The sequence below is a fragment of the Mastacembelus armatus genome, chromosome 14 (assembly GCF_900324485.2).
Source record: "Mastacembelus armatus chromosome 14, fMasArm1.2, whole genome shotgun sequence".
In the NCBI taxonomy this organism is placed as follows: Eukaryota; Metazoa; Chordata; class Actinopteri; order Synbranchiformes; family Mastacembelidae; genus Mastacembelus; species Mastacembelus armatus.
Genome location: NC_046646.1, coordinates 17897062 through 17969150, shown reverse-complemented (window position 1 = coordinate 17969150; position 72089 = coordinate 17897062). Strand labels below are relative to the sequence as shown.

At 41.2% G+C, this 72089-nt stretch overlaps 2 protein-coding genes and 1 pseudogene across 2 annotated transcripts; all 3 read right to left on the bottom strand.

The window, feature by feature from the left end:
* Window positions 1-34582: 34582 nt before the first annotated feature.
* LOC113143132 (olfactory receptor 1-like) lies at window positions 34583-35552 on the bottom strand (annotated as a pseudogene).
* Window positions 35553-45347: 9795 nt separating this feature from the next.
* LOC113143129 (ubiquitin-like protein 3) lies at window positions 45348-55889 on the bottom strand. Its single transcript, XM_026328599.1, has 6 exons — window positions 55859-55889; window positions 55681-55709; window positions 50076-50184; window positions 48183-48269; window positions 47203-47280; window positions 45348-45512 (listed from the first exon to the last, which is right to left on the bottom strand). The coding sequence occupies exons 1-6, from the start codon at window positions 55887-55889 to the stop codon at window positions 45460-45462; spliced, it is 387 nt and encodes a 128-aa protein (XP_026184384.1). The 3' UTR covers window positions 45348-45459.
* A 13747-nt stretch (window positions 55890-69636) lies between these two features.
* LOC113143383 (olfactory receptor 6C4-like) lies at window positions 69637-70584 on the bottom strand. Its single transcript, XM_026328972.1, has one exon. It carries the CDS (start codon window positions 70582-70584, stop codon window positions 69637-69639), a length of 948 nt encoding a protein of 315 aa, XP_026184757.1.
* Between the last annotated feature and the right edge of the window lie 1505 nt (window positions 70585-72089).

The window sequence follows — 72089 nt, the reverse complement described above, 5'->3', positions numbered from 1 at the left end:
GCAACTGGCTAGTAAGAAATCAATAGTAAAACATTCTAAACCTTTGTCCACTTTGTCAGCATAGCAGTGAATACCTTTTTGGACATACTTATGTTACTCAGCATATTGTTACAAAGTCTTTTGATACAGTTCAGCACTTCTTCTGTCTTTAAAGAGTATAAAATAGGATTGAGTAAAGGTGGTATGTCTGGTAAAATGTTGACTATGATATCGGCATCACGATCGTCCCAATAAGCTAAGTTGATGAACAAAAGGGGAATAAAGCAAATAGCCACTAGAATCAGATGAGAAGTGCAGGTTTTCGCAGCTTTTAGTCTTTCCTTTGGTGATGCAACCCTGCTCAGTGCTATGACAATGCAAATATATGTCAATGCTATCAATATAGGAGGCAAAATCGGATTTAAAACAATGCTAACACGAACAATATTTGAAATTAAAGATGTGTCACCACAGGCCAGGTCCAATATTGATACCATACCACAGATCCAGTTTTGTATAACCAAAGAGCCACAGAAAGAATGATGATCAAGTAGCCCAACGATGCATGCTGATATACTCATTAAAACAACCCACACTAACAGCAGCATTGCAGCAATAGCTGGTTTAGTCACAATACTATGGTACCTTAAAGGGAAGCAAATTGCTATAAATCTGTCATATGCCATAATGACAAGTGTCCATGACTGCACATCTGTAAAGAAATAGAAAAAAAACATAGAACTTAAACAATCCTCATAGACAATGTCGCTCCTGTCAAACAAAAATGCATCTAAGACTCTTGGGATGGAAGCAGTGCTCCCACACAAATCTGCTAAAGCCAGGTTGAACACAATCATGTATTTAGGAGTATGAAGAGTCTTGACCAGGTAAATCACTGACATTAGGAAGACATTCCCAACAACAGTCATGATATAGACAAAACACATGAAGATTAAAAAATATGTAATATGAGGGATGTTGGAATATCCACTGAAATAAAATTTTGCAGGACGAACAAATGTGACATTAGATATGGTAGCAGCTTTCACTGTTGGGACCATTATCACTTTGAGTCGATGTAAAAAGAGCAAATACAATTTATAATAAGACATAACACAGCTGACTGATGGAAACTGTTCTAACCAAACTCACCTCAGATACTATCAAGTGTGCAGTTCCCTAAAATGAGCTGTACTATAAGAGCCTCATCATTTATACTTTTCTTCTGTCATTGAGAGACAGCAGAAAGGCAGGAAGCTGCATCACATGATTAGGAATCATATACTAATATATTCTATATGAAACTTCCTCATAGTATCTTTCATCAATATGTGGTTCAATACAATCAGCTCTGACTCAGCTGTTACGATTGTCAGTGGAATACAGAATAATTCTTTATGGCACAGTGTAAAAACTATTCAATTTAAACCATTGTCCTCTTCTGAGAGACATGAATACTTAGTAGGATTTGAGATTTAGATTGAAGAAAATCTCCCCTCTATTACACATTTTCATGTCTTCTTGTTTTTGCTTTATTTTCAGACACAAAAGACTGACATTGAAGACACTGTGACAGTTAACAAGTACAAAATACATGCTGTCATTTTTCGTTCTGTAAGAAGGCAGCAACCAGCCTTTTCCTGACTTCTGAAGAAAATGAAGCAGTGTTGGAAAAAAAAAACATCACTAAGCATAGTTACAAGGTTTTCAACATGCTGCTTAAATGATGCAGAAATAGGATAGTTTATTGATCCATGTATTGCAATCTGAGTTGAGTTATTTTTTGTATATATTTATTACATAGCTAAGTTCTACACAAATCTTGTATTTTCTGAAGAATTACGCTGCTTGATCCAAGATTTCAGTCACGATGTGTGTTGGACCCCTCGCGCCCTTTGTTTACACCAGGGAACTGCTGATCGCGCTGCGGAGCGCTGTAGTGTTCCCCCGAGACAGGCATGTGATCCCGGCGGAGGTGCTTAAGAAGACTCGCAGAGGCCGCCGTGCTGGGAGGAAGATCCGGGAAAAGAAGAGGCGTTTTAGACCTGTCCTCCCCTCCGTGGTCATGGGGAATGTGAGGTCCATTCCCAACAAAACAGACGAGCTCGCCGCACTCATAAGACATCAGCGGGAATACAGAGAGAGCAGCGTCATTGTGTTCAATGCCATTGTGGTTGACCCCTCACATCCCTGACTCAGCCGTTTCTTTGGATAACTTCTATCTGCTGCGCGCGGACAGGACGGGGGACAGTGGGAAGAGGAAAGGAGGAGGTCTGGCTGTGTTTGTTAATGTCAGATGGTGCAAACCAGGACACTGTACAGTGAGGGAGCAACTGTGAAGCAGAGACATTGAACTGTTAGCAGTTAGCATGCGGCCATACTACCTGCCACGGGAGTTTACACACGTCATTGTGACAGCAGTGTACGTGCCTCCCTCTGCTAACGCAGACACAGCCTGTGACACGCTGCTCTCCATCACCAGCAGGCTCCAGACACAGCACCCACAGGCCCTCTTCCTCATCTCTGGAGACTTCAACCACGCGTCTCCCACATCTGCTCTGCCCACATACACCCAGTATGTCACCTGCCCCACCAGAGACAATAAAATACTGGACTTGTTCTATGCCAACACCAAGGAGGCATGTTCTTCATCCTCCCTCCCTCCCCTGGGGAGAGCTGACCACAACATTGTCTATCTGGAGCCTGTGTATAAACCTGTTGTGCACAGGCAGCCTGTGGTGCCACGTGTGGTGAAGAGGTGGACTACTGAGAGCGAGGAGGCTCTGAGGGACTGCTTTAACACCATTGTATGGACAGAGCTCTATGACCCACATGGGGAGGATGTCAACGCCATCACAGACTGCATAAACTTTTGCTTCGAAAACACTGTACCCTCCCGGACTGTACGATGTTTTCCAAACAGCAAGCCATGGATTACCCCTGACAATAAAAGCTCTACTGAAGGAGACGAAGAGAGCTTTCAGATCAGGGAACAAGGAGGAGCTGAGGACTGTACAGAAGGAGCTGAGGAGGCAGATCAGAGAGGGGAAAGCCAGCTATCAGTGGTTTGTGGCGAGGCCTGAAGACCATCTCAGGTTTCAAAGCACCCCATGCCCAGGCTGAGGGGGATCTGCAATGGGTTAACGACCTAAAGCTGCATTTCCTTAGGTTTCCAGCACACTACCCCCCTGCCCTTCTTTGTCCCTCACAGCAGCCCAGGTGAGAAGTGAACTGAAGAGGATCAAGGCTAGGAAGGCAGCTGGACCAGATGGCATCAGCTCCAGGCTCCTTAAGTCCTGCGCAGATGAACTGTGTGAAGTTATGGAGCATGTCTTCAACCTGAGCCTCAAACTGAGGGTGGTACCACAGTTCTGGAAGACTTCCTGTGTTGTACCAGTGCCCAAGACACCACACGCTAAAGACCTCAACAGCTTCAGGCCAGTGGCTCTCACGTCCCATCTGATGAAGACACTGGAGAGACTGGTCCTGGGCCACCTCCGCTCCGTGGTGAGCTCAGCGATGGATCTGCTATAGTTCGCCTACCGACCCAGCATTCGAGTGGAGGATGCCATCATCTTCCTGCTTCACCGTGCTCTGGCACACCTGGAGAAGCCTGGCGGTGCTGTGAGAATTCTGTTCTTTGACTTCTCCAGTGCATTCAACACCCTACAGCCGGTGCTTTTAAGGGACAAACTGGAGAAGGCTGGCGTGGACTTTGACCTGGCGGAGTGGATCCTGGACTACCTCACAAACCGACTTCAGTTTGTGAGAGCCCAGGACAGTGTGTCCAACATCCTGTGTGGGGGCCTCCCAGGGGACCGTCCTGGCCCCCTTCTTCTTCACCCTCTACACTGCAGACTTCAGACAAAACACGGACGGCTGTGTTCTGCAGAAGTTCTCTGACGACTCTGCGATTGTCGGGCTCATCACGGACGACGATGACGCGGAGTACAGAAGACTGACGCAGTACTTTGTGGACTGGTGTTAGCAGAACCACCTCCTCATCAATGCGGGGAAGACCAAGGAGATGGTGGTAGATTTCCATAGATTTGGGGTGAAGGGGGCACTCCTCAGGACCTTCTATGACTCTGTGGTGGCATCAGCCATCCTGTATGGTGTGGTCTGCTGGAGCAGCAGCATCACGGCGAGGGAAAGGAAGAAGCTGGACAAGGTCTTCAAGAAGACCAGCTCTGTCCTAGGCTGTCCTCTGGACTCAGTGAGGGAGGTGGGGGACAGACGGGTCCTGGCTAAACTGACATCTATGCTGCAACATGAGTCTCACCCCCTACAGGACGTCCTGTCTGCCCTGGAGAGCAGCTTCAGTGATAGACTGATTCACCCTCGCTGTGTGAAGGAGAGATTCCGTAGGTCCTTCCTTCCTGCTGCTGTCAGACTCTACAATGATCACTGCTAACTGTACATTTGTCATCCATCTGCTGTAATCATGTACAATAGTGTAGTATAATGTAAATCAGTGCAATATACTGTAGTCACTTTACCTGGTATTTATTTAAATATCCAGTGATGGCCATATACTGTACATACCCATAGGCGCATATTGTATATACTTATAGTCTTTGTAGCTTCATAGTTCTATTCCACTTGGTACTTTTTAAATATTTTTAATTTCCTATTTATCTCACATCTTGCTACTTCTGGCTCTCTGCTGTGTACTGTACTTACTGTTGCAACAATGCAACAATAGTCTATAGTCAATAATAATAATATAGTCAATAGTCCGTGGCTGATTGAACTCCCCATTCGCCACAGTTCCTCATGAAGTGGGTGGGCAGAATTGTCCAGTATGGAGTTGATTTTGTCCACCATCCTCCTTTCTGCCACAACCTCCAGACTGTCCAGTTCCAGCCCAACAACAGATTTTGCCTTCCTGATCAACTCGTTTAGTCTGTTGGCCTCACCAGCCTTCATGCCACCTCCCCAGCACACAACTGCAACAGTGCACTCGCTACTATAGACTGATAGAACATCTTTAGTGACTTGTTGCACACGCCAAATGAACAGAGTCTCCTGAGGAAGAACAGTCTGCTCTGTATCCAATGATTGAAGAGTCATCAGAGAACTTCTGGAGGTGACAGGTTCCTGAGTTGTAGCAGAAGTCTGAGGTGTAGAGTGTAAAAAGAAATGGTGCCAGTACAGTTCCTTGGGGTGCACTGGTGCTGCTCATCACCACATCAGATATGCAGCCATCTAAGCGAACAAACTGTGGCCACCCAGTGAGGTAGTCTTTAATCCACTCCACCATGTTTGCGGAAACTTCCATATGCTGCATCTGTGTACTTAGCAGGTGGGGCTGAATAGTGTTGAAAGCACTTGAAAAGTCAAAGAACATGACTCTCACAGTGTTGCCCTGCCTCTCCAGATGGGAGTATTCTAGTAGATGATGGCATCTTCCACTCCGATGTGTTCCTGATATGCAAACTGCAGGGGGTCCAGATATTCAGACACCCGAGACCTCAGGTGTTGCAAGACCAGTCTCTCAAACACTTTCATGACATGTGATGCTAGCGCTACTGGTCTGAAGTCACTAAGGGTACTGGGACAATACAGGAAGTTCTCCATAACTTAGGCACCTTTCTGTGCCTCAGAGAGAGGTTAAAGAGTTTCTGAAAAACCTCTGCAAGCTGTCCAGCACACACCTTAAGTACTCTGGGATTGATCTCATCTGGTCCTTTTGCTTTGTTGGTCTTTAGTTTAGCTAGTTCCTTCCTCACCTGTTCTATGGCAAAGGCTGGGCATGTGTATTGTGTTGATGAGGAGTCAGATGGTGAGGGCAGAGGAGGAGGTATGGAAGGTGAGGTATACTTCAATGTTGTATGGCTGCTGATAGGGGAGACGGCATCAGTGGGCAATGGGGAGGCAGCATTGGCATTGGTGGAGGGATGTGAAGAGACCCCAAGGAAGGAGGAATGGTGTGTGAGGACACTGGGTCAGAGTAAGAAGCACAGGTAGTGTCAAACCTATTAAAGAACCTCTTTGATATTATTCTGTCTCAACTTGTGCTCTACTCTGTCTCTATAGAGCTGCTTTGCCTCCCTCAGCTTCCTCTTGAGTTGTTTCTGCACTGCCTGGAGTTCCTCCCTGTCTTTTGCCATGGTAAATCACTGACATTAGGAAGACATTCCCAACTACAGTCATGATATAGGCAAAACACAGGAAGATATAAAAATATGTAATATGAGGGATGTTGGAATATCCACTGAAATAAAATTTTGCAGGACGAACATATGTGACATTAGATATGGTAGCAGCTTTCACTGTTGGGACCATTATCACTTTGAGTAGATGTAAAAAGAGAAAATACAATTTATAATAAGACATAACACAGCTGACTGATGGAAACTGTTCTAACCAAACTCACCTCAGATACTATCAAGTGTGCAGTTCCCTAAAATGAGCTGTACTATAAGAGCCTCATCATTTATACTTTTCTTCTGTCATTGAGAGACAGCAAAAAGGCAGGAAGCTGCATCACATGATTAGGAATCATATACTAATATATTCTATATGAAACTTCCTCATAGTACAGTGGATATAGAAAGTCTACACACCCCTGTTCAAATGCCAGGTTTTCGTGATGTAAAAAAATTACATCAAGATAAATAATTTCACAACTTTTTCCACCTTACATGTGACCTATAACCTGTACAATGTAATTGAAAAACAAACAGAAATCTTTTAGGATGGTGAAATAAAAATAAACAACTGAGATAATGTGGTTGCATAAGTGTGCACACCCTTTTATAACTGGGGATGTGGCTGTGTCCAGATTTAACCAATTACATTCAAACTCATGTTAAACTGGAGTCAGCACACACCTGTCACCAATTAAAGTGCCTCTGATCAACCCCAAATAAAGTTCAGCTGTTCTAGTAGGCTTTTTCTGACATTTTTGTAGCCACGTCTTCCAGCACAAGCCATCGTCCGCAGAGAGCTTCCAAAGCATCAGAGGGATCTCATTATTCAAAGATATCGGTCAGGTGAAGGCTACAAAAAAATTTCCAAGGAATTAAATATTCCATGGAACACAGTGAAGACCGTCATCATCAAGTGGAGAAAATATGGCACAACAGTGACATTACCAAGAACAGGATGTCCGTCCAAAGTTGATGATAAGACGAGAAGAAAACTAGTCAGGGAGGCTGCCAAGAGGCCGACAGCAACACTGAAGGAGCTGCAGGAATTTCTGGCAAGTACTGGCTGTGTAGTACATGTGACAACAATCTCCCGTCTTCTTCATATGTCTGGGCTATGGGGTAGTGTGGCAAGACGGAAGCCTTATCTTACAAAGAAAAACATCCAAGCCCGGCTTAATTTTGCAAAAAGACATCTGAACTCTCCCAAACGCATGTGGGAAAATGTGTTATGGTCTGATGAAACCAAGGTTGAACTTTTTGGACATAATTCCAAAAGGTATATTTGGCGCAAAAACAGTACTGCACATCACCAAAATATCACCATACCTACAGTGAAGCACGGTGGTGGCAGCATCATGCTTTGGGGCTGTTTTTCTTCAGCTGGAACTGGGGCCTTGGTCAGGGTGGAGGGAATTATGAACAGTTCCAAATACCAGTCAGTGTTGGCACAAAACCTTCGACCTTCTGTTAGAAAGCTTAAGATGAAGAGGAACTTCATCTTTCAGCATGACAATGATCCAAAGCACACGTCTAAATCAACAAAAGAATGGCTTCACCGGAATAAGATTGAGGCTTTGGAATGGCCCAGCCAGAGTCCAGACCTGAATCTCATCGAACATCTGTGGGGTGATCTGAAGAGGGCTGTGCACAGGAGATGCCCTCGCAATCTGTCAGATTTGGAGCGGTTTTGCAAAGAAGAGTGGGCAAATATTGCCACATCAAGATGTGCCACGCTGATAGGCTCCTACCCAAAAAGACTGAGTGCTGTAATAAAAGCCAAAGGTGCTGCAACAAAGTATTAGTTTAAGGGTGTGCATATTTATGCAACCAGGTTATTTTAGGTTTTTTATTTTATATTTTTCCCCTTTAAAGGTTTCAGTTTGTTTTTCAATTACATTGTACAGGTTATAGGTCACATTAAAGGTGGAAAAAGTTTTGAAATTATTTATCCTGCTGTCATTTTTTTACATCACGAAAATCTGGCATTTGAACAGGGGTGTGTAGACTTTTTATATCCACTGTATCTTTCATCAATATGTGGTTCAATACAATCAGCTCTGACTCAGCTGTTACGATTGTCAGTGGAATACAGAATAATTCTTTATGGCACAGTGTAAAAACTATTCAATTTAAACCATTGTCCTCTTCTTAGAGACATGAATACTTAGTAGGATTTGAGATTTAGATTGAAGAAAATCTCCCCTCTATTACACATTTTCATGTCTTCTTGTTTTTGCTTTATTTTCGGATACAAAAGATTGACATTGAAGACACTGTGACAGTTAACAAGTACAAAATACATGCTGTCATTTTTTTCTTCTGTAAGAAGGCAGCAACCAGCCTTTTCCTGACTTCTGAAGAAAATGAAGCTGTGTTGGGAAAAAAAACATCACTAAGCATAGTTACAAGGTTTTCAACATGCTGCTTAAATGATCCAGAAATAGGATAGTTTATTGATCTATGCATTGCAATCTGAGTTGATTTAACCTGTTTAATGTATATAGTAGGCATGAATAGTATTTAACCAGAAACCGCTGAAGACAAAATACCTGATAATAACCACCATTTTAAACTAAAACTCTGATACGTTCCATTAAAAAGTTACTTATTAATAAAAGAAATTACAAATCAGTATTATGCTATTTTAACACTCTGCTTTGCAGTGAATATAGAGGTCACCTTGGTGCAGAAAGTTATGTTGATCAGCCGATGGTTTTTACAAAGTCTCTTGATTGAGCTCAGAATTTCTTCTGTTTTTATTGAGTATATAATAGGACTGAGCAAAGATAGTATTGTGATTGACACAGCTGAGTTTATGGTCCGGGCATTAGGATGGATGTTGGAGATTCAATATACTTATGTTAGTGACTAAGAGTGGTAAAAATGCAATAGCCACAAGAATCAGGTATGAAGTCCAAGTTTTCAATGCTTTGAATCATTTCTTTCCTGATGTAAGTTTGCTAAGTGCAATGAAAATGCAAACATATGTTGCTGCTATCGAAACAGAAGGAGAAAATACAATTACAATTAAGATAACATATGCCATCTTCCTGTTTAAAGACGAATCATACAGACCAGAATACGTTCACATTAAAAGCTTTCTATTATTGAAGACCCACAGAAGGATAGGTAATTAAAAGTAACCCAATCAAGGATGCTTTTATGCCTAATATAAAAAACATGAAAAATTTTTCTAATTCTACTACTTGTTCATTTTCTTCCTTCTTCCTCTTTGCTGTTTGGTTATCATGTGACTCTTAATGCGAAAAAAGTGTTTCCATTGTAGTTTTGCAAAATATGCTCTCTTCTATACACCTGAAATACCACCTCATATAAGTGCAAAAACTTTTTTCCGATTTTTTTTTATTCACACTTTCAATTTGAAAGTTACAGGAAACACAACTAAAGTCTGAAAGCAATAAGTACATTAAAAATATTTAACCAAATATTAAGAGAAAAACATAAACCCTCTGGGATCTAAGGGTGTTTTAGGGCCCTGGACAAGTTTTGACATTTCCTGACATTTGTGCTTTTTTCAGTTGCTTTTAAATATAATAATGGCTAAAGTCTGATAACACTGTAATCAGCACAAACTGGGCTGCAATAATATGTGAGCAGCAAGTTTTATACATGATTATGTTCTTGAGAAAACACCGTTTATGCATTGTTAGTGAAAAACTGAAATAAGGCCATAAAACACATACAGAACATTGGTTCACAAGACCTTTGAGAACTTGATCTTGTAGATTAGAGTATTTGCTTTCTAAGACACTTTTTTGAGTTGAAATGACATATGCAGGAAGCTGTGCCTAATAATGAATAATCATGTGATTTACCTGAGAAGACAAAGACCCACATAATGAGCCTTTCAGTCAGGAATGTGGCTCATAGTACAGAAACAGCACTGTTAAAAGTCACCAACGATCTTCTCTTACCCTCAGATAATGGACTTGTTTCTATACTTGTCCTCCTAGACCTTAGTGCTGCATTCGACACTATTGACCACAACATCTTATTACAGAGATTGGAGCATGTGACTGGTATCAGAAAAACAGCATTGAAATGGTTCCAATCCTATTTATCAGACAGATTCCAGTTTGTTCATGTCCACGATGAACCTTCCACATGCACAAAAGTTAGTTATGGAGTTCCACAAAGTTCTGTGCTAGGACCGATTCTGTTCACCCTGTACATGCTACCTTTAGGCAATGTTATTAAGAAGCGCTATATTACCACTGCTATGCAGATGACACTCAGCTGTATCTATCTATGAAACCTGTTAACACAAACCAGTTAAGATAACATAAGATAAGATAAGAAAACCTTTATTTGTCCCACAATGGGAAAATTGCGTTGTTGCAACAGTAAGTACAGTACATGGCAGAGTGTAGAAGTAGCAAGATGTAAGATAAATAAGAAATTAAAAACATTTAAAAAATATACAGTATATATATATATATATATATATATATTAAAAAACAAAAACTAAGTGGCATAAAACTATAAAGCTACAAAAACTATAAGTATATACAATATGTGCCTATGGGTATGTACAGTATACGGACATCAATGGATAAATAAATAAATACCAGGTAAAGTGATTACAGTATATTGCACTGATGTGATTTATATTATATTACACTACTATACATGATTACAGCAGATGGATGACAAATGTACAGTGTTAGTAGTGTTCATTGTAGAGTCTGACAGCAGCAGGAAGGAAAGATCTGCGAAATCTCAATTCCAAAACCTTCACACAGCGAGGGTGAATCAGTCTATCACTGAAGCTGCTCTCCAGGACAGAAAGGGCACCATGCAGGGGGTGAGACTCATGGTCCAGCATAGTTGTTAGTTTAGCCAACACCCTTCTGTCGCCCACCTCCTTCACTGAGCCCAGAGGACAGCCGAGGACAGAGCTGGACTTCTTGATGACCTTGTCCAGCTTCTTCGTTTCCCCCACACTGCAGGTCAGGATGTCAAGATGTGATCACTGTCCCAGGCTCACAAACTGGTCCCAGTTTGTGAGGTAGTCCACGATCCACTCCGCCAGGTCAAAGTCCATGCCAGCCTTCTCCAGTTTGTCCCTCAAAAGCGCCGGCTGTATGGTGTCAAAGAACAAAATTCTCAAAGCACTGCCAGGCTTCTCCAGGTGAGCCAGAGCACGGTGAAGCAGGAAGATGATGGCGTCCTCCACTCCGATGCCGGATCGGTAGGCGAACTGCAGCAGATCCATCGCTGAGCTCACCACGGAGCGGAGGTGGCCCAGGACTAGTCTCTCCAGTGTCTTCATCAGATGAGAGCTACTGGGCTGAAGCTGTTGAGGTCTTTAGCGTGTGGTGTCTTGGGCACTGGTACCACACAGGAAGTCTTCCAGAGCTGTGGTACCACCCTCAGCTTGAGGTTCAGGTTGAAGACATGCTCCATAACTCCACACTGTTCATCTGTGCAGGACTTAAGGAGCCTGGAGCTAATGCCATCTGGTCCAGCTGCCTTCCTAACCTTGATCCTTCTCAGTTCACTTCTCACCTGGGCTGGTGTGAGGGACAAGGGTGGACAGGGGGCAGTGTGCTGGGGGGGTGGGTGAGTCCATGGAACTGTGAAGTCGTGGGGTGATGGGATGGGTCAGAGTTGTGAAAGGCTGAGGGAGGCTGGCATTGTCCAGGTGTCGGGGAGAAGGCCTGCAGCTGCGTGGGGGAAGAAGAGGGTGATTGATCAAACCTAAGGAAATGCAGATTTAGATCGTTAACCCACACTAGATCCCCCTCAGCCTGGGCGTGGGGTGCCTTGAAGCCTGAGATGGTCTTCAGGCTCGGCCACACCCCACTGATGTTCTGCTGCTGCAGCTGCTCCTCCATCTTCCTCCTGTAGCTGGCCTTCGCCTCTATGATCTTCCTCCTCAGTTCCTTTTGTACAGTCTTCAGCTCCTCCTTGTTCCCTGATCTGAAAGCTCTCTTCTTCTCTTTCATTTAACCAGACTTCAAGCGTGTCTAACTGACATAAAGGCCTGGATGGCCAGTAACTTTCTACTTTTAAATTCAGAGAAAACAGAAGTTATTGTATTTGGGCCTAAAAACCTCAGAAATAGCTTTTCTAAAATTATAGCTACTTTAGATGGCATAGCCCTGGCCTCCAGCACTACTGTGAAAAACCTCTACGGCCTTCGTTCTTCCTCACACGAGAAATCATCTACTCACCTCGAGACGTCTCCGTGCTGTTCCAGACCATTTTATTTGTTAGGTAAATTCTTTTAACAAATAGACTCAGAGTAAGATTATATAGAAGTTTTACTTGCAAGGAGTAACAGTCACACAGCACCTTGGTACAGCATGAGGATCACTGGCTTCTTGCAGCCTAACACATCACTTTTCATGGTAACACAAAAGGGAGGTGATTTCACACAGAAAGACATCTGGGCCCTTATCAAATAGTCAAGGTTAGAGCAAACTGTGCTCACTGAGAGCAACAATTATATTTCCACAATACACAATAGGCCCTATTCAGAAGTGTTTCAGTTATACTAAAGTAAGGTGGATCAGGTCACAGGAGGGTAAACATTTCAATTTCTCCAACACATCCCTCCTGTTTATGCTTAGCATAACTATTATATGAAAATGTTTAGCAAATCACGATGATTATTATTCTGGTAAAACACACAGTAAAATCATAAAGCATAACTACTATGATTAAACAAACAAGATCACAATCACAAATCTAAAATGATTAGCACACTGAAATATAACTTGTGGAAATGAGAATATCGAATATCGTCATAACTTTCTGTCTTCATGGGCAAACAATCATCATCACAACATCACTTTCTGAAGGAATTTTCAGTGTTGGAGTCATTTATGCCTTACAGTTCAGAAGTTAAGACAAATCTATCATAGTCGGTGAAGGTCACAGTCATGTCTTCCTTCACTGGCTCTAGAGGAGTTTCAGGGTCCTGGTCATCCTGTTAAATGGACTGATACATTTGTTTGCTAATTGCTGTATCAATAAAGCGTTGACAAAGGCCTCTAATACATGGAATGCAACAGCAACCACAAGTAACCAATATAGCAGTCATCACAGTCATTGAGATGAGTATGGACTGGATCAGACCGCTCCATTTACCAAATATCCCCTCCAGCCAAGAAATGAAGGGGTTGTCAATACCAGCATTCTCAGCGAGCTCCTCAGATAAGGCTTGGACTCCTTGTAAAAAGGTACAACAGGCAGATCCAAACATTTTACAAACACCCCCCTCCTTAGCCAGCAACATCCGATTCTGCCAGGTCATAAGACTAGTTTTACCTAACTGCTCTGTTAAGCCTCTAACAGCATTTCTAGTGTAGTTAATGAATCTCTGCTGGTTGTAATACAAATAATTTATCCAATCAACATTTTTGTTAATGGTCGACCACCAAAACAGAAAAGATTCAAACCCTGCTGCAACTTGGTTCCTAGCTTTGTACTCGTTGGGAACTCCTCTGGGCACTCCGATGGCGTCAATGTACACTCTGTTATCAAAACTGCCGGCTGCTGCAGTGTTTCTTTTCACACGGTGTGGGCTGTCTAGGGAAGAACCGGACAGAGGTAACACATAAAATGGCATCACCAATTGTATAAGAGCACAGGTTCCCTGCCAATCAGGTGGGAGCACTGGCCTCAATTGGTTTCCCCCACAATACCACCACAGGTCATCACATGCAGTAACATGGTTCATGAACCAGGAAGGGTCACAGCCTTCCCCAGGAGTGGTCACATTGGTGGTGGAGTTGCACCAGTGGAGATCACCGACTTTCCTCCCTGAAGTAGAATTTCTCAAAAAACAGGTATAATTAGCACTATAAGGTGTGAAGAAAGGTGGAGTAAATACAGGAGCAGGTGGCATCAAATAATGCAAAGACTGACATTGTTTACTGGCCAGAGGGGAGGTGGAAGTAAACAGCTGCAGTGTACAGTTCAGGCCCGTGGGATCATTGTATGGATTAAGTCTAAAGGGCATAGTCCCTAGTTGTGGTCGGGCTGCCGCACAGACAATAAGATGTTTGATTACCTGGTTTACAAAATGTGTACCATTATCACAATAGATTTTCTCTGGAATTCCAAATCTGGGAATAATAGTAGTTGTCAGTGCTTTGGCTACTGTTAGTGCATCAGGATGCTTTGCTGGAAACACTTCAGTCCATTTGGTTAATGCATCAATGATCACTAAACAGTATTTCTTTCCCTCACAGTTATTTAGTTCAATAAAATCCATGCAGGTATGTTGAAAAGGATCTTCAGGTAGTGGAAACTTTCCACTATTTCTTGTCACAATTTGTCCCTGTGGATTATTTTTTCCACAAATTTCACATTGTTGACAAAATATTTTAGAATAATTTGTAAAACCATATGTTGTAAACACTTTGTTTACTAGTCTGACCATCCCTCCTGCTGACGTCTGCACATTAGCATGTGTCAGTACAGCTGCATATCTGAATAAACTTTTAGGTAACACTTTGTTATCTTTACATCTCCAAACGTCGTTGTCATCTATTTTACACTCATTTTTTATCCATAAGTCTTTTTCATTTTGAGGTGCACTATTCTGCATGTCTTTAAGTATCTGCTCATCAAGATGTTCAACTGTAACAGTGGCTTGCAGAGGCAGTGATTTATGGGCTGCCTGTTTCGCTGCCTTATCAGCTCTGTGGTTTCCAATGGAAATAGTGTCTGTCCCTCCTGTGTGGGCAGCACACTTACAAATTGCTACCTTCTTAGGCAGCTGTACAGCATCAAGAAGTTCTAAAATAAAGTCTTTGTGTGTGATGGGCTTACCAGATGACATAATCATTCCTCTGTTCTTCCACTGCTGAGCAAACACGTGTACAGCTGAAAATCCATAATTGCTGTCAGTGTAGATATTGATTACTTTTCCTTCTCCTAATTTACATGCTTCAGTTAGAGCAATCAGTTCTGCAGCTTGAGCTGATAAGTGTGATGGCAGAGGTTCAGCTTTAAGTACTACTTTAAGTGTGACAACGGCATAACCTGTAGAATTGGATCCATCCGGATTTTTCTTACTAGATCCGTCTACAAACATTGTCATTTCAGCGTCTTTATAAGGTGTATCAGTTAAATCAGCCCTGGCAACACTCTATTCTCAGTTTCAGCAACACAGTCGTGTGGGTCCCCATCCTTGGCTGTAGGTATTAGTGTAGCAGGATTGAGAGTTGTACATCGCTCAATAGTGAGATGTGGTTGTGAAAGCAATGTAGTCATGCAGGATAGATGTCTAGCTGGTGACATGTATGCTATCTTGTTTTGCAACAACAGGACAGAGACTGCATGTGGAATCTTTAGTGTCAGAGGATGGAACAACACAATGCTTGCTGAAGCTTGGACTGCCATGGAGGCTGCCATAACAGCTAGAATACATACAGGCATTGCTCTTGCCATTGGGTCCAATTTGGTGGAATAATAAACAATAGGTCTGTTTTTGTCCCTATAAGGCTGAGTCAGCACTGAAGTCATGTGACCGTTTTTACAATCTACAGTTTGCATAAAACATTTTTCATAGTTAGGCAGTCCTAAAACAGAGGTGCTGGTCAGGGTCTTTTTAAGATCATTAAAGACCTTTTCTGTAATTTCAGTCCATTCTTGACGTCATTCAGCAGGGTGTGTGGGTCTGGTACCAGTGGAGCTCTAGGTATCACTGCTCTATTTACAGCTTGTACGTCCTGCACCATCCTCTAGCCGGTGGATGGGGCAGACTTTTTAACAGGAAACAATGGTGTGTTTCATGGTGAATCTGGACACTCTCTGATAATACCTGGTTTTAGTAAAGCAAATACTAGTTTAATTCATTCAACAGCCTCAGGTTTTAGTGGATATTGTCTTTGAAAAGGCCTGAAGGTACCTTTGGTGTTATTTTAACTGGTTCTACTCTTTTGATTTTCCCTACATCTGCTGCTCCTGTAGACCATAAATATGAGGGAATTTCCTTTAATTGATCTTCTTCCTCTGTTGTTAGAGTGAACACTTCTACTCATTCTTTTACACTTAGATGTTTAGCTTTTGTTGTGATTGTACACCTGTTCAATCTTTTGCTATATGTGTCTACAGTGCGGTTGTAGAAAACATGAGGGTCACCTGGGACTGGCTCCCAGGCGGTCCCCACCTCCTCAGCCCTGTTTACAAATGCTCCTAAATCTTTCCACTCAGATGTTGAAGGTTTAGCAAGTGAAATGTGTGGGCTCACCCACAATTTGAACAGTATCTCTTTATTCTGTTCAGTGTGTGTATTTTGCATCTGACCTTTTTTGCTGTCTAGTCATGCAAAGTAGCCTGCTCCTCCCTCCTGGTGCTCAGGGCGTGTCTTTCTCTGTGGGCAGCTCTTGGCCCAGTGTCCTACTTTTCCACAGACATAGCAGTAGTCGTGATTAACTATCTGCCGTCTGCCAGGTCTCCGGCCACGACTTCATCCCCGCCCCCTGCCCCGGCCATCAAGCCATAGCATGTCCCCCTGAAAATAACACTCAGAAACCATTTCATTATCACAGTCAGTGAAAAGCACTTCAGCTGTTTTTCTAACTTTCTTTTGTGCTTTTGCTCTTTGTTGGAGAACAGTGGTCACATGCACAGCATAATTCTTCGTCTCTGTTAGGACACAAGTTCACCAACCAATTTGATGCTTTCGAATAAATCCTGAAATTTCAGGTTTGAAGCCATTAAAGAAGGCATTCTTTAACTGCTGTGCATAAGGCCCATCCCCATTCTGTGCAGCACCTTCAGGTACTGATATTCCACTGTGAGTTTTAAACACCTCTTTCAGTCTGTTAAAATAAGCCAACACTCCCTCACTATCTTCAGCATAAGGAGGTTGAGGCTGAGGCACAGAATCAGAAGGAGGAAATATTGCTCCACCGACAGCACCCTCTTCTCCCTGGGCGTACGGAGGAAGCTGAGCCAGTGGTGGATTATTAGGATGAGGAGGTGGTCTACAGCATGATATTGTTTGTTCATCTGTAAATTCAACAGTTTGCCCTAAATACAATGTTGGTGAAGAGGCTTTTACCTGTTTTTCTATTTGCTTCTGTCTCTTTTCTCCTTCCTTTCTCTCTCTCTGCCTCCTTTAACCATTCTCTGATCCTTCTGATTTCCCTTAGTCTTACTCTTTATGTCCTTTACTAAGTTTCTACAGTCATCACAGTTTAACTTCCCCCAATTTATTTTTCCATATTTCTAATTTTTCTATATTTTTTAAAAATTTTTTTTAGGATCCTTTTGATGCATCATTCTTTTTGTCACCGGTAACTAGTTCTTCTAATTTAGTGTTCTTATTACCCATTTTATTATTATTTTATATTATTTTATTTATATTCAGTTACTATTTGTTTTTACTCACTGCTACTCATTTATTTATTTATTATTATTATAATTATTGTAGTCCTACACTTATTATTTTAACAGGCTCCTTATCCCCCCTTTTTTGTTTTTTAAATTATTTTAATTATCTGATTGGAGGAGATGGAGCTGCTGTTTAACTCACTTTATGTCACATTAATTATTTCTATGCTTTTATATTCCATGGTATTATATTCCATATTTCCATGGTACCAATATTCTGTTTTGGCCTTATGCTTAAAAGCACTATCGACGCTGCACCGGGGCTCCTTTTTGTTCCGGGTCCCCCACAGACCGCGGGGTTAGTTTACTTTGGGTCTCCCACAGACCACGGGTTCATCCCGAGTTTCTGATTTCCTGAAAGCCCTGCTCGGTTTTACCCGAATACGTTTGATCCAGTGTCCCGGAGGCCACACAAATTTCGGTTTTGTTTGAATTTCAGCACTCAAGTCAAGTCAGTGATATTTTTAGTCTCGTTTTGGACTAACCTCTCAGGTGGATATGAGACCGCAATTCACTGAGACTCTACTCAGCTTGCATGACCCGAAGGACCCAGGACCACCCGGGGCTCCCAGAGAGCCAGAAACTCCCAGGGACTCCCTACACACGGTTTTGTTTGGGCCTTAATTCCCTGAGACTCTACTCAGGTGACGGTTTTGTTTGAATCCCACAGACTCCCTGAGACTCTACTCAGGTGACGGTTTTGTTCGAATTAGACCCACTGAGACTCTACTCAGTTTTACCAAATTAAAATTCTCTTACCTTACAGGAGTCCGTCTCTGGTCTCTCTTTTCAAAGTTCAATCGCGTCACTCCTCTCCCTTCACAGCAGATCCTAGCCTCTCAATGCTCCAAGCCGTTCCCTTATGGGACCGGGGCGGAGGGCTTTCAGTCAGGAGTCCTAGACTCCCCTGGGCACGGTTTGTAGGTCCAAACCTGGAAGGAAGAGGAGATATTGCGATCCTGGACGAGCCCCCAAGTTGTTAGGTAAATTCTTTTAACAAACAGACTCAGAGGACGAACTTCGGTAAGATTATATAGAAGTTTTACTTGCAAGGAGTAACAGTCACACAGCACCTTGGTACAGCATGAGGATCACTGGCTCTTAGCTGGGCATCACATCATTTTAATACTATGATACAAACAGTCATGTGATATAGGAAGAAAGAGGAGGCAGTTTCCCATGAAACTGCAAAACATCTGGATTTCTATACTAAGTGTCTTATCAGAAAGTGAAGGTCAGAACAGACTGACCTTAGGAAGAGACAAGAGGTAACAGGCCCTACTCAACAGTGAGGTAACATTTTAATTTTGTAACCAACTGTTACCCAACTGTTTGCCTAACTCAACCCTATTCTGACTAAACAATTTCATTTGACCTTTTTATACACAATTATATAAAATATATAAATAAAAATAAAATATAAATCTTCTATAACATAGAAAATTTGAAGTGATTTAAATTTGAAATGCATTGCAAACACACACTAACTGCATTTCCATTACAGATTTCTGCAAAACACAATATTGACATGACAGTGTTTCTATTAAGTCATGTTACGCAACTAAAACGTCGCATTTTCTACTTCTACTCCTTCTTCCTTTTCTGCCTCATTCTTCTTTGCTGTTTTTGGTGATCATGTGACTCCTTTAATGCGAAAAAAGTGTTTCCATTGCAGTTTTGCAAAATATGCCCTCTTCAATACACCTCAAATACCAATAAGCGCAAAAAGTTTTTTCAAAAAAAACAAAAAACAATTTTTCACAATTTCAAAATGAAGATTAAAGGAAATGCAACTAAAGTATGAAAGCATCTGGGTTCCACAAAATTACAGCGACACCAATCAATCAAGAAAATCAAGGTCCTGAGGTTCCAGCTTGGAAAAGCTTTGTTGACAAACAAATTGATTTGACAGGTGTACAGGCAATCACTTTACAAGTTGGTGTTTACATTTGCACAACTGTGTGGATTCAGAAAGGGGGAGAAATAAAGGCCTGGGGTTAAGGCAAGAAAGACGGGCTCTGAATTAAACTGGATCCACTTCAGGAAATGAGGAATCAATGTAGTTCTAATATCAAAAATGCTGAATCTGAAATTTAATTCAGTACTTCCACTGTCAATCATTTCTGAAACCAAAAAGGACTAGAAATCAATTAAATATTTATAGGCTGGGAAAAACTTTTATTGATTTACCTTCCTGCACTTGGTAAATTCAGCTACAGCTACAGAGCCCTAATATACTGTGGTTTTTCATTGGATAGTTTGTTCCCACTTGCAGCTTTAAATTTAAGTCACTCTCCTTGTCTCAGCTACATGAAGTGTTGGTGAAATCAGATAAAAGAAATCCTGCTGCTCTAAACAATTTTGAGTCTCACTTTCTAAAAGCTGCAGTAGATTTTACTGCTTTTCTTCACAGTAAAATGGTGGTGCTATTCTTCAACTATGGCCTTATTTCCTGTGCTGACTGTTGTCATGGACTGTCATTTAGGTGTTAATGCACATGGAAGTTGCACATGGAGGCATTTCATAGCAGCCTGTCAATATCCAACTGAGATAAAGGCAAAATGCCTCAAAACCAATTTCTAAATGTTGACCACATATGTTTAAATATATTTCATATATTTTATATATGTACATCTCTGGTGTTGAAGTATTGTTAAACAACAGTGAATGATGAGAAGGTAAAAATGAATTTTTCTGAAATATGTGATATCTTAAGTAGTGCAGACTTAACAGATTCATGTTTGATTTCATTTTGCACAACAGATAAACACATGGCCACTGCAGCAGCAAAATACTAAAATGACAAAATACCACATCATGACTGCAACTGGCTAGTAAGAAATCAATAGTAAAACATTCTAAACCTTTGTATGCTATTTTAACACTTTCCACTTTGTCAGCATAGCAGTGAATACCTTTTTGGACATAGTTATGTTACTCAGCATATTGTTACAAAGTCTTTTGATACAGTTCAGCACTTCTTCTGTCTTTAAAGAGTATAAAATAGGATTGAGTAAAGGTGGCATGTCTGGTAAAATGCTGAGTATAATATCGGCATCACGATCAATGTCGAAAATCAAACTGGAGTACAAAAGGGGACTAAAGTAAACAGCCACTAGAATCAGATGAGAAGTGCAGGTTTTTGCAGCTTTTAGTCTTTCTTTTGGTGATGCAATCCTGCTCAGTGCTATGGCAATGCAAATATATGTCAATGCTATCAATACAGGAGGTAAAATGGGATTTAAAACAAAACTGACTTCAGCAATATTTGAAATTAAAGATGTGTCACCACAGGCCAGGTTCCTTATTGATCCCATACCACAGATAAAGTTTTGTATCACCAAAGAGCCACAGAAAGAATGACGATCAAGTAGCCCAACGATGCATGCTGATATACTCATTAAAACAACCCACACTGACAGCAGCATTGCAGCAATAGCCAGTTTAGTCACAATACTATGGTACCTTAAAGGGAAGCAAATGGCTATAAATCTGTCATATGCCATAATGACAAGTATCCATGACTGCACGTCTATAAAGAAATACAAAAAAAACATATAACTTAAACAATCCTCAAAGACAATTTCGCTCCTGTCAAACAAAAATGTGTCTACGACTTTTGGGATGGAAGCACAGCTCCCACACAAATCTGCTAAAGCCAGGTTGAACACAATCATGTATTTAGGAGTATGAAGAGTCTTGACCAGGTAAATCACTGACATTAGGAAGACATTCCCAACAACAGTCATGATATAGACAAAACACATGAAGATTAAATAATATGTAATATGAGGGATGTTGGAATATCCACTGAAATAAAATTTTGCAGGACGAACAAATGTGACATTAGATATGGTAGCAGCTTTCACTGTTGGGACCATTATCACTTTGAGTAGATGTAAAACAAGCAAATACAATCTATAATAAGACATAACACAGCTGACTGATGGAAACTGTTCTAACCAAACTCACCTCAGATACTATCAAGTGTGCAGTTCCCTAAAATGAGCTGTACTGTAAGAGCCTCATCATTTATGCTTTTCTTCTGTCATTGAGAGACAGCAGAAAGGCAGGAAGCTGCATCACATGATTAGGAATCATATACTAATATATTCTATATGAAACTTCCTCATAGTATCGTTCATCAATATGTGGTTCAATACAATCAGCTCTGACTCAGCTGTTACGATTGTCAGTGGAATACAGAATAATTCTTTATGGCACAGTGTAAAAACTATTCAATTTAAACCATTGTCCTCTTCTGAGAGACATGAATACTTAGTAGGATTTGAGATTTAGATTGAAGAAAATCTCCCCTCTATTACACATTTTCATGTCTTCTTGTTTTTGCTTTATTTTCTGACACAAAAGACTGACATTGAAGACACTGTGACAGTTAACAAGTACAAAATACATGCTGTCATTTTTCGTTCTGTAAGAAGGGAGCAACCAGCCTTTTCCTGACTTCTGAAGAAATTGAAGCTGTGTTGGGAAAAAAAACATCACTAAGCATAGTTACAAGGTTTTCAACATGCTGCTTAAATGATGCAGAAACAGGATAGTTTATTGATCCATGTATTGCAATCTGAGTTGATTTAACCTGTTTAATGTATGTAGTAGGTATGAATAGTCTTTAACCAGAAACCACTGAAGACAAAATACCTCATAATAACCACCATTGTAAAACTAAAACTGTGATACTTACTATTAAAAAGTTACTTATTAATAAAAGAAATTACAAATCAGTATTATGCTATTTTAACACTCTGCTTTGCAGTGAATATAGAGGTCACCTTGGTGGAGAAAGTTATGTTGATCAGCCGATAGTTTTTACAAAGGCTCTTGATTGAGCTCATTATTTCTTCTGTTTTTATTGAGTATATAATAGGACTGAGCAATGATAGTATTGTGATTGACACAGCTGAGTTTATGGTCCGGGCATTAGGATGGATGTTGGAGGTCAGCTCCTTCCGGCGCTGTTGCCAGCCAGCTGCTGGTTGCAACAGCTCCTACGTCTTTTCACTCTTTCTAACTTTTTTTCGGGTTATCTTGTCGTTTTTGTATATATTTATTACATAGCTAAGTTCTACACAAATCTTGTATTTTCTGAAGAATTACGCTGCTTGATCCAAGATTTCAGTCACGATGTGTGTTGGACCCCTCGCGCCCTTTGTTTACACCAGGGAACTGCTGATCCCACTGGGGAGCGCTGTAGTGTTCCCCCGAGACAGGCATGTGAGACGTGGTTGACCCCTCACATCCCTGACTCAGCCGTTTCTTTGGATAACTTCTATCTGCTGCGCGCGGACAGGACGGGGGACAGTGGGAAGAGGAAAGGAGGAGGTCTGGCTGTGTTTGTTAATGTCAGATGGTGCAAACCAGGACACTGTACAGTGAGGGATCAACTGTGCAGCAGACATTGAACTGTTAGCAGTTAGCATGCGGCCATACTACCTGCCACGGGAGTTTACGCACGTCATTGTGACAGCAGTGTACGTGCCTCCCTCTGCTAACGCAGACACAGCCTGTGACACGCTGCTCTCCATCACCAGCAGGCTCCAGACACAGCACCCACAGGCCCTCTTCCTCATCTCTGGAGACTTCAACCACACGTCTCCCACATCTGCTCTGCCCACAACACCCAGTATGTCACCTGTCCCACCAGAGACAATAAAATACTGGACTTGTTCTATGCCAACACCAAGGAGGCATATTCTTCATCCTCCCTCCCTCCCCTGGGGAGAGCTGACCACAACACTGTCTATTTGGAGCCTGTGTATAAACCTGTTGTGCACAGGCAGCCTGTGGTGCCACGTGTGGTGAAGAGGTGGACTACTGAGAGCGAGGAGGCTCTGAGGGACTGCTTTAACACCACTGTATGGACAGAGCTCTATGACCCACATGGGGAGGATGTCAACGCCATCACAGACTGCATAAACCTTTGCTTCGAAAACACTGTACCCTCCCGGACTGTACGATGTTTTCCAAACAGCAAGCCATGGATTACCCCTGACAATAAAAGCTCTACTGAAGGAGACGAAGAGAGCTTTCAGATCAGGGAACAAGGAGGAGCTGAGGACTGTACAGAAGGAGCTGAGGAGGCAGATCAGAGAGGGGAAGGCCAGCTATCAGTGGTTTGTGGCGGGGCCTGAAGACCATCTCAGGTTTCAAAGCACCCCATGCACAGGCTGAGGGGGGTCTGCAATGGCAGAACCACCTCCTCATCAATGCGGGGAAGACCAAGGAGATGGTGGTAGATTTCCGTAGATTTGGGGTGAAGGGGGCACTCCTGAGGACCTTCTATGACTCTGTGGTGGCATCAGCCATCCTGTATGGTGTGGTCTGCTGGAGCAGCAGCATCATGGAGAGGGAAAGGAAGAAGCTGGACAAGGTCTTCAAGAAGTCCAGCTCTGTCCTAGGCTGTCCTCTGGACTCAGTGAGGGAGGTTGGGGACAGACGGGTCCTGGCTAAACTGACATCTATGCTGGACCATGAGTCTCACCCCCTACAGGGCGTCCTGTCTGCCCTGGAGAGCAGCTTCAGTGATAGACTGATTCACCCTCGCTGTGTGAAGGAGAGATTCCGCGGGTCCTTCCATCCTGCTGCTGTCAGACTCTACAATGATCACTGCTAACTGTACATTTGTCATCCATCTGCTGTAATCATGTACAATAGTGTAGTATAATGTAAACCAGTGCAATATACTGTAGTCACTTTACCTGGTATTTATTTATATATCCAGTGATGTCCATATACTGTACATACCCATAGGCGCATATTGTATATACTTATAGTCTTTGTAGCTTCATAGTTCTATTCCACTTGGTACTTTTTAAATATTTTTAATTTCCTATTTATCTCACATCTTGCTACTTCTGGCTCTCTGCTGTGCACTGTACTTACTGTTGCAACAATGCAACAATAGTCTATAGTCAATAATAATAATATAGTCAATAGTCCGTGGCCGATTGAACTTCCCATTCGCCACAGTTCCTCATGAAGTGGGTGGGCAGCATTGTCCAGTATGGAGTTGATTTTGTCCACCATCCTCCTTTCTGCCAATACCTCCAGACTGTCCAGTTCCAGCCCAACAACAGATTTAGCCTTCCTGGTCAACTCGTTTAGTCTGTTGGCCTCACCAGCCTTCATGCCACCTCCCCAGCACACAACTGCAAAGAACAGTGCACTCGCTACTATAGACTGATAGAACATCTTTAGTAACTTGTTGCATATGCCAAATGAACAGAGTCTCCTGAGGAAGAACAGTCTGCTCTGTATCCAATGATTGAAGAGTCATCAGAGAACTTCTGGAGGTGACAGGTTCCTGAGTTGTAGCAGAAGTCTGAGGTGTAGAGTATAAAAAGAAATGGTGCCAGTACAGTTCTTTGGGGTGCACTGGTGCTGCTCATCACCACATCAGATATGCAGCCATCTAAGCGAACAAACTGTAACAAGTATCCATGACTGCAAGTCTGTAAAGAAATAGACAAAAAACATAACTTAAACAATCCTCATAGACAATGTCGCTCCTGTCAAACAAAAATGTTTCAAATAGTTTTGGGATGCAAGCACAGCTCCCACACAAATCCATGATTACAGAAAAAGCTTTGTATCTCCAAAGAGCCACAGAAAGAATGACGATCAAGTAGCCCAACCATACATGCTGATATACTCAATAAAACAACCCACACTAACAGCAGCATTGCAGCAATAGCTGGTTTAGTCACAATACTATGGTACCTTAAAGGGAAGCAAATTGCTATAAATCTGTCATATGCCATAATGACAAGTGTCCATGTCTGCACGTCTGTAAAGAAATAGACAAAAAACATATAACTTAAACAATCCTCATAGACAATGTCGCTCCTGTCAAATAAAAATGTTTCAAATACTTTTGGGATGAGAGCAGTGCTCCCACACAAATCTGCTAAAGCCAGGTTGAACACAATCATGTATTTAGGAGTATTAAGAGACTTGACCAGGTAAATCACTGACATTAAGAAGACATTCCCAACAACAATCATGATATAGGGAAAACACAGGAAGATTAAAAAATATGTAATATGAGGGATGTTGGAAAATCCACTGAAATAAAATTTTGCAGGATGAACAAATGTGACATTAGATATGGTAGCAGCTTTCACTTTTGGGACCATTATCACTTTGAGTAGATGTAAAAAGAGCAAATACAATTTATAATAAGACATAACACAGCTGACTGATGGAAACTGTTCTAACCAAACTCACCTCAGATACTATCAAGTGTGCAGTTCCCTAAAATGAGCTGTACTATAAGAGCCTCATCATTTATACTCTTCTTCTGTCATTGAGAGACAGCAGAAAGGCAGGAAGCTGCATCACATGATTAGGAATCATATACTAATATACTCTATATGAAACTTCCTCATAGTATCTTTCATCAACATGTGGTTCAATACAATCAGCTCTGACTCAGCTGTTACGATTGTCAGTGGAATACAGAATAATTCTTTATGGCATACTACTTCCTGCTTCTGTAGAGTGTAGACGCACTTCTGCTTGCTCCTGCTTCTGCCAGTTTTACTTTGCTTTTATTCCTTTTTACTTCATGCAATCTTACCCAATGATTTTATAATACTTTTTAACATTATCTTACCCCTTTTTTACCGCATTTGGAATTTTAGTGAGGATTTTATTTTTTATTTTATTTTTGATCAACCTCCGATGACCATGCCTCCCTTCCCTGAGGATGATCACAGCAAACTCCTACAGAAAATCACTATGCTGGAAACTAAAGTGCAAAGGTTAGAGATGTACGTGGAGATAAATGGACTATCTGGGAAAGAGGACACTACTCTACCACTCTACCATAGTAGCAGACAAGAGCATGCTAGTATACAGATAACTAGCACTAACAAGACCGAGCAACAGGAGGGTTGTGTCCGGGTAAATAAAACTACTGGTATCAGTCCTCCCTGGAACGCTCTCGGAGCAAAGCCAAAGACTAAATCAGGACAAGCAACAGGCAGAACTCAGCGCCCAGAAATCTGTGATGCGACAGGCTGGCCAGCGTTACCATCCTCCTCAACTCCTGTGCAGAGGAAAACACAGCCATGGATTACAGCTAAAGGGAAAAGGAGCAACAAAACTCCTAAGAAACTAACTGTACAGCTACAAAATAGATTCGCTCCACTACTGCAGGACCCTGGATCTTCATCTGATCACTTGGACAATCCTCCACATCCACAGAGAGGGGTAAGGTCTGAAAACTCAACAGAAGACAGAAAACTAAGAGGAAAGCTAACAGGGCCTCAGACTCTGATTGTGGGCGACTTGGCCATAAAAGATGTGAGACGGGTGTGCAGTAACAACACAAAAGTGCTGTATTTCCCAAAAGATATGGTCTCTGACACTACTGACAAAATCCTGAGCATTGTTGCAGAAAACCCAACTGTGAAAAACCTCGTACTACACACAGGGGCAAATGATATTGTGAAGCAGCAGTCCGAAATCCTCAAAAAGGACTTTAATAATCTGCTAAACACAGTAAGGTCGCTAAATGCAGAGGTTTTTATCAGTGGACCTCTACCACCAGTCAGAGGAGGAACTGAGAAATTCAGCAGGTTACTAGCACTGAACACATGGCTTTCAACTGCATGCGATGTCCACTCAATACATTTTATTGATAATTTTAACCATTTCTGGGATCGCAGGCATCTTTTTAAGGGAGACGGATTGTCTCTAAATAAATCAGGAGTAAAAGCTTTCACCTCCAACCTATTTTTCTTCCTGCGCCACAACCTTCCCTCTGCCAAGGACAAGATACGACGGGAATCTGCCAAGGACAAGATACGGGAATCTAAACAAAATGAAGAAACATCAAAACATCCAAAGCCAACACTCCCCCCCGAATGCTCTAACATGGAGAGAAGTCAGAGCAAAGATGAGGAGGCCACACCCCCTCCACTAGCAGACACTGCCTGTGAGGATTCACTTCCCACAACCCCGCAAACCCTACCTAGTTCACCATCTTTCCGGGGCATCCCATTCCCCATCACCAAGAACCTCGCCAACCTAATGAAGCACATCACTACTGGGCCCAAACTGACCTCCTCCCCCAGTGTCATTTTCACCCCCAGAAGTCCCTCAAAGCGGCATGCCCCACCAATTCCTCAGCAAGCTCTGCTGCAATCACAATTGCAGCATCCACCAACCCCTCCTCCACGCCGTCATCAAAATCATTCTTTGTCTCCACAGCCTGATAACAGCACTGTAAGCTCTAACTGATATGTGCTGGGTCCAGGCTGCAATACTGTTAGTCATGGCTCTCTCCAGGAAAAGCCGGGGCCCAGTATGCAAATAGCTGTTTCAATCCCAGTTTTGATAGGTAACAGAAAAAGTTTGGTAAATCTACAGAGAAATAAGATTTACCCAACGCATTCTGCAAATTTATGTATCCCTTGCCAACCACAGTATGTCCCAGAACATGGGGAAAACAATGTTTTTAACACACTAAATTTAGCTCTTTTAAATGTCAGGTCTTTGGTAGGCAAATCATTTTTAATCAATGATTTTATTATTAAGCACAAGCTTGATTTTATGTTTTTAACCGAAACATGGTTAGGACAAGATAATAATGCTGCAGTTCTTATTGAATCAACCCCTCCAAATTTCAGTTTTATGAGTGAAACAAGAATACATAAGAAAGGAGGTGGAGTTGCTATTTTATTTAGTGATAGCCTCAAATGCAAAAACATATCATATGGAAAGTTTGACTCCTTTGAATATGTTGCTATTCATACCAAATCCTCCTGTCGAGCAATATTTGTAACTATTTATAGACCCCCAAAGTACAATGCACATTTTTTTGACGAGTTTGCTAAATTACTATCTATTGTATGCATTGACTTTGATTGTATTGTCTTAGTGGGTGACTTTAACATTCATGTTGATAATCTCAATGATGCAAGTGCAAATGAACTCTTGAACATCCTGGACAACTTTGGGCTTTCTCAGCATGTAACAGATCCAACACACATCAAGGGACACACACTGGATCTAATAATCTCTAAAGGTCTTAATATTTCTGAGGTGGAGGTGACCGATGTTGCTCTTTCTGATCATTACTGTGTTTTTTTTAAAACAACCACCCCTGCTGTTTTGCATACAGGCGAAACAGAGGTAGTCAAAAAGCGGAACATCAACGAGAAGAGCTGTGCATTATTCATTCAGGCTTTTACATCATCACCAACCATGCCATCAGCCCCTGTTGATGATCTTGTAAGCAGTTTCAGTTCCAAAGTTATGACTGTTATTGATTCCATTGCCCCAATTAGGACCAAGGTATTGTCAGCAAGAAAAAAGTCAAAGTCACCTTGGAGAAAAGCCACAGTGGTTAAAATTCAGAAAAGAATATGCAGACAAGCAGAACGCAGGTGGCGAAAAACCAAACTCCAGGTTCATTTTGACTTGTACAAAGAGAGTCTTCACAACTATAACCAAAAACTAAAAAATGCAAGGCAATCATTTTTCTCAGAGGTTATCAATAGAAACAGCAATAATGCCCGCGCATTGTTTTCTGTTGTAGACAGACTCACAAACCCAGCACCCTCTCTTCCTTCTGAACTACTGTCCAAAAAGTCATGCAATGATTTTGCAGCCTTTTTCACAGACAAAATATTAAAGATAAGACAAACTATATCTAGCTGCAGTCCTAGGAACACGACAATATCACCTGTGCCTCCTTGTTCTCCAGTGAATCTAGAACATTTTGATCTCCTTGATCACAGAGCTCTGGCAGAAACGCTTCTACAATTAAAATCTACATCATGCTGCCTTGATATTTTACCAACAAATTTTTTTAAAAATGTTTTTAACAACTTAGCTCCAGATGTATTGCAGATTGTCAATAGTTCTCTTCAGTCAGGGCAGTTTCCCCAGGCCTTAAAAACTGCCGTTATAAAACCTCTTCTTAAAAAGCCTAATCTAGATGCTTCAGCAGTAAGTAACTACAGGCCAATATCAAATCTTCCATTTCTGGGAAAAATAATTGAAAAAGTAGTTTCTCAACAAATTCACAGATTTATGGTGCAAAACAATCTTTTTAATGCACTTCAGTCTGGATTCCGCGCACACCACAGCACAGAGACTGCACTTATTAAAATTTTAAATGATTTACATTTAAATAATGATGAGTCAAAAACCTCTGTTTTAGTATTACTGGATCTCAGTGCTGCATTTGACACAGTTGATCATGATGTGCTGCTTCATAGACTAGAAGCTTGGGTGGGAGTTACTGGCTCAGTGTTAAATTGGCTAAAATCTTACTTACAAGATAGAGACTATTTTGTCTCACTTGGTAACTATGAGTCTGAGCGAACAAAAATGAAATGTGGGGTTCCTCAGGGGTCTATTCTTGGTCCTCTCTTATTCAATATCTACATGCTGCCCCTTGCTCAGATTATGGAATACTACAACATTGACTACCATACCTATGCAGATGACACCCAACTTTATATATCAGTATCATCTCATGATTATAGTCCTCTAATTTCATTATGTGAGTGTATTAATCAAGTCAAAGAATGGATGTGCCAGAATTTTCTCCAGCTTAATACAGACAAGACTGAAGTGATTGTTTTTGGCCCCAAAAATGAAAGGTCAAAGGTCATTGCTCACCTTGACTCCATGTCATTGAAAGCTACAAATCAAGCCAGAAACCTTGGTGTAATCATTGACTCAGACCTGAATTTTAACAACCACATAAAATCCATCACTAAATCTTCCTATTACCACCTGAAAAACATTGCTAGAATAAAAGGTTTTCTGTCTACACAAGATGCAGAAAAACTTGTTCACGCATTTATCTTCAGTAGGTTAGATTATTGTAATGGCTTGTTCACAGGTCTTAGCAAAAAGTCAATCAGGCAGCTGCAGCTAATCCAGAATGCTGCTGCCAGAGTCCTTACAAACACCAAGAGACTGGACCATATCACACCAGTTCTCAGATCACTACACTGGCTTCCCGTTAGTCAAAGGATAGATTTTAAAATTGTATTGCTAGTTTATAAAGCACTAAATGGTTGTGGACCAAAATATATCCAAGATATATTGGTTCCCTATGAGGTTTCCAGACCCCTCAGGTCATCTGGGACAGGTCTATTGTGTGTTCCCAGAACCAGAACCAAACAAAGTGAAGCAGCATTTAGTCACTATGCTCCTCAATTGTGGAACAAACTTCCTGAACACCTGAGGTCTGCTCAAACTGTCAGCTCATTCAAATCTGGACTGAAAACTCTGTTGTTTACTGCTGCCTTCGAATAATTGTTATCTTTGTCTTCTTAATGTGCTTTTATGTTTTATATTAATTTACTTTACTTGATTTAAATTTATTTTATGTTAAATGTCTTTATTTTTAAATGCTCTTTTCAATGCTTTTAATGCTTTTAATGTAATTGTATGCCTTGTAAAGCACTTTGAATTGCGTAGTGTATGAAAGGTGCTATACAAATAAATTTGCCTTTGCCTTTGCCTTTTAAAAACTATTCAATTTAAACCATTGTCCTCTTCTGAGAGACATGAATACTTAGTAGGATTTGAGATTTAGATTGAAGAAAATCTCCCCCTCTATTACACATTTTCATGTCTTCTTGTTTTTGCTTTATTTTCGGATACAAAAGACTGACATTGAAGACACTGTGACAGTTAATAAGAACAAAATACATGCTGTCATTTTTCATTCTGTAAGAAGGCAGCAACCAACCTTTTCCTGACTTCGGAAGTAAATGAAGTTGTGATGGGAAAAAAAAAACATCACTAAGCATAGTTACAAGGTTTTCAACATGCTGCTTAAATGATGCAGAAATAGGATAGTTTATTGATCCATGTATTGCAATATGAGTTGATTTTAACCTGTTTAATGTATGTAGTAGTAGAAGAAGAAGAAGAAGTACTTTATTAATCCCCAAGGGGAAATTCAGTTGTTACAGCAGTTATTAAATTTGAGATTATTTAAATTATATTGATTAATAGTAATTCATAAAGTAATTAATAAAGTAATAAAATAATGAACTATTTATTTGGGAGGGGTTTGTGTGTGTGTGTGTGTGTGTGTGTGTGTGTGTATACATGCGTGGGTGTGTGTGTGTGTGTGTGTGTGTGCGCGTGTTATTGTTTATATTGAGGAATTATAGAGTCTTATGGTCGTAGACACAAAAGACTTCCTGAATCTTTCAGTCTTGGCTTTAGGGGGAATTAGTCTGTGGCTGAATGAACTTCCCATTCGCCACAGTTCCTCATGAAGTGGGTGGGCAGGATTGTCCAATATGGAGTTGATTTTGTCCATCATCCTCCTCTCTGCCACAGCCTCCAGACTGTCCAGTTCCAGTCCAACAACAGATTTTGCCTTCCTGATCAACTTATTTAGTCTGCTGGCCTCACCAGCCTTAATGCCACCTCCCCAGCACACAACTGCAAAGAACAGTGCACTCGCTACTACAGACTGAGAGAACATCTTCAGTAGCTTGTTGCGCACACCAAAAGAACAGAGTCTCCTGAGGAAGAACAGTCTGCTCTGTCCTTTCTTGAAGAGTGCATCCGTATTGTTTGACCAGTCTAGTTTGTTGTTAATGTGGACTCCAAGGTATTTGTAGGAGTCCACAATCTCTACATCGTCTCCAAGGATGGAGACAGGGACTGGGGTCTTCCTGTTCCTCCTAAAGTCCACCACCAGTTCTCTAGTTTTCTTGATATTGAGCTTTAGACAGTTGTTGTTACACCAATCAACAAAACTTTGTATCAAGTGTCTGTATTCCTCATCGTTATTACTGTTGATGCATTCAATGATTGAAGAGTCATCAGAGAACTTTTGGAGGTGACCGGTTCCTGAGTTGTAGCGGAAGTCTGAGGTGCAGAGTGTAAACAGGAATGGTGCCAGTACAGTTCCTTGAGGTGCACCGGTGCTGCTCATCACATCAGATATGCAGCCATCTAAGCGAACAAACTGTGGCCGCCCAGTGAGGTAGTCTTTGATCCACTCCACCATATCTGCGGGAACTTCCATATCCTGCATCTTTGCACTTAGCAGGTGGGGCTGAATAGTGTTGAAAGCACTTGAAAAGTCAAAGAACATGACTCTCACAGTGTTGCCCTGCCTCTCCAGATGGGAGTATTCTAGTAGATGATGGCATCTTCCACTCCGATGTGTTCCTGATATGCAAACTGCAAGGGGTCCAGAAATTCAGACAACCGAGACCTCAGGTGTTGCAGGACCAGTCTCTCAAACACTTTCATGACATGTGATGTAAGCGCTACTGGTCTGCAGTCACTAAGGGTACTGGGACGGGTTCTTTTTGGTAATGGGACAATACAGGAGGTTTTCCATAACTTAGGCACCTTTTTGAGCCTCAGAGAGAGGTTGAAGAGTTTCTGAAAACCTCTGCAAGCTGTCCAGCACATACCTTAAGTACTCTGGGACTGATCTCATCTGGTCCTTTTGCTTTGTTGGCCTTTAGTTTAGCTAGTTCCTTCCTCACCTGTTCTGTGGCAAAGGCTGGGCCTGTGTATTGTGTTGATGAGGAGTCAGATGATGTGGGGCAGGGGAGGAGTTATTGGAGGTGAGGTATACTTCAATGTTGTATGGCTGCTGATAGAGGAGATAGTATCAGTGGGCAATGGGGAGGCAGCATTGGCAGAGATGTTGGGTGGGGTGATGTGAAGAGACCCCAAGGCATCAGCTAAGGTGGTGTAGGGAGGAGGGATGGCGTGTGAGGACAATGGATCAGAGTAAGAAGCAGAGGTGGTGTCAAATCTATTAAAGAACAGGTTAAGTTCATTAGTAAACTTTGAGTCTCCTTCCACAGCAGTGTGTGACTTCTTATAGCCAGTCATTATTTTCATCACATTCCACACCTCTTTGATATTGTTCTGTCTCAACTTGTGCTCTACTCTGTCTCTACAGAGCATGCTTTGCCTCCCTCAGCTTCCTCTTGAGTTCCTTCTGTGCGGCTCGGAGTTCCTCCTTGTCTCTTGCCATGAACGCCCTCTTCTTCTTGTTGAGGAGGCCTTTAATGTCCTTATTTATCCATGGCTTATTATTGGGGAAACAACAAACTTTTTTGGATGGAACAATATTGTCCTCACAGAAGTGGATGTAATCTGTGATGCAGTGAGAGATGCCTTCAATGTCCTCACCATGAGCGTCCATGAAAAGGTCCCAGTTTGTAACCCTGAAGCACTCCTGCAGGGCCTCCTCAGCATCCTTTGACCAAACTTTCACATACCTCTTGGTAGCAGACTGCTGTCTTACTACAGGCTTGTATGTCGGTACTATATATATATTAAGTTGTGGTCTGATCCACCAAGTGGGGGTAGGGCTGAAGAGCTGTATGCCTCCTTCACATTGGCATAAAGGAGATCAAGAATCTTATTTTCTCGTGGTGCACAGTCCACATACTGTTTGAAGTTGGTCAGAGTTCCCGAAATACTGACATGGTTAAAATCCCCATTAATTAGTATAAGGGCACTGGGGTGTTTTGTTTGGAGACCAGCGACAACTGTGTGGATGATGTCACATGCACTCTGTGCTGCAGCTGATGGAGGAATGTAAACAGTCACAACAATGGCATGTGAAAACTCACGGGGCAGGTAGTATGGTGATATTTCAGTTTTTCTTTTTTAATAAATTTGCAAAAATTTCTACATTTCTGGTTTTTTCTGTCAAGATGGGGTGCTGAGTGTACGTTAATGAGAAATAAAATGAACTTTTTTGATTTTGGCAAATGGCTACAATGACACAAAGAGTGAAAAATTTAAAGGGGTCTGAATACTTTCTGTCCCCACTGTACATCATCACTAAAGCCTTGTCAGTAGCTTTTTGTGTTCATCTTTGTTACACAAGTAGCAATTAATATGTGGGTAGCAATCATTTATAATATAACAAATGTTTCAGTAGTGGTTCTATAACAAGTGTTATTTCATTGAGGAATACAAGTTTCATATTTATGCATATATGTTGTCATTATATTTAAAAAAACAATATTGATTTATATCAATGCAAATTATGCCAAATAAAAAGACTCAAAATATCACTCACATTATTTTTTTATTGCAATTTTGGAACCCACTCTGATTTTAAACAACCTTTTCACAGATTTTTTGATTTCCTCTGTCTGAAGAACATAAATGATTGGGTTCAATGTAGGAGGAAAGACAGAAGTCAGAGAGAGGTTTATAATCCTGGCATTCGGATGTATATTTCCCAAGTAGACAAAAGTGATTATTATTGGGAGGAAATATATTGCCACTAATGAAAGAAGAGCTGTGCAGGTTTTCAAAGCCTTCACTCTTTCTTGAACTGTGGACACTTTAGTCAAAGCATAGCCAATACAGAGGAAAGTAAACAACATAAATATAAGTGGAAGCCCAAGAATAAGAACTGGTAACAAAACACTAATGACATAGCTGGGTGTATTGTCATTGCAGGCCAGCCGGTAAATCTGGCCATGGTCACAGAAATAATTTAATAATCACAGAGTTGCAGAAGGAAAGTCTTGCGAGAAGACCTGCTGCAATAAGTAGAGAGATTATAATAAAGAGCCAGAAAGAGGAAATCAAAGAAAACATGAACCTGTGGGTGATCTTCACTTGATAATGCAGTGGGAAGATAATAGCTATCAGTCTGTCATAGGCAAGCGCAACAAGGTTAAGAGCCTGCATTGAAAGGCAGGTAAAGCAGAAAAACATAAATGTCAAGCAGTCATTATATGGGATGTAGGGATGGTCAAACAGAAAGATGTCAAGAACCTTCGGCACCAAAGCAGAGCTACTCAACAGGTCTGCAAATGCTAAATTAAAAACTGCTATATATTTAGGACTTCTAAGATTATAGTCCAGAATTATTACAGTAATCACAGCTGTGTTTCCAAGCACTGAAACAACATACATAAAAAAGAGAAAGACATAATAATACTTAATATTAGGTATGCCAATAAAACCACTTATTATGAAATATGCAGGATACACAAAGGTGATGTTGTTCCCAAGAGCTGAGTTGAAAAAAATCATTTTAAAAGTTATGCAACTTTTCCTGTCTACGGTACAATGATCAGTGTAGATGGATGTCCTCTTCAACGTGTCAGTGGTGTATCCTTTTATTCTCTTAATGACGAAGCAGTCAACCTTTAACTGTTCTGACAGGAGTGGCTAATGAGAGCAGCTTTTCACTGACATGACAAACAGGGCCAATGCCAGATACCCAGGTCTATAATATATAAGCCACTTCTCAAACCCTTTTTTATATATACTCACACATCCAAATGACTTATGACATATTCTCAGACTACTCAAATGGAAGCCAATGCAGAATTCATAGTATATAACACAATTTTGGAACTGACATCAATAGACAGTCCTGGTATTGCATTGTATGTTGCACATACAGTAGCAGAACAGTACCATGATTCAGTTTCAAACTGTATGATTTGCCTGAAGTAGTAAATGCTAACAATGTAATAAACAATCAACAGGGTGACAACTAATCCAGGTTACCCTCGATGGGAAACTCTCTCAAATCTCACAGAACCATGCAGTAGTACACAAAACAGGATCCTTTTCCTGTATTTACTTTTGTGTCCCTGCAGCAGACACATCTGACCAATAAGCAGAGAGGACATTTTGGTACACTTGGATTTTTCTCTGAGAGAAGTAAATATTCTGATATTCAGCAGACTCCATCAAGACAAATTAATCAAACACAAACTGGTAACAGTAATGTGTTTGCTGTATAAACTTGCAGTTACCACTCAGGCTTTTTAGGACAAATTTAAAACAATTAGCAGAATGCTAGTGTTGTCATATCTGTTATAGTATAGACTGAATATTGCACCATCTTATTTGATTTCATAATAAATTATTACAATCCTTGTTTGTTCAAAACATTCATGATAAAACATTTGTGGACTGTCACAAATGTATCTAATTTTACCACAGCTGTTGGTCTTTGCTCAAGCTTGAATTTAACATGGGAGCAAGAACAGAGGTCAAAGACAGGAAAGAGACATTGCCTGTGGGTGAGTAGTTGTACCCATAGAAAGTATGACAATTACTAGACAGACTGCCACTAATAAAAGATTAGCTGTTCAGGTTTTAAAGGTCTTCACTCTTTTCCTGGACCTTGGATATTTTAGACAGTACATAGCAATTACATGTTCTATAGTTTTTTGATTGTGAGCAAATAGCAAAAAGTCCAAAACCAACAAGGCAATGGTCTTTCGCATTACTTTGCCATTTCCTTATCCTGTCTTGAGCATTCACCTCCAAAGAGCATTTGTTCTTAATAAGGATGTCAAAAGTCAGTCAAAAACATGCTCAACCATACATTTGCTAAAGATTACTTTCTGTCATGGATTAATTTGTCACACATTTTGAGCAATGTACGTGGGATTTGGTCAAAATAACCTACAGTGACCATGTTCATAATTAAAGAACCAAAATGAGCTCATTGATGGATTCATTAAAGCAGGATTCCAGATGATCATCAACAACATGCCCCATTTGTGTTGCTGTACATAACAAAAATCCAAAACTCACTCTAAAGAAAAAAAGCTAGGCTCTAGTAATCTTCAATGGGTCTCCCATTAACTTTTTCCATCCAGCATAAACCCAGCTTACTTTACAAAAGACCTGAAGGCATTACATTACAGATGGTCTACGATGGTCGGCACGTATTGCAAATGCAGGTGCCATATCTGTTGCTTTCCACCTTTTGAACTATGTACTCAGCAAGAGTTACAGCATGTTGGACTCTAAAGCAGCGGTCAAGCAAGTTTTGAATGAATGCAGGATGTGTCTGACTCCACCAAGACTGTCTTTTGTTACTGATTTTGTTCATGACTTTCATGGACTGGATCTTATGGTACAGCCAAGAAACAGAAGAGGTCGAGAACAGTAGCCTCAAGTTAGCACTGTGACCACAATACCAACTTTCCTGAGCTCCTGCTGGCTTTGTCAGACAGTACAAAAAGTGGTCATGTCCCTGCTCAAAGTGCCAAAGCATATCAATTCCTTGTTCTTTAATATTAATGATTAACTGATTAATACAAAATGTGAGAATGACAGTCAAGCGATAAAGGTGTTGCACTTGACCATCATAATAATAAAATGGGAGCTAAACCTAAAGATGACACTTGATTGACCATCATTTCACATACCTCTATTTGTTGTCATGACCTGTGGGCACTAAACAAAAGGATAATATCCCACTAAGAACTTACTATTGACCTAAACCTAAAAATAACAGACAGCTGAAAACTACTCAGAAGTGCAAATATACATAAAGCTCAAATTAAAAAGTTTTAGTTTAAATGTACTAATATGCAGAAATAAGCCATTACTTCAATGGCAGTAAAAAAAAAAATGTTAGTACATTTAATCATGTAATACTGCATGTCCAAAAACTTTGTGGGACCAGGTGTTTCATAGTTTTTATTTCTTTTGACTTCTTCTCTGGGATTGTTTGCTTCTTGCACTTCTCATGAGGAAGAAGTTAACAACTGAACTATTCTTTACTCCTTTGTTGGCAGTTGGAACAAGTCTGCCTAATGAGGCTGTTAATGAATGGTTTGTCGATCGCACCCTTGCAGGATGATGACACATACTGAATAGAGTGGTAAACACTTCGTCCCAGACTGCAGGTTACATTCTAGAGGGGATTTTGAAGGGTGGGGGTGGGTAGATGGGGGAGTTAAGTTGTTAGACATTGTATTACATTACCTCATGTAGTTACAAAGTTCTTCATGACCTGGATAACTGTAATAGGAACAATTAGCATTAAATAAATATCTATTTGTCTTTGTTTAATGAGGGAATAAACTTTTTGAGCACTGTGATTACAATTCATGCAGAATCACTAGCAGAGCATCTGTAAACATCCAAGCTGGCTTCTCATACCAAATCGGAGTGTGTTTCAGTTTTTAAAACAAAACAAAACAAACAAAAAAACATAATTCAACATACTACATAAGATTAGAACGACATCCTGTAGAGCCCAAACGCTAAATCGGGCAATATGAGCAACATAAATTGGTATCGTGTTTATAACTGGTGAAAATTGCCCCTTGAAAAGATTTTGAGATGAAAGATGAATTCATAAATGTCATACTTCAATATCATTCAAGTACTGTTCAATTACTTTTCAATACTTCACATGTCATCACAAACAAGACTGGCTAACTAAACACACTGCACCATGGTTTAAAACAAAAAAAAAACAAAACAACTACTTACCTTATTCATGTTTATATTTCATATTGCATTTCAGTGAATTAAGGAAACAAGTGAATTCATAACACAGTGCAATGAAAACGCTGCCACCAACAACTCTGAATTAAATCAAGACTCCATGGAATAGATTCAAAATCTAAAAAAAAAGCTTGTAAAAGCTCTAAAAAAGCTTGTAAACCGTAACATTTACAGGCCGGGGTACTCCTACAGCATTCATTGTTGGTCGATGGTTTGATTGCTTGTTTAGGAGTACTTTCTGAAAGTGACTAAATGTAAGAAGAGAAATGTTACATACCCACATTCCCTAATGTGATTTTTCCAGCTGGTCAGGAGTTTCAAACAAGCAAGGCTGTAGGGATAGGTGACTGGTTTGGCACCTGAAAGGATCAGATTTATAGAAGTACATTGATTTAACTACCTGAACAAGAAACAGTTCCAGCATGTAATAATCTGTAAAACCAGAAATTGCTGATTTTGTACTCAATCACTAAGCATGATAAACATGAGCTTCACAGATGCTGGTAGACATTTTCTTTTTTTTTTTCCCGCTTGTTTTTTTTTTTTTTCTTTAGACAGAGCTAGGATAGCTGATTACCCTTGTTTCCCATATTTATGCTAAACTAAGGCAGCCAGCTAGTGGCTTTAGCTTCACATTTGGTGCAGAGACATGATGAGAGTTTTATTACTCATCTTAAGCTTATTTCTCATATTTCAATTTACTTAAATGTCATACAATGTCAGGACTGCAGCATTACTTGGACCTAGTTTTCCAAATTCACCTGAGGTCTGTTTACAAAACTAATTAACAAATGGATCACTTCAAGTGAGTTGGTAAACATATTTGGTTGGCACTTTATTTTTAGATTCTAGCTCTACTTTAATGCTGTGCAAAAACAATAATCTGAAGCTTTATATATATTTGGACAGATAATTAAATTAAGATCAATCAATGCAGTGGCAAGAATATAAAAAATCTCTCAAAGTTGTTTAATTTCAACACTTAAGTCATTTTTTAGCAGTTCTTGACAGAGACACAACATTTCTAATCAATTTCAATTGGCATAGTGTGTGCAGTGCATAAAACTATATCAGAACCTACTCAGGAGACTATTTAAACTCCAGGGCCACAAACCCAAACTATTATATGAAGTATTATCTGTTGGGATTTACTATTAAGGTATTGCGGCCAAATTAATGAAATTAACTCCCTGAGGATATTATAGGTGTTCAGATTCTCCCACAGAGACATGTCTTCAGAAAGTAAAGAGAGCAAAATGATGGCATAAAGCCACTGCCTCAGGCCTGCAGGGATGAGTTCATTATACCATACTACATTGTGTAAAAATAAAAAAATACAATTACCCTGTTGAGGGAATCAACCACCTGTTAATTCAAATAGTATCACAATATCATGGTATCTCTAACATACACAGCAGGGCTGCAGCTAAACTTTTTGTTTGTATCCTTTCATTTTTAAGTTGATTTGTTTAATAAAGGAAGCAATTGTTAAAGAATTGCTTTTATAAAACGTGTTTAACTTATTTGTTGTCATGACCTTTGGGCACTAAACCAAAAGGATAATATCCCACTAAGAACTTACTATTGACCTAAACCTAAAAAGCTGAAAACTACCCAGAAGTGCAAATATACTTAAAGCTCAAATTAAAAAGTTTTAATTTTAATTTACTATACTCAGAAATAAGCCATTACTGCAATGGCAGTAAAAAAAAAAAAAAAAAATTGTTAATACATTTAATCATGTTTTTTGTTTGTTTTTTTTTACACAACACTGCATGTCCAAAAACTTTGTGGGACCAGGTGTTTCATAGTTTTTATTTCTTTTCACTACTTCTCTGGGATTGTTTGCTTCTTGCACTTCTCATGAGGAAGAAGTTAACTGAACTATTCTTTACTCCCTTGTTGGCAGTTGGACCAAATCTGCCTAAATCCACTCCACTTTCTGCAAATCCACTCTACTCAAGCTGTAGATGCCTGGCATTTTCCTAATGCACATAGTAGGAAGATGTCAGAGCTCATAGTAACTGACGTTGTAGAGACATTATTGCTTGTTGTAGCTGCAGCAATAACTGCACTAGTCAAAACACACTAGCAATGTTAGTTTCTGTTACAGTAATTCACTGAATATGATAAAAACAATGAGAAGGCCTGAAAAACATCCCAGATTTTGGAGAAAACTGTAAGAAAATATTCATAGGTAAAAAAAAGTTTATATGTTATTTTTCTTTTTTTTGGATACATTTTTATTGTGTTATGCTTTGTTACATTTTGGCAATAATAAGTAACTTATGTACTACAAAAAGGTTGTAGTAGTGAGTAGTGAATGTGGTTGAACCCATTTCATGACTTTCACAACTAAAGAGAGCCCAAAGGTTATCATGGATTGCATCATGGGTTATAGAGTTCACTTAAATTTACTTTGGCTTAACGTACAAACAGGTTTGCCAACTCTCCTGCAGGCTGGCCCAGGGGAATCCCACTACAATGCCACTGTACTTTTTCAATTGCTCTCAGGAGAGACCTGATTTGTTTTTCTCCTCATGCCAGCCTGTTTCCCAGAAGGCAACAGTCTTCCTTAAAGCTGTTATGATCGAACTGACTAATTGATCCTAAGAAGTTACCCCCCCACCCACCCGCATCCTATGAGCAGACACACACAAAAATATTTATCACATAGATTTATAGATAGATAGTTTATTATTGTTCAAGTACTTTTGTTTTTGTAACTTGTATGCAAGATGTACAAGAGTTTAAACCACAGGGGTTTCTTTTACACTATTACACTGGGACTCTGATATTTCTTTAATTAAGCTGTATATTATTTATTAAGATACTAACTTTTCTGCTGAGATGAACTTGAAATACAGAAAGACTTTTAGAATTTGCCACTATATGCCACCTTATTTGCTATCATTTGCTTATTGGTTATTGCTTTAAGTAGTGTCATTTGGGTGACAGTCACAGTTATTGACATTAAATGAAAGTTGTCTTTTGACACAGGGCCCTTAGTGTTACAGCTCAAAGGACACCAGTTAACTTCAAAGGGAAAATGTAGCTGTAAAAACAAAATCATTTTTCAAATATTGGCAGGCTTTTGCCATCTGTACCTACATATCTAAGCACAGTATATCTTGTTCATAATAAGTCTTATAACTTAAATACCTCTAAATGAATAATAATTAGATTAAAAAAAAAACTTATCTTTGACTCTCAACATTTCAGTATTTTGTTCTGATACATTTCTGCCCTCTACTGGTCAAAATGTGAATCCCCAATTAAATAAAAAAGCCCAGTGTGAAGTCATCAGTTTGCTTGTTTTGCCCCATAAAGGTGCAATGCTACAAAAAGGCTCTAGCAGCAAAAAATGTCAACACAGTGGAAACCTGTAGCAGAGCTTAGCTGTGGCAGGGCTCAGAACAATTTGGTGGCTGTCCATCTGATCATGTCTCAAAACTTTTCATTTATTATGAGCAACTCCAAACTGTAGAAAAACCACAAATCACTCTCTCTGTCTTTTTGGTCATTTGGTGAAAACATGAAAACATGGCTCTTATTTCTGCATCAGCCTTCAGTGTTTTTCTTAAACTTGCATTACAGTAATGTAAGAGAGAAATTATTGAAAATACAAATATACAAATAAGAATATAACTGTAGGAAAACCATTCATTAGTGACTGACTGGCAGATTATTTTAGGTTCATTAACTAGTCTAGCTAATCTCTAGCTAATTTCTCTGCCAGGAAATGCAGGCTGAGGCCAAGAGACTTTGTTTTGACTGACTGGTTAACTACAGGGGTAACTTAAGGTCAACAAGTTCAACCATTAGAAACCTGAGGAGCGACCCTTGGGTGATTAATAAATTCCTCAGCAAAACAGCTGAGAGTCTTAACGTCGTTAGTGCTCACTTTTAGTTAACTTAGCATAGCAGCTAGCTGGTGAACTATTTACCTAAGGTTAGAAAGTTAGTCTTAAGCTAGTTAGCTTAAACTAAATGTGACAAGATGTTGAAGTTAGCTTCTCATTCGACCCTGTACGGACGACTTAGAGAAACTGATTGAAAACCTTTTAAAGGTTCAGAGTAGAGCAAGAAGGTCGTGGGTTCGCATCCCGGCCTTTCTGTGTGGAGTTTGCATGTTCTCCCTGTGCTTGCGTGGGTTTACTCCGGGTGCTCCGGTTTCCTCCCACAGTCCAAAAACATGCATGTTAGGTTGATTGGTGACTCTAAAAATTGCCCGTAGGAGTGAGTGTGAGTGTGTGAGGTTGTCTGTCTTTGTGTGTCTATATGTGGCCCTGCGACAGACTGGTGACCTGTCCAGGGTGTACCCCTGCCTTCCACCCGAGAGAGAGCTGGGATAGGCTCCAGCAGATCCCCGTGACCCTGAGCCAGGAAAAGCGGGTATAGAAGATGAATGGATGGATGGAAGTACAGATACCCAAAAGTACATAAAGCAGTAATTAGCAATTAAATGCTGCTTACATTTTAACATGTCAATAATAATTTGTTACATATAACACTCTAAAAATGTTTTTTCAGCATAGTGACTCTTTAAAACGTTGTACTTTGCACGACTTCTACTTGTGTACTTTTACGCCAGTATTTTTATATCATCATATGGGTGTACTATTGTAGCAGTACTGTACTTTTATGTGTGTAACGTGAAACATTGCACATAATTATATTATACATAGAATTTCTACAGAAATACTTCACAATAGTATTTCTACTTCCAGGCAGTTGTTGACTAAAGACAAAAAAAAAAGACCCATCTGATTCAGCAATTCCTGTTGAAAGTCAGGTGGCTCACTGTAACTATGATTGCACTGAGTGCCAGCAGCAGACTGTCAAAGAAAGTGATGGGAAGAGTTGTGATTTAAGTGCAGTGAAACATGACGAAAGGATGTGCACTTCAATAACCTTTATTTAGTTTACAGATGTATTCCATTTTTGAAGTTTGGAGGAGGGAGGAGCATTAGTGCTATTTACAATTGGTTTGAAAATGTTTATCTCTGTACATATTTTGAACCCTGATCAATATAAACAATATGTTTAAGACCTAGTGCTGTTACAAATCAATTCTTTTAAAGCAAAAAACCTCAGAAAGAAGAAATGATTACATTAAATTATAAACCAACGAAAAAAGTAAGAAAAGAGCACAGAAGAAAGAAAATAAAAATACAGTCTGTCGATGATAAGGGAGGTTCTGCTGCTGTTAAGCACAAGACATTGTCAGCGAGTGACCGTGAACTGGCTAGAAGCTAACCGTTTACACAATCAGACTAAACACCAATATACTGTATATCAACAAGGTCTAGAGTCATCATGATCTATATAAGATTCATATTAAATATATTCTACATGTTACTTTAGTTTGGAACATTACTTCCATTGGAAAAATATAAAATAAAACAAAACATTTTATACATTTTTTAATCTGATGAAGGAGTACATGTTTCTGTTGTGCAAAATGGACTTAATGCAGAGAGAGAATTAAGGAAAGAGTAAAAAGCGAATTAAGACAAATAACATTTTTATTCATTTCTCTGCTTGGACAGCCATTGTCAGAGAGATCATTCACACCACTGCTGAAAAAGGAGCACAACAAGCCTTTCCTTGGAGAGAAGGATGGAACGTCGGTGAGGGGAGAAAACTGACATGATGTTTTATTAATCACAACACTGGTCGGTCAGTAATATGCATGGACTGTCAAAACACAGTCACAAATGTCATGGACAAACAAATAACCAAAACAAGACCACCAACACTGGTTGTTTGTCTATTTGTTTGCTTGTTAGATTTTGTTTTGGCTAAAATATGACAACTGAAAGAGTCGGATGTGTTGGTCTACACAGCACTCTGCAGACAAGAAAAGGAAAAATTCTCTGCATGTGGCCCTAGAGGTCACAGGCAGAGGAGGGCAGTAGGAAGGACACAGGTGTGTGTATATGTGCGCGTCCTGGTCTGAGTTCTGTGTTCAGGCACATCTAAACTTTATCTGCTGCACTGATGGAGATCACACAAGCACATATGGTTGGATGTTTGGAAAGGGCGTCATTGTGAGTGTGTTTGTGTGTGTGTGTGTGTGTGTGTGTGCGTGCGTGCGTGTGTATTCGTATGTTGGTGAGTTAGTGGTTAAAATTCTCAGCCGTCTGCAAGAAAAAACAAGGCCACACGCACAAGCTTGGGCACTGCATTACTATGACAACCAGCTAGAATGAGAAGCCAGTTATAAAGTGACTTTTTACCAGACCAGCTGAAGATAATGCATGTATGTCTGTTGTATTTGTGTGCATGTGTGTGTGTGTGACTGAAGGCTTACAAAAGTGTGCAGGAAACAAAGGAAAAACACATGCAAATCCAGCTCCTTCCCCTAATTTTCAGTAATGACAAAAAATCAAGTACAACAAAGGAATCAACTATTGATAATCAATTTCCTGCTCTGCATTCTGTGTCCTGGATCAGCCTAAGCCTGCTGTCTTCCTATGTATGTGTGAGTGTGTACACCAGTGCGGAAAGAAAAAAAAACATAAGAGAGAGTGTGTGTTTGTGTGTGTGTATCTGTATACATATGTGCATTATGGGCAGGCTCCAGGACAGGGGACAAGCTCATTAGGTCCAGGACGTTGAGGGCGAGAACAGATGAGAAGGATGGAGGGCTGGTGGTGGAGGTGTGTATTTACAGAATGACACAGCAGTTACTCTCCCCAGTCTTCTCTCTGTTCCTCTGACCTGGGAACACACACATAAGCACACAAACATCATCATCATGACAACCAATGTTTCTACACCCAGCAAAATAGAATTTCAAAACTTTTATTTTAAAATTAAAGGCCAGTTTCACAAATTGTAGACTGGTCTACAGAATTAAGCCACTATATCCAGTTTAAGATGTTACTAAAACACAATTACATATTAAATCCCTTGTCTTACAAAACAAAAAAAAACAACTCTGCAGAGAAACCAGCTGCATGTGCAGCCTAAGCAGGTTGTACTGCAGTGAAGTTAAGAACTTTCTGTCATCGCTATTTTCTCTGAAATCACGTATTTTAAATGCTGATGTAGTTGATGATAGTGCACAGCTGTTTACCAGGTGTTGGCTGTGATGCAGTTTTGTAGTTTTTCAACTGCAAAGAGGTTTAAGATTTAATGTTCAGGCATTTCACTGTGCACAGCGCTCTCTACAGAAAGCAGCTTCAAACACGACATGTACACAAAACCATTTTAAAATTTAAATGGCTTACTGCATATGCATTTTTACATTATCTCAATAAAGGCCCACTTTATTTTCCATTCAGTCTAGTTTAACTTACAGAGTTTTATATAAGCAAAGACCGAATGCTAAAATATTTACCACCAGATGGTAATCTCAGAATTAAGACTTATGATTCAGTCCAACAAGTCACACCATGAAAATGTGGTTTCCTTACAACTGACAAAAAGGAAATATGTAGCTCTGTTTGACAATCATATGAAGTGAGAAATGTGAAGGGAAGTAAGGGAACTTTGCCTTGTAATTATTCTTCCATAAGGTACTGTTCTTTTTCTGGGCTAGTGATTACTGTAGTGATTAATCCTACCAAAGAAAATCAATAACTAACTATAACTTTGAGCAACCAGTGAACTGTTTATCTGAACCAAGGGCATAGGTTTAGTGATGTATGCCTGATGGCCAAAATAAACTGTTGCGTATATGCACTTCAGTTCCAGCTCTCTTTTCTCTTCCATATGCACACCTGTAAACACAGGTGGCAGACCCATAATCTTGTTTGAAATTATATTCCAGATCATGTAACAAACTTACTGCATTTTTTTTATTCATCTCATTAACATACAGACATTAGACCTCATCTATGAGACTTTGCTCCTGTGTGCAGGTAATCAATAATCCATAACACGGTTTGAAATTAAGGGTTGTCAAGTCCTGGTTGAGTATCCCCCAAATTCCAAATATTCTTCATGAAAACAAACATTTTGCACGAAATGCACAAACCCGGCAGTGTTGCACAGACCTGAAGGATAACACTGGAGTTAAAATGGCAAGATCATAATTGAGATCATAATTCAGCAATATCTTGACACTGCTAAAGACACGTCCCTACTGTCCAGACCGGAATAAGCCTATAATGTGAACTTTTTGTTAGGCATAATTCCACAGCTTAGCTTCTCCATACATCTCCTCCTTCTGCACAGTCACAACAAGGAGAACTGTCACATAATAAGATTTATATTAACTGTACAGTATAGTCTACATGATGTGCTGTATCTTGGGGATTCACTGAAGGATAGCAATTATTTACACCAGTTCCTAAAACAGAAGGCATGTTTAGAGATAAATAATGGCTGGAAGCAGAATGTTTAAAGTTCTTCAGTGTGTGAAAGGACTTCTGAAAGGAAGTAAGGGAGACGGGGAGTCGGTTACCTTGGGAATTTGGCTCAGGCAAAGTCTCTCTGGCAACTAAATGCATCACTGTGGTCTTCCCCAAGGGCAGTTTGAGAGCTAACGGGAGGGAGAGGGAGAGAGAGAGACAGAGACAGGAGAATTAGAGGTTATTCAGTTAGATACAGTACATCTCTCTTTAAGTCATTCAACATCAATATCAGCTGACTTTTCAACTGCTTGTTGAAACAGTAGAGTACAAATGCCGCTACACTGGAAATAGTAGGGAATAGCCAGGTAATGAATCAAATAAAAAGGTGATATGTATTTCTTTGAGCATCAGTGATTTTTCATGTTTCTAAATAGTTTTTTACCATATTGCCACGTCATGTCCAACTGTCAACATTAATTTATAGCAAAACTAATGGCTATCAGTATGTGCATGAAGATCTGCACGAAGTTTCATTCTGCTCCATCTATTGTACGCTTAGTAGTACAACAAGCAGCACTGGTCCTACTGTCCTATTCAACTTAAAAAACCTACACGTACACCTTAATATTCACTCTAAACTGCAGTTGATATATTACTTGCTATACTGTAACTGTTACTCCACTAAACTACTTCTACTCTACTTCTACTAAACTACAGCAGTCAAATCAGAATTGGGTTAAATGGGACAACAAGCCTAGAAGCCAGGGAGAAGTGAAGTGAGCGGCTTAAAAAGAAAATATGTCTTTTTCTTTACACTTATGATATTCATTTCCACACACACCCTCCCTTTCTGTTTCTTCTTTATGCTGCCTGAGGTCTACTCTAATGCCAGTCTTACCCCTTTTCTATCCAGCCTCTTTCCCCTCTTTTTCTGTATTTCCTCTCTCCTCCCTTTCTCCATCAAAGCAGGCTTGTCCAGAGCACTGAGGTACCTCTGTTCCACAGCTCAGGAAAAAGATGAGAACAGCAAAGAACTTTCCGGTGACACACTGCTGTGATTTTGTGTGCATGTCTATATGGGTTTTCTCACCTCCTAGTGTTACGTTGCGATGTAGAAAACGTCCCTGGTAAATCAGCCTCAGTATGTTAGGACTGCTGACCTGCTCTTCCTCCCAGTCTGAAACAAAAATGGTAATTTCCAATAAAAGATCATCATAAATAGAACATACAATGAATATATAAAGCTTAAATAACAACATATCACAACTTTTAGGTTTTAAGAACAATAAATAAAGCCAGTTTCTGTCTAAACACCAATAATGAAGGTTCCCAGACTCTAGATTACAATTTTAAAAAGGACACAAGGAATTTAATTGTTAATGGGTTCTGACTATGCTCAGCAGAGCAAAGATGATGACAAACCACTTCTGTTTTATGTCAATGTAAGACATACAGCATGGTGAAAAGAAATCTGTCATTGCATCATGGAAAAAGTGACCAACAACCACTCCAAAGATATTTTAAGACATTTAGGGCCATTATTTTAGATCATGATATGCAGAATGTATAATATGCGGGTTTTGTGGGATGCTCTACAGAATGTGACAAAGAACCTAAGGTGTGGCTTGGGAAGAGCTGAAGACAAAAGTGACGGCATTAAATGAAAGAGAAAACAGTGAGGGAGTTGCGCAGCAGCAGAGTCTGGTCACCAGATGTTTGTCTCCAACTAAGCGTAGGGTGTTGGTGCTGAATGAGTGCCTGCTCCGGGTCTCACAGGGTTCAGATCTGTTTTCTGGGAGGAAAGCAGGGTGCTTCCAAAACTGACAGGACTGAAAGGAAAACCCGTCTTGCTGAGAAGAATCTGAGTCAATCAACATCATTTCTAATTTTCTATACAGCGTGGGCTTCTCCTAAACTGGACAATATGCACTGCACAGTGGAAAGGGTACAGTTGGTTCACATCTGAAGATGGTTTAAGGTTAGCAGTATTGAATGAATTCAATCACTAGTGTAGCAGCAGTCTGTAAACACAGGATAGCTCCACAGCTGCCTCTATCATTGTTATAAAAACATAGCCAAGACAAAGTGAGATCATCTGGTTTTCATGTGTGTTAGTAGCAAAACTATTACCAATTATGGTTTATGCACACATGCTCCAAGAGTGCTAATGCAATAATGTGATTTATTACTATATAACACATATGGGTCTAAATTTTTTATGTGCAGAATATGAGAATATGGGTCCATTCCCCCTGCAATGCTCTGCAGAATAAATGGTATAGCTAATGGCTGGATGATTTATAGGATTTACATGACATTCTGTTTCCGACCCTCTGAACAATGGAATGACCAGACATTTTGCTGTTACGTATTTCTGAATGTTTCAGTGAATAGTGCAACATAATGACATCAAGGAAATATTATGATAGTTATTAAGTAAAAACTGCCCTTGACACACAGTTCCATAGACTCTACATTGAATGCAGCACTGTGAACTGTAACTAAGTACATTGCACTTTTTCTCCACTTTATTTGTTTCACAGCTTTTTTAGTTAAAATGTGGCATTATAGATGGAACAATCCAACTATGTACAAAGGTGCTAAAATTAGCCAATGTCAGATGTAGAATCAGTCTGCATCATTAGTTTGACTTCTGATTATTCAAGTACATTCTTCTGCTTATACTAAGACACTTTTATATTCTATAGCTGAATGAAGGATTTTTAATGTAATGGTGTATTTTTAGTTTTACATTCTCTACTTATGTGAAAGATCTCAATCTTTCTTCCATCACTTGTCACAAGGGTGAGATAGCTCCTAACACCAAATCAAGGAGCTGAATGCGCCTCAAAAGCGATTTTATTTATCACAGGGACAGAGGGACTTTTACAAACCTTCACCATGTGAGTAGAAACGCTTCTGTAACTGCAGCTACTATTCAAGGAAGGGACAATCGCTGAGTTATCTGAGTGGGAATACTCACCCATCGGCCAGTTGGCGTACACGTGCTTGGCAATGTCTGCTGCCGAGTCGTTGGGGGAGAAGAGGAATTCTTTTGTCTTCCCACTGAATAAAAAAAGCCGCAGGTTAATCTGCCACAAACAAAAACAAGCTAAGTTAGAACTGTGTATGACAGATATTACTGGATGCATTAAATGTATTTCCAGCATAGTCAGTCATATGGTGATTGTAAATGTTTAATATGCACACATGAAATAATGAAAAGTACCATCTCAATCTGCAGCTCAGCTTTACAGAGCTTTATATTTAGTTTCAGCTCATTGTTTAGCTGTCGAACCTGCAACTTTGCTGTCTCAGCTCACTCGCACTGCTCTCATAGCATCAGTTTCAGAGAAAAAGCTCTGAAAACCTACAGGACACTACATGTCAGAACTAAACAGACAGACACAGTCAAATACTACCACAGTAGTACTACATTTAGCAGCTAAAGAGACAGATATATCTCTCAAGATTCAGTACAGACCAAAAACAGAACTATAACGAGAGGTTTTATTTCAGTATAATAATGAATCCTTAAATATTTCAGGGGTGAAGTGACCCTGTTGCCTGGGAACACATTCCAGTACAGTTTTCTTTTCTGTCTGTCTCTGTCTTAGTCTACAGTGGACATAAAAACACAGGCTTTCTTCCTGTTGGACTCTATAATGGCCATCAATCATTAAAGAGAGTATCTACTATAAGAGCCAACCCCACAGACCTTTATCAAATGCACTTTCTGGTGCAGCTTGCTAACTTCCTATGGCACAGGCAGCTAATGGGTACATTACAGGTCTAATAGCAGGGTTAAATTTCTTTTCTTCACAATAGCATCAAACATTCTGTCGCAGATTAATTGCACAAAGTAAAGAGAGCTGCTTAAACAGCAACACGCATAGACAAATTAATTTTATTTATTTATTGTAACTTATGTAATCCTAAAATATAATTATAAAATCCAACTATTTGCCTAACTCAACCCTATTCTGACTAAACAATTTAATTTGACCTTTTTATACACAATTATACAATTTTTCAAATGTCTTTCATTCATTGTACATTCTTTTGAAAAATAGAAAATTTGAAGTGATTTAAATTTTTTAAAGTAGAAATGTATTGCAAACACTCACTAACTGCATTTCCATTACAAATTTCTACAAAACTTTGCTATTTTCCAAATGTTGATAAAACACAATATTGACATGACAGTGTTTCCATTAAGTCATGTTATGCAACTAAAACGTTGCATTTCCTCCATTTTTCTACTTCTACTACTTCTTCCTTTTCTGCCTCCTTCTTCCTCTTTGCTGTTTTTGGTGATCACGTGACTCTTTTAATGCGAAAACAGTGTTTTTATTGCAGTTTTGCAAAATATACCCTCTTCATTACACCTCAAATACCACCTCATATAAGCGCAAAAACTTTTTTCTGAAAAAATGTTTTTTTTCCTGATTTGCAGTTTCAATTTGAAGGTTAAAAGAAACATGACTACAGTCTGAAAGCAATAAGTACATTAAAAAGATTTAACCAAATATGTTCAGTATATTTAGCATATGAAGAGAAAAACATTAATGAGTCTACTTAACATTAAGGTTTTCCAGAAAGAGAATGGCTCACAATGACTTCTAAAACATCTGGAGTCCACAGAATTACAGCGACACCAATCAATCAAGAAAATCAAGGAAAAGCTTTGTTGACAAACAAATTGATTTGACAGGGTGTACAGGCAATCACTTTACAAGTTGGTGTTTACATTTGCACAACTGTGTGGATTCAGAAAGGGGGAGAAATAAAGGCCTGGGGTTAAGGCAAGAAAGACGGGCAATTCCTCAGGAAATGAGGAATCAATGTAGTTCTAATATCAAAAATGCTGAATCTGAAATTTAATTCAGTTCTTCCACTGTCAATCATTTCTGAAACCAGAAAGGACTAGAAATCAATTAAATCTTTATAGGCTGAGAAAAACTTTTATTGATTTACCTTCCTGCACTTGGTAAATTCAGCTACAGCTACAGAGCCCTAATATACTGTGGTTTTTCATTGGATATTTTGTTCCCACTTGCAGCTTTCTTCACAGTAAAACGGTGGAGCTATTATTCAACTATGGCCTTATTTCCTGTGCTGACTGTTGTCATGGAGTGTCATTTAGGTGTTAATGCACATGGAAGATGCACATGGAGGCATTTCATAGCATCCTGTCAATATCCAACTGAAATAAAGGCAAAATGCCTCAAAACCAATTTCTAAATGTTGACCACATATGTTTAAATATATTTCATATATTTTATATATGTATATCTCTGGTGTTGAAGTATTGTTAAACAACAGTGAATGATGAGAAGGTAAAAATGAATTTTTCTGAAATATGTGATATCTTAAGCAGTGCAGACTTAACAGATTCATGTTTGATTTCATTTTGCACAACAGATAAATACATGGCTACTGCAGCAGAAAAATACAATTAATGACAAAACACCACATCATGACTGCAACTGGCTAGTAAGAAATCAATAGTAAAACATTCTAAACCTTTGTATGCTATTTTAACACTTTCCACTTTGTCAGCATAGCAGTGAATACCTTTTTGGACATACTTATGTTACTCAGCATATTGTTACAAAGTCTTTTGATACAGTTCAGCACTTCTTCTGTCTTTAAAGAGTATAAAATAGGATTGAGTAAAGGTGGTACGATGCTTGGTAAAGTCATGCTTATGATCTTGGCATCACGATCAGTGTCGTCCAAATTTGCGAAGTTAATGTACAAAATGGGAGAAAAGTAAATAGCCACTAGAATCAGATGAGAAGTGCAGGTTTTCGCAGCTTTTAGTCTTTCCTTTCGTGATGCAATCCTGCTCAGTGCTATGACAATGCAAACATATGTCAATATTATCAATATAGGAGGTAAACAGGGATTTAAAACAAAGCTAACATAAGCAATATTTGAAATTAAAGATGTGTCACCACAGGCCAGGTCCAATATTAATCTCATATCACAGTCAAAGCCTTGTATCACCAAAGAGCCACAGAAAGAATGACGATCAAATAGCCCAACGATGCATGCTGATATACTCAATAAAACAATCCACACTAACAGCAGCATTGCAGCAATAGCCAGTTTAGTCACAATACTATGGTACCTTAAAGGGAAGCAAATTGCTATAAATCTGTCATATGCCATAATGACAAGTGTCCATGACTGCACGTCTATAAAGAAATAGGCAAAAAACATGTAACTTAAACAATCCTCAAAGACAATGTCGGTCCTGTCAAACAAAAATGTGTCTAAGATTTTTGGGATGGCAGCAGTGCTCCCACACAAATCTGCTAAAGCCAGGTTGAACACAATCATGTATTTAGGACTATGAAGAGTCTTGACCAGGTAAATCACTGACATTAGGAAGACATTCCCAGCAACAGTCATGATATAGGCAAAACACAAGAAGATTAAAAAATATGTAATATGAGGGATGTTGGAAAATCCACTGAAATAAAATTTTGCAGGACGAACAAATGTGACATTAGATATGGTAGCAGCTCTCACTTTTGGGACCATTATCACTTTGAGTAGATGTAAAAAGAGAAAATACAATTTATAATAAGACATAACACAGCTGACTGATGGAAACTGTTCTAACCAAACTCACCTCAGATACTATCAAGTGTGCAGTTCCCTAAAATGAGCTGTACTGTAAGAGCCTCATCATTTATGCTTTTCTTCTGTCATTGAGAGACAGCAGAAAGGCAGGAAGCTGCATCACATGATTAGGAATCATATACTAATATATTCTATATGAAACTTCCTCATAGTATCTTTCATCAATATGTGGTTCAATACAATCAGCTCTGATTCAGCTGTTACAATTGTCAGTGGAATACAGAATAATTATTTATGGCACAGTGTAAAAACTATTCAATTTAAACCATTGTCCTCTTCTGAGAGACATGAATATTTGATAGGATTTGAGATTTAGATTGAAGAAAATCTCCCCTCTATTACACATTTTCATGTCTTCTTGCTTTTGCTTTATTTTCAGACACAAAAGACTGACATTGAAGACACTGTGACAGATAACAAGAACAAAAAATATACTGTCATTTTTCGTTCTGTAAGAAGGTATGAATAGTCTTCAACCAGAAACCACTGAAGACAAAATACGTCATAACCACCATTGTACAACTAAAACTCTGATACTTACTATTAAAAAGTTACTTATTAATAAAAGACATTACAAATCAGAATTATGTTATTCTGTGTGTGAAGTGGTTTACAACATGTTTTTCACAAGACAGCGACACAAGACGGCGACACAAGATGGCGACACAAGATGGCGATCGACACAACCAGCGAGGCACCTACAACGCCCTCAACACCAACATTACCTGACAATACCAACTCGGACAATTCTAATGTACTACTATGACTAGTAAACAATGAAATCACTAAATTAAAGCAAGAAATACGCCACCTCTCCCACGATCTACAACAGAAAGACTCTATACTAATCAGCTTCATGGACGTTGCCCTCGAACAATCGAGGAAGATCTCCTCACTTACCTTCACTCCCCAGGACACTGCCCCATGGGCCCCATCAATCTGTCCACGACCCTCCTTCGCTTCAACACCATGTCATCGGTCCTCCTGGACCGAGGTTGTGGTCCGTGGGCGGAAAAGTCATCACCACGGGTCTCCGCGTCCTTCCCTAGACCTCTACAATTGATTCGCATCTCTGTCCTGTGCCACTCCGGACCTACATACTGTTTCATCCGCTAATCAGGTACCGGATCGATCCCCGGTATCTCAACAACCCCCGTCACCCACCGAAGACGTTCAACGCTGTCACCCGCTCTTGATCCCCTCTGACGACACCCGCCGTCCCCGCCTTAGTCCGAGTGCTCCTCGCGGAGCCCGGTGCCCTGGCGGAAAATATCTCCAACCCACTCAGCTACTACATCTGTGCGCCGTAGGATTCTTCCCGAGGCAGTGCTCAGGCACACTCATGGGCATGGAACATGTAACACGTCATTCCACCGATCCTAACTGACTAAAAAGGATTTTATCTCGCTCCTCAACCTCCTAAGCACCTTTGGTAAGCCTATTTTCATTTCCGGTCCCATCCCCACGCTTGTAAGAAGCTCCAGCTGCTTCAGTAGAATCCTCAGCCTCAACACCTGGCTCAAGTCTGTCTCCCTCTCCAACAATCTCCAATTTATCGACAACTTCAACCTCTTCTGGAACTGGCCCAAATTCTTTGCAGGAGATGGCCTGCATCCTAACCACCTGGGCTGCCATATGCTTTCTACCAACATTCAACATGCAGTTCACTGTACCCCGCACGCTAACACTGGACAAACTTACATTCTGTCCCACACGACTGACTACCAGACTCCATTCAACCAATCCCCTCCATCTGGTCATCCTCCCGACCTCGGTCGAGGAAATCAGGTATACGCCTGATCAACCACTCTGTGCTAGATAACCTCCCCACAAACATGGACTCTACACCTCTCCATAACACTCGTTTTGGGCTACTTAACGTTCGCTCCCTCTCTCAAAAAGCATCCTTCATCTTTGACATTATCCTTAAACACAACCTCGACATCTTGTGCATAACTGAAACCTGCCAGCAGCCCAACAATTTCGCTGAATATAATCAGTCTATCCTCCTTGTTTTACATATCTCACCCATCCACACCTCTTGGGACGTGGTGACGGCCTCGCATTATTGTTCAACCTTAAATACAAAATATCCATCCACCCCACTGTCACCTTCCAGTCTTTCGAAGCTCTCACAGCACATATTCACGGCCACACACCAACCTTCTTGGTCACTATCTATCGCCCTTCCTGGACGAGCTGTCAGACCTCTTAGCTAACCTCAATCACCCAACATAATTCTTCTTGGTGATTTTAACATCCACTTCGACAATCCCAACACCACCACAACAAAGGACTTCATTTCCTGTCTGGAAGGCTTTGGGCTCCAACAATACATCACCTCCCTCGCACATTCCCTAGGCCACACCCTCGATTTAGCCTGCTGCTCCTCACTCTCCACCACCTCTCATCAAAAATCGAAAATACACACCAGCAATTTCCCCCCATCTGTGACACTGCAAACTGTTTCCACTGTACCCTACCCTGTCTACGAATATCTTCCCTGCTCTCAAATTTTATCATTCCACCCACCACTGTTATCTCTTCCCTGATCCTCAAATCCAAACCCTCAACCTGCAAACTTGACCCTCTACCAACCAACCTCGTCAAGCTCTGTCTCTCCTTCCTCATCTTACCCACATTATTCTTACTTCCCTCAATTCTGGCATCATACGCCCCATCCCTCAAGACAGCCATCATCACACCATTCTAAAAAAACTTGGACTCGACCCTGCCGACCCCAACAACTTCCGCCCTATCTCCAATCTCCCGTTCCTCTCCAAAATTCTCGAAAAAGTTGTACACCACCAGGTCCATGCCCACCTTTCCGCCAATAGCCTATTCAAACACTTTCAATGTGGTTTCCGCCAACTTCACAGTATTGAAACTGCCCTGGTCAAAATCACGAACGACCACCCATTAGCAGCAGACTCCGGCCTCGTCTCTATTCTCATTCTCCTTGACCTAACTGCAGCTTTCGACACCGTCTTTCACAATATTCTCCTCCATCGCCATGCCTCCGTCGGCATAGCCTGTTTGGTCCTCGAATGGTTCACCTCCTACCTTTCTGACCGCACCTAGTCCGTCCACCTCCAGAACTTCCACTCCCAGCCCTCTACTGTCAGTTGTGGCATGCCTCAGGGCTCTGTCCTGGGGACCCTCCTCTTCATTATCTATCTCCTTCCTTTTGGTAACATCTTTAGGCAACATAACATCAATTTCCATTGTTACACAGACAACACCCAGCTCTACCTCTCTGCTGCTCCACCCTCCCCCGTCTCGCCTCCCTCCCTCCTTCCTTACCTGCTTACATAATATCAGATCCTGGTTCACCCATAACGTTTTGAAACTCAACCCCAAAAAAACTGAAATTCTCCTCGTGGGCACCAGATCCACACTTTCTAAAACCGGCACCTTCTCCATTCAAATCGACAACAATACTGTCCTTCTCTCCCCCCAAGTTAACAGTCTGTGTGTCATCCTAGACCGTACTCTCTCCTTCACTCAGCATATCAATACCACTACCCGGTCGGCCTACTCCCATCTTCGTAACATTGATCGCATCCGTTCTTCACTCACCACCGATAGCACAGCCATATTCGTTAATGCCTTTGTCACCTCTCACTTGGATTACTGTAACTCACTCCTCACTGGTCTACCTCTCAAATCACTTCACAAACTCCAACTTGTTCAGAATTCTGCTGCCCGAATCATCACCAGAACTCCAACCTCACATCATATCGCCCCTGTCCTTAAACAACTTCACTGGCTCCCCGCATCCTTCCGTATAAACTATAAAATCCTCCTTCTCACCTACAAAGCCCTCCACTCTCTAGCCTCACCATACATCACTGATCTACTACATATGTGTCTTTGGATCATTCTCCCTTATGGCATCCGGACATCTCCGAACTTATCAACTTTTAAATCTTCACTTAAAACTTATCTGTTCAGTCTAGCGTTTTCCACCTAACTCTCGCAACTTGTGATCTGTTGTCCTCTAGCCTGTGATGTTCTACTACCCTCTGCTTGTAACATATTGTTTCATATTGTTGCTCTGTACCTCTGGGTTTCTGTGTTCCAGTCCACTTTAAACTATACATCGTCCACTTCTTAGATACTCTACATCTTTGCCTTCACATTTTGGCCCTCTGTTAATGTATTGCTGTTATTGTTGTTTTAATGCAGTCTGTTTTTTTTTAATAATTAATTAATTATCATTATTATTATTATTATTTAACACTCTGCTTTGCAGTGAATATAGAGGTCACCTTGGTGGAGAAAGTTATGTTGATCAGCCGATGGTTTTTACAAAGTCTCTTGATTGAGCTCAGAATTTCTTTTGTTTTTATTGAGTATATAATAGGACTGAGCAAAGATAGTATTGTGATTGACACAGCTGAGTTTATGGTCCGGTCATTAGGATGGATGTTGGCGGTCAATATACTTATGTTGGTGACTAAGAGTGGTAAAAATGCAATAGCCACAAGATTCAGGTAGTCCAAGTTTTCAATGCATTGAATCATTTCTTTCCTGATGTAAGTTTGCTAAGTGCAATGAAAACACAAACATATGATGCTGCTATCAAAACAGAAGGAGAAAATACAATTACAATTAAGACAACATATGCCATCTTCCTGTTTAAAGATGAATCATTACAGACTAGAAGATGTTTACATTAAAAGCTTTCTATTACTGAAGACCCACAGAAGGAGAAACATGAAAACATTTTTCTACTTCTACTACTTGATCATTTTCTTCCTTCTTCCTCTTTGCTGTTTGGTTATCATGTCTCTTTTAATGCAAAAAAGTGTTTCCATTGTAGTTTTGCAAAATATGCTCTCTTCAATACACCAGGAATACCACCTCACATAAGTGCAAAAACTTTTTTCCGATTTTTTTTTTTTCACACTTTCAATTCGAAAGTTACAGGAAACACAACTAAAGTCTGAAAGCAATAAGTACATTAAAAAGATTTAACCAAATATTAAGAGAAAAACATAAACCCTCTGGGATCTAAGGGTGTTTTAGGGCCCTGGACAAGTTTTGACATTTCCTGACATTTGTGCTTTTTTCAGTTGCTTTTAAATATAATAATGGCTAAAGTCTGATAACACTGTAATCAGCACAAACTGGGCTGCAATAATATGTGAGCAGCAAGTTTACAGTGGGTACGGAAAGTATTCAGACCCCTTTAAATTTTTCACTCTTTGTGTCATTGCAGCCATTTGCCAAAATCAAAAAAGTTCATTTTATTTCTCACTAATGTACACTCAGCACCCCATCTTGACAGAAAAAAACCAGAAATGTAGAAATTTTTGCAAATTTATTAAAAAAGAAAAACTGAAATATCACATGGTCATAAGTATTCAGACCCATTGCAGTGACACTCATATTTGACTCACATGCTGTCCATTTCTTCTGATCCTCCTTGAGATGGTTCTGCTCCTTCATTGGAGTCCAGCTGTGTTTAATTAAACTGATTGGACTTGATTAGGAAAGGCACACACCTGTCTATATAAGACCTTACAGCTCACAGTGCATGTCAGAGCAAATGAGAATCATGAGGTTGAATGAATTGCCCAAGGAGCTCAGAGACAGAATTGTGGCAAGTCACAGATCTGGCCAAGGTTACAAAAGAATTTCTGCAGCACTCAAGGTTCCTAAGAGCACAGTGGCCTCCATAATCCTCAAATGGAAAAAGTTTGGGACGACCAGAACTCTTCCTAGACCTGGCCGTCCAGCCAAACTGAGCAATCGTGGGAGAAGAGCCTTGGTGAGAGAGGTAAAGAAGAACCCAAAGATCACTGTGGCTGAGCTCCAGAGATGCAGTAGGGAGATGGGAGAAAGTTCCACAAAGTCAACTATCACTGCAGCCCTCCACCAGTCGGGGCTTTATGGCAGAGAGGCCCGACGGAAGCCTCTCCTCAGTGCAAGACACATGAAAGCCCACATAGAGTTTGCCAAAAAACACATGAAGGACTCTCAGACTATGAGAAATAAGATTCTCTGGTCTGATGAGACCAAGATTGAACTTTTTGGCGTTAATTCTAAGCGGTATGTGTGGAGAAAACCAGGCACTGCTCATCACCTGCTCAATACAATCCCTACAGTGAAACATGGTGGTGGGAGCATCATGTTGTGGGGGTGTTTTTCAGCTGCAGGGACAGGACGACTGGTTGCAATTGAAGTAAAGATGAATGCGGCCAAGTACAGAGATATCCTGGAAGAAAACCTCTTCCAGAGTGCTCAGGACTGCTCAGGACTCAGACTGGGCTGAAGGTTCACCTTTCAACAGGACAATGACCCTAAGCACACAGCTAAAATAACAAACGAGTGGCTTCGGAACAACTCTGTGACCGTTCTTGACTGGCCCAGCCAGAGCCCTGACCTAAACCCAACTGAGCATCTCTGGAGAGACCTGAAAATGGCTGTCCACCAACGTTCACCATCCAACCTGACAGAACTGGAGAGGATCTGCAAGGAAGAATGGCAGAGGATCCCCAAATCCAGGTGTGAAAAACTTGTTGCATCATTCCCAAGAAGACTCATGGCTGTACTAGCTCAAAAGGGTGCTTCTACTCAATACTGAGCACAGGGTCTGAATACTTATGACCATGTGATATTTCAGTTTTTCTTTTTTAATAAATTTGCTAAAATTTCTACATTTCTGTTTTTTTCTGTCAAGATGGGGTGCTGAGTGTACATTAATGAGAAATAAAATGAACTTTGGCAAATGGCTGCAATGACACAAAGAGTGAAAAATTTAAAGGGGTCTGAATACTTTCTGTCATGAGGCGGCGGGACTCCCTTCCTGTTTTTATTTTTTCACTACTACTCCTACCCTCTCCTTTCCTCCAGCCCTTTTCCCTCTCAGGGCTTATTGTTCACAGGTGCGCGAGGCAAGATGACTCTCCAATCAGCAATCACCTTCCGACAATAAGAAGCCTGGTTCCCTCCGGTCAGATCGCCAGTTCGTTGTCAGACTTTCCCGGTAGCTAAACAACCGATTATTGTTTTGACGGCTTGGCAATTCCCAGTCTAACGACTTACCTCCTCTCCAGGTTTTCCAGCCTCGTCTCGCCACCTGTGGAGATCCCCGCCTCGACCGACTGCCATCGGGCGACTCATCAGGGGCCACCGCCCCGTTTCAGTTCCTCAGCACAATAAACTCTGTTCTGTTTGGCATCTGCTCGTGGGTTCCTGCTTCTTCGCTGATACGCACGCACACCGCCCTGACAGAACGAACTGGCCATGATGGACCCAGCGGATACCAAGCCAGAACCATTTTCTCTGGCTTCGGACCTGCAGCAGGCACTCCGGCGCCAGGGGGCACTTCTGGGCGAACACGACCGGGCCCTACGAGCGGTAATGGAGACGAATCATCAGCTCCTTCAACACATGGCGCAAGTGACGGAACAGATGTGCGCTCTGACCGCTCGCCTGAACCCTCCGGCCCTTCAGCCGGAGGCCGACACCTCAAGTTCAAGCCGGTCCAGTGCTGCAGTCCTCCCGGGCCCCCCGCGGGACACGCCTGTACCAGATCCCTCTCCTTTCTCAGGCGACCCAGATAAGTGCCGCAATTTTATTTTTCAATGCACGAATGTGTTCAAGGCTCGTCCCACTAGCTTCACCACTGACCAGTCCAAGTTACTTTATTTTTCTGGATTATTAAGGGAGGAGGCTCTTACGTGGGCCCAGGCGGAACTCACCGCTCGCCCCTCAGAGACTCAGACTTTTGAACAGTTTTTAACCTCCTTCTGCCAGATTTTTGACTACGCAGACCATGCAGGGACAGCGGTTAAGAGACTGCTGGCTCTCCGCCAGGGAGCACGGCGGGTGGTAGAATATGCTATAGAGTTTAATACTTTGGCTTCGGCCGTGAACTGGGGAAATAGAGAGCTAATGGGGGTTTATGTTCAGGGACTAAACGGAGACATCAAGGACCTGTTGGTGGGGCGAAGTGAGGAGCCCTCCCTCAGTGCTCTGGTATCCCTTACCGTTACCCTGGACAACCAGCTGCGGGAACGACGGAGAGAGAGAGAGGGGGAGCCGGGATGGAGACGGAGGCGCACCGGCACCCACGGCTCCGAGACCCCAGCAGCGGTCACGCCTTCCCTGATAACCTGCCCTGCGGAACCAGAGGAACCGATGCAGCTGGGTCGCGGCAGACTTAGCCGTGCTGAGCGGCAGCGGCGTCTCCGCCAGGGATGTTGCCTGTACTGTGGCTTGAAAGATCATCTCGTCGCCAACTGCCCTAGTTGCCCGGGCGCCCCAAAAGCACCGGCTCGCCAGTAGGCGTGGGGATAATGGCGAGCCCACTTAAGAGCCCCACTTGTAATTCCCGTTTGCTATTACCAGCAGTAGTCACGATTGGAACCCGGACTCATTCCATCTCGGCTCTGATTGACTCTGGAGCTGAGGATAATTTTTTAGACACGGGATTGGCTGACCAATTGGGCATACCGCAGCAACCCCTCTCGATGCCGGTCCAGGTAGAGGCGCTGGATGGGCGGCCATTGGCACGGGTCACTCACTCAACTGCGCGCCTTCCCCTGCTCCTGTCGGGCAACCACAGAGAGGAGATTAGTTTCAAGCTCATCCCGTCTCCCGTGTCACCACTAGTTTTAGGTCACCCGTGGTTAAAACAGCATAACCCACACATAGATTGGGAACAAAATAAGATCACGGGGTGGAGCACCCTCTGCCATGCCACCTGCCTCCGATCCGCGCAGTTCCCCGCCGGGCCCACAGGGGTCGCTAGTGAGCCATCTCCGGACCTCTCCGGCGTACCAGGTTGTTATCACGATCTGGCAGAGGTGTTTAGCAGGGATAGGGCCGTTTCCCTTCCTCCACATCGGCCATATGATTGCGCCATCGACCTCCTCCCGGGGGCTCCCCTGCCTTCGAGCAGATTGTACAGTCTGTCTCGCCCCGAGAGAGAGGCGATGGAAAAGTATATTCGAGACTCCCTAGCGGCGGGTCTTATCCGACCCTCCTCCTCTCCACTCGGCTCAGGGTTCTTCTTTGTTGAAAAGAAAGATAAGACCCTTCGTCCCTGCATAGATTTCCGTAAGGTCAACGAGATCACCGTTAAGAACCGCTATCCCCTGCCGCTGCTCACTTCAGCTTTTGAGGTCCTGCAGGGGGCAGTAGTGTTCTCCAAATTAGATTTACGAAACGCCTACCATCTAGTCCGAATACGGGAGGGAGATGAATGGAAAATGGCGTTTAAGACGCCACTCGGGCATTTCGAGTACCTGGTTATGCCATTCGGTTTAACTAATGCCCCGGCCGTTTTCCAATCTCTAATCAATAACGTGCTAAGGGATTACCTGCATCAGTTTGTTTTTGTTTACCTAGACGACATCCTTATTTTTTCCCGTTCACTGACCGAACACCGTCGCCATGTCTGCCTCGTTCTCCAGCGCCTCCTCGAGAATCGGCTCTTTGTGAAGGCTGAGAAATGTGACTTCCACTGCTCGGAGATCACATTTCTCGGTTTTATCATCGAGGCAGGAAGGCTCCGACCAGACCCCTGTAAGATTGCGGCGGTAGTAAACTGGCCGCGACCCAGGAACCGGCGGGAGCTCCAGCGCTTCCTGGGGTTCGCTAATTTCTACCGCCGTTTCATAAGGAATTACAGCACCCTGGCTCAGCCTCTCACCCTTCTCACCTCCACCAAGATCCCTTTTGGCTGGACCCCGCAAGCAGAGACGGCTTTCCATGCCCTTAAGCTCCGCTTCACATCCGCCCCAATCCTGATCCAACCGGACCCCCGGCGGCAATTCATTGTCGAGGTGGATGCCTCCGATGTAGGGGTCGGGGCGGTCCTCTCCCAACGCTCCGAGGAGGATCACAAGATGCACCCCTGCGCCTTTATGTCCAAACGCTTGTCACCCGCGGAACAGAACTATGATGTGGGCAATCGTGAGCTGCTGGCAATAAAGTTGGCGTTGGAGGAATGGAGACAATGGTTGGAGGGAGCCAAACAACCTTTCCTGGTCTGGACAGACCACAAGAACCTGGAGTATCTTCAGTCTGCCAAGAGGCTCAACTCCCGACAGGCACGCTGGGCCTTATTCTTTAGTCGGTTTAATTTCTCGGTCACCTACCGGCCGGGCTCCCGCAACCAAAAGCCAGACGCCCTCTCGCGCCAACTACCCCAGGTCCCGAAGGAGGTCCCCGCCGAGACCATCCTCCCGGCTCAGAGAATCGTCGCCGCCTTAACCTGGGATGTGGAGGCCCAGGTTCGGGAGGCGCAGACCCGGGAACCAGACCCGGGTGGGGGCCCTTCTAACTGTCTTTTCGTTCCGTCCTCTGTGCGTCCGCAGGTGTTGCAGTGGGCCCACTCCTCCAGAATCGCCTGTCACCCAGGGGTGACGCGGAGTCGCAACATCCTTCGAAGGCGGTTTTGGTGGCCGGCCATGGACGCCGACGTCCGGGGATTCGTGACATCCTGCTCTACGTGCGCCCGGAGCAAGACTTCCCACCAGAGGGCGGCGGGCTTACTACAGTGGGTACGGAAAGTATTCAGACCCCTTTAAATTTTTCACTCTTTGTGTCATTGCAGCTATTTGCCAAAATCAAAAAAGTTCATTTTATTTCTCATGAATGTACACTCAGCACCCCATCTTGACAGAAAAAAACAGATATGTAGAAATTTTTGCAAATTTATTAAAAAAGAAAAACTGAAATATCACATGGTCATAAGTATTCAGACCCTGTGCTCAGTATTGAGTAGAAGCACCCTTTTGAGCTAGTACAGCCATAAGTCTTCTTGGGAAGGATGCAGCAAGTTTTTCACACCTGGATTTGGGGATCCTCTGCCATTCTTCCTTGCAGATCCTCTCCAGTTCTGTCAGGCTGGATGGTGAACGTTGGTGGACAGCCATTTTCAGGTCTCTCCAGAGATGCTCAATTGGGTTTAGGTCAGGGCTCTGGCTGGGCCAGTCAAGAATGGTCACAGAGTTGTTCCGAAGCCACTCCTTTGTCATTTTAGCTGTGTGCTTAGGGTCACTGTCCTGTTGAAAGATGAACCTTCGGCCCAGTCTGAGGTCCTGAGCACTCTGGAGGAGGTTTTCTTCCAGGATATCTCTGTACTTGGCCGCATTCATCTTTCTTTCAATTGCAACCAATCGTCCTGTCCCTGCAGCTGAAAAACACCCCCACAACATGATGCTCCCACCACCATGTTTCACTATAGGGATTGTATTGGACAGGGGATGAGCAGTGCCTGGTTTTCTCCACACATACCGCTTAGAATTAACGCCAAAAAGTTCAATCTTGGTCTCATCAGACCAGAGAATCTTATTTCTCATGGTCTGGGAGTCCTTCATGTGTTTTTTGGCAAACTCTATGTGGGCTTTCATGTGTCTTGCACTGAGGAGAGGCTTCCATCCGGCCACTCTGCCATAAAGCCCCGACTGGTGGAGGGCTGCAGTGATAGTTGACTCTGTGGAACTTTCTCCCATCCCTACATCCCTACTGCATCTCTGGAGCTCAGCCACAGTGATCTTTGGGTTCTTCTTTACCTCTCTCACCAAGGCTCTTCTCCCACGATTGCTCAGTTTGGCTGGACGGCCAGGTCTAGGAAGAGTTCTGGTCGTCCCAAACGTTTTCCATTTGAGGATTATGGAGGCCACTGTGCTCTTAGGAACCTTGAGTGCTGCAGAAATTCTTTTGTAACCTTGGCCAGATCTGTGCCTTGCCACAATTCTGTCTCTGAGCTCCTTGGGCAGTTCCTTCGACCTCATGATTCTCATTTGCTCTGTCATGCACTGTGAGCTGTAAGGTCTTATATAGACAGGTGTGTGCCTTTCCTAATCAAGTCCAATCAGTTTAATTAAACACAGCTGGACTCCAATGAAGGAGCAGAACCATCTCAAGGAGGATCAGAAGAAATGGACAGCATGTGAGTTAAATATGAATGTCACTCTGCAAAGGGTCTGAATACTTATGACCATGTGATATTTCAGTTTTTCTTTTTTAATAAATTTGCAAAAATTTCTACATTTCTGTTTTTTTCTGTCAAGATGGGGTGCTGAGTGTACATTAATGAGAAATAAAATGAACTTTTTTGATTTTGGCAAATGGCTGCAATGACACAAAGAGTGAAAAATTTAAAGGGGTCTGAATACTTTCCGTACCCACTATACACCCGCTGCCAGTCCCCTCTCGGCCATGGTCGCACATTGCCCTGGACTTCGTCACCGGCCTCCCTCCATCTGAAGGTAACACCACCATCCTCACTATCATTGACCGGTTTTCAAAGGCTGTGCATTTCGTCCCTCTCACCAAGCTCCCTACTGCACTGGAGACGGCACGGCTCCTGACCGATCATGTCTTCCGCCTACACGGAATCCCTCTGGACATAGTCTCCGACCGAGGTCCCCAGTTCACCTCCAGGGTCTGGAAGGCTTTCTGTAGAGCACTGGGAGCTTCGGTAAGCCTTTCCTCCGGCTTCCACCCACAATCCAATGGTCAGTGTGAACGGGCCAACCAGGAGCTCGAGGCTACACTTCGGTGCCTAGCGGCAACGAACCCATCCTCCTGGTCCTCCTTCCTGTCCTGGATTGAGTATGCCCACAATTCCCAGTGGTCCTCTGCCACTGGGATGACCCCTTTTGAAGCCTCCATCGGCTTCTTGCCTCCGCTCTTTCCTTCCCAAGAGGCAGAGGTCGCCGTGCCGTCCGTGCAGCACCATCTCCGGCGCTGTAAACGCGTCTGGGGCCAGGCGCAGGCGGCACTTCGACGTTCCTCAGCACAGAATAAACGTCTGGCAGACCGGCGGAGGATTCCTGCCCCAGCCTATCAGGTCGGCCAGTCTGTCTGGCTGTCTACACGGGACATCCCCCTCCGCTCGGACGCCAAGAAGCTGGCCCCCCGGTTCATCGGGCCTTTTCGGATCTCCCATCTGGTCAACCCCGTGGCTGTCGGCCTGGTCCTGCCCTCCACCATGAGGATACACCCGGTGTTCCACGTCTCCCAGGTGAAACCAGTCTCCTCCTGCAACCTACAGGCCCCGGCTGTTGCCCCTCCGCCCCCTCGCCTTATCGACGACTCTCCAGTCTTCACCGTCCGCCGGCTCCTGGACGTCCGCCGGCGTGGTAGAGGTCTTCAGTTTCTGGTGGACTGGGAGGGTTACGGTCCGGAAGAACGTAGTTGGGTGGCCCATTCCGACATCCTGGATCGGGACATGGTGCGGGCGTTCCTCCGCCGCCATCCGGTAGGGCCTGGGGGACGCCGGGTGGCGCCCGTGGGGGGGGGGTCCTGTCATGAGGCGGCGGGACTCCCTTCCTGTTTTTATTTTTTCACTACTACTCCTACCCTCTCCTTTCCTCCAGCCCTTTTCCCTCTCAGGGCTTATTGTTCACAGGTGCGCGAGGCGAGACGACTCTCCAATCAGCAATTACCTTCCGACAATAAGAAGCCTGGTTCCCTCCGGTCAGATCGCCAGTTCGTTGTCAGACTTTCCCGGTAGCTAAACAACCGATTATTGTTTTGACGGCTTGGCAATTCCCAGTCTAACGACTTACCTCCTCTCCAGGTTTTCCAGCCTCGTCTCGCCACCTGTGGAGATCCCCGCCTCGACCGACTGCCATCGGGCGACTCATCAGGGGCCACCGCCCCGTTTCAGTTCCTCAGCACAATAAACTCTGTTCTGTTTGGCATCTGCTCGTGGGTTCCTGCTTCTTCGCTGATACGCACGCACACCGCCTTGACACTTTCTGTACCCACTGTATACATGATTATGTTCTTGAGAAAACACAGTTTATTCATTCATTCATGGTTAGTGAAAAACTGAAATAAGGACATAAAACACATACAGAACATTGGTTCACAAGACCTTTGAGAACTTGATCTTGTAGATTAGAGTATTTGCTTTCTAAGACACTTTTTTGAGTTGAAATGACATATGCAGGAAGCTGTGCCTAATAATGAATAATCATGTGATTTACCTGAGAAGACAAAGACCCGCATAATGGTATCAGAAGAACAGCATTAAAATGGTTCCAATCCTATTTATCAGACAGATTCCAGTTTGTTCATGTCCATGATGAACCTTCCACATGCACAAAAGTTAGTTATGGAGTTACACAAGGCTAGGACTGATTCTGTTCACCCCATACATGCTACCTTTAGGCAATGTTATTAAGAAACATTATATTAATTACCACTGCTATGCAGATGACACTCAGCTGTATCTATCTATGAAACCTGTTAACACAAACCAGTTAAGATAACATAAGATAAGAAAACCTTTATTTGTCCCACAATGGGAAAATTGCGTTGTTGCAACAGGAAGTACAGTACACGGCAGAGTGTAGAAGTAGCAAGATGTAAGTAAAATAAAAATCAAAAATATACAGTATATATACACTTCTCACAAAAAGTTAGGGATATTTGACTTTTCCAGAATTTCAGAATGCACCTAAAATGCACTATAACCTTTACAGCTGAACTTAATTTGACCTTCTCTAAACTTTTGAATGCACATGTCCAACTGTTCAATGTTTCAGTACTTATTGCATAACATGGTGTTCTCTAACAAGGTGATTAACCACAAAACCACCAAAATCACAACGAGTGTCTGATCCGTGACCATCGACCACTAAATGTTCTGGTTCAATGACAGTTCGTATTTAAACAGTCCTCTTCATCATGCTGTTCACATTTTGACATCATGAGACCAAGACGACACCTAACAATTGACAAGTTATTGAGACAGACATTTTTTGTTGTGGTATACCCACCACTGTTGTTAGCTTTTGTTTCAATAAATTGTTTGAGATGAAGAAATTACCATTGCATACTTCTACTTAAATACCCTACTTTCATGATATAATATCACTGTAGTATGAACTTTTTACATGTTCCATAAATTTCACCTGAAAGTCGAATATCCCTAACTTTTTGTGAGTAGCGTATATAAAAAGGGAAATGTGTACTAATACTTCATAGTAGGTATGTCAATAAACACACTTATACAAAAGTGGTATTTTTATGTATGAGGTATAACACTCATAAGGGGATTAAGGGGAAACAAAACAAGAAACTTTAAAATAAACACATATATATTATCTGACCAATTTCAACAACTTTGTCACACAAACGCCTATTGCTGCTTCTATAATATGTTTATTCTGATAGTTTACTTTTAAATACTACCCTTTTTAATACACAACTATCTACCAGTATTTTTTGTCACTTAAAGAATGTCGACATTGGGTAATTGTGAAAAGATTTTAAGGCCAAACTTGAGTTAGGAAAGGTTTTTTTTATGTTTGTCTGAATTTTGACCTGCCACTGGCACAATTGAAAAGCCTTTTTTCAATGATTAAAACAGGAAGTAAAAACTCCAAAATCACATTTCTGGCTACAGTGCTGAAAAAAGGTCCGCTGCATCAGCCATTCGTACACATGCAAGATTTCACTCAGGTTTAAAAGAGCAGAAAGAAGAGGGTCTGTGCACCCAAATAAACAAAATGTTTCTATTTGTTTAGTTCACACTGTGACACATTAATACAGGTAGAAAATGTTTTGCCTGTGTCATCGTCAGTGTACAATAGTTTTTCAATTTCATGTTCAAATTCTTTTAACCTTTCATTAACAATGAGCATCAATCAACCTATTTCCAGTATGTGTACCAAAGTTACATATTCATTACAATTATATTATTTTAGAAATGTTATTTAAAATTCTTATTTGGTTTAAAGATAAATTATTATACATTCAAAATAATTTCTGTAATATTAGCAAATCATATATTTAAAAAAATAGCTGTTGATTTTGCTTTGATGGACGACATCCTAAATAAATATATACACATATACAATATACACAAATATTAGTTTTATCATTTCTTTCTTCACTGTGATTTTGTGCTGCTATCTGATTTTTAGTATTTTTTTCACTGATAATTTGATTTCCTGTGTTTGCAAAACATATATAATTGGATTCAACATGGGAGGAAAGACAGAAGTCAGAGACATGCTTATAATTTTAGCATTTGGATGTATAATTTCACTTATAGTGAGTGAGATTAATACTGGGAGAAAAAAAAATGCCACTAAAGAAAGATGAGCTGTGCAGGTTTTAAAGGCCTTCACTCTTTCCTGAACTGTGGCTACTTTAGACAATGCATAGCCAATACATGAATAACTTAACAAGATAAATATCAGTGGAATCCAAAGAATAAGAACAGGTAAGAAATAACCAATAACAAAACTGGGAGTCTTGTCTTCACAGATTAGCTGGTATATCATACTGTAATCACAGAAATAGCTGTTAATCACCACAGATTTATAGCAGGAATATCTCGTCAGAAAAACAACTGCAATGAGTATAACTGTTATGGCAAAGAGCCAGAAAGAGACAATCAAAGAAAACATGAACCTGTGGGTCACCTTCACTTGATAATGTAGTGGGAGGACAATAGCTATCAGTCTGTCATAAGAGAGTGCAACCAGATTAAGAGCCTGCATTGAAACACAGGCATAGCAGAAAAATAAGAATGTCAAGCAGTCATTATATGAGATGTAGGGATGGTAAAACAGAAAAATGTCAAAAACCTTTGGCACCAAAGCAGAGCTACTGATCAGGTCTGCAAATGCTAAATTAAAAACTGCTACATATTTTGGAGTTCTCAGATTATGATCCAAGCATATTACAGCCATCACAGTTGTGTTTCCCAACACTGAAATTATATAAACAAAAAAGAGAAAGATATAATAATAACTGATATTAGGTATACCAATAAACCCACTTATTATGAAATATGTAGGACGTATAAAAGTCATGTTAAACCCCATAAACTCCCCAGCAAATATGTCCATAACAGTGATTTATAGAGAGAAGCAGCCTCTGTGTTTTCTAATGTACAGTGCACTGATCTTGTCTCTCAGTATTTGGTTTTAAGGTTCTGTCAAGGCTTTAACTTTGTTGAGAGAGGTTGCTGCCATGAGAAACAGCCCTCCTCTATATGTCTGCCAAATACAGCCAGCATATGTTCCCCTGGGTTCATTGTTTGTGAGCCACTCCACGATAACAAGACATATTACAACCAATCATGTGAAAATGCAGAGAGGTCCCTTGTATCATCGATACACAACAAATACATTTACAAAAAATTGGTGAACATAGTAAACCATTTAGCAACAAATGTCGATGGAGCTAAAAAATGGAGTTCAAAGAAGAGTGAATATTAGATTTACATTTGTCAAATGACCACAGAAAATTGTATTTGGCTTAAGTGTTAAAAGTCATACTATAACAACCAAGTCACCAAAACACACAATACACTCAAGATCATGACCGGCAGTCAGTAATATGCAAACGTGAAGTGCAATTAATGAAATGAGTTAGGAGGTATCATTTACTACTTCTTTGACAGGTAACACTGCTCTACAAATTTTGGGAAATTATCAACTTCTGTGATAAAATGTGCTAATTCTTACATATTTTGCTTAGATGAATTAGCAAACAAATAAAAAGGTGCTAGTTTGCTAAAGTTTTGAAGTTATTTCACTATAAAAATGTATAATTATCTGCACACAGGGGGGTGTATTTGCCTACAAGGGAGGGGGGTGTCTGATGATCATGATCTCGACATAGTATAGTGCAACAATGAAAATTAATTTATCTTCAATGTCCAGTGGCAAATGTCCAGGTTCTGATGTTGATTTTCGTGAAAAACTGGTCTGTGGTGTGGGTATGGTTATCCACTTTGCATTTTAGGTTCGAATTCTGGGACAAAGCAACAGTTGTTGTACTATATGGATGCTTATAAACGTGTTGAATACTACAAGATAATACACCGTATTATTTATAACCTAATAGATGTTTCCAGTTGGTTTTCTCTGCATAAAAAGCCCAAATGTGAGAATGGATACTCATTAAAGGGTGCCCTGCCCTTTACCTCTAAGCTAAAAAATTTTTGCTCTGCAGAGCACGTTTGTCTTGGCTAGAAAAATAAAGATGAATCCTTGTTTAATCTGATTTTATAGTTTGTATTCTGTAATTATCTGATATTATTCACATTATATTTCATAAGCTTTAAAACTGTATAATACTGAGGTTGTATCTTAGTAGTATAGTCTAGGAAGCTGGAGAGCAATGGGACCAACTCAGCCACAATTCGATCAGTTTTTCGAAATTCGAAGGTTTTGCTATTGGTATCAAAAAGATAAATTTATATTGATTGATGCAGCACCATTCTCACTGCTATATCACATTTTGCAGAAAAGTTATGGAGCATAATCACAAGAAACATCTACTGATGAAAACCATCTCTAAAGACCAAGATCAAGAGTAGTTGATCTGCTTTAAGCTAGAAAGCAAT

Excerpts from the sequence above, each read along its gene's own strand:
- LOC113143129 (XM_026328599.1), bottom strand. The coding sequence starts at position 55,889 with ATGTGCTGTGAGAGCTTCGAAAGACTGGAAG. Across the intron at positions 55,710-55,858 it reads GAGCTTCGAAAGACTGGAAG|GTTTCAGTTATGCACAAGAT; the intron begins GTGACAGTGGGG and ends GGCTGCTGGCAG. Across the intron at positions 48,270-50,075 it reads GTACGCCAACTGGCCGATGG|ACTGGGAGGAAGAGCAGGTC; the intron begins GTGAGTATTCCC and ends TTTTTGTTTCAG.
- LOC113143383 (XM_026328972.1), bottom strand. The coding sequence starts at position 70,584 with ATGGACATATTTGCTGGGGAGTTTATGGGGTTTAACATGACTTTTATA.